The sequence below is a fragment of the Juglans regia genome, chromosome 16 (genome assembly GCF_001411555.2).
Source record: "Juglans regia cultivar Chandler chromosome 16, Walnut 2.0, whole genome shotgun sequence".
NCBI lineage: Eukaryota > Viridiplantae > Streptophyta > Magnoliopsida > Fagales > Juglandaceae > Juglans > Juglans regia.
Genome location: NC_049916.1, coordinates 5,815,261 through 5,886,287, shown reverse-complemented (window position 1 = coordinate 5,886,287; position 71,027 = coordinate 5,815,261). Strand labels below are relative to the sequence as shown.

The following is a 71,027-nucleotide window of genomic DNA, read 5'->3' as shown; positions in this document are numbered from 1 at the left end:
GTCTCCTCAAGCCTTCATAGGCGAAAGAACCACTTCTCAAGTCTGGCATGCTCGTCCTGAGCATCCATCCTCAAAAACTATTTCTCTTACCCTTAGTCAGTTTAATCTTCCTGTCTTGAATAAAAATATGTTGTCTCCATGTCCTGCTTGTGCTCAAGCAAAATCTCATGCATTACCTCATCCACCTTCCCCCTCTCGGTCTATGCAGCCCTTTCAACTTTTGTTTTTAGATGTCTGAGGTCCAGCACCTGTGCTGTTCTTACTAGGATGTCGTTTTTAATTTTCAATTGTTGATGACTTCTCAAAATATGTCTGGATGTTTCCAATTCAAGCAAAAGCAAATATTTCTTCAATTTTTATAATTTTTTTGCGATATGTTAGTAATACATTTTCCATTAATGTCATATCTGCACAATCAAACTGGGTCGGTGAATTTCGCCCCCTTAATTCCATACTCAAAAAATTTGGGATTTCTCATCGAGTAACATGTCCATATTCTCATGCCCAAAACGGTACCATTGAAAGACGTTACCGTCACATCGTTGAGACTGGCTTGTCTCTCTTGGCTCATGCATTTGTTCCCCACAAATACTGGGTTGAAGCATTTCAAACTGTCGTTTACTTAATCAATCACATGCTCACACCATTCCTTCAGAATAAATCTCTTTTTCAAATTTTATTTCAACAAGATCCGGATTAAAAAAAATTTAAAGATTTTTGGCTCCGCTTGTTGGCCCAATTTGAGACCCTTTAACCATCATAAAATTGATTTTAGGTCTCATCTCTGTGTTTTTATGGGCTACAGCCCAGATCACAACAGATATTCATGTTTACATTTACCTACGGGTCGCAACTATATATCCCATGATGTCATATTTTCTGAAACAGAGTTTTATTTTAAGCCCACCTCCCTTCTGTCATCCAACCCATCTTCCACACACCTAATCTCGTCTCCCATGTCTTCTCTGCCTAACTCACCTTATGTTTCCATATTTGGGCCACCATTTCCTAACACATCAAGCCCACACCCTAAAGCCCATCAGCAGGCCCTCATCCCTTAAGCCTTAATCTGCTTAACCCAGGCCCTCATCCCATGTTCCTTATCCCTTCGTCTAATTCTGTTTCCCCACTCAACCAGAACACTTCAATCCCTTCAACAAACGCTAGCTTTCATCTGGTTTCTTCCCCTTTGTCTCAAAAATATTCTACCAAATCACTTCATCTTTCCTCTCCATCGTCTTCATCCCATCCTCCCTCGGCTCCATCTCCTTCTACTCTCCCGAATACTCATCTTCATCTCATGGTTACTCGCTCCAAATCTCACTATCCTCGTCTTCACACAAATGGTTCCTCTCATCCCAGAGGAACCATCTTCCTATGTTGAGGCCTCGAAATGGCCTGAATGACATACGGCCATGGTGGCCGAATTTCAGGCCTTACTCCAGAATCATACTTGGATTCTGGTGCCCCTGCCTCTAGTACCAACGTCATTGGCTCGAAGTGGGTTCTCAAAACAAAGCATAGGGCTGATGGAACCCTTGAACGTCACAAGGCCACGCCTTGTGGCCAAGGGTTTCCATCAGCAACCAGGGCTTGACTACATAGAGACCTTCAGTCCTGTAGTCAAGCCTATCATCACCATTCGACTCATACTGTCTCTTGCAGCTGCTTCCCACTAGTCGTTGAACCAATTGGACATCCAAAATGCGTTTTTACACGGTGACCTCGAAGAGGATGTGTACATGCAGCAGCCACCCGAGTTTGTGAATCCCGACCTTCCTTCTCACATCTGTAAGTTGACTAAATCTATAAACGGGCCCCTAAGGCCTATTTTCTAAGCTTACAGACCAGTTAGTCTTACTTGGTTTTCATTACTCTAAATCTGACTCATAGTTGTTTATTCAAACTATTGGTTATGATTGCATCTATGTTTTAGTATATGTTGATAACATTTTTGTCACCGGTTCAAATAAATTACTTATCATTGATTTTATTGCTACTCTCGGGTCCTATTTCCCTCTGAAGGACCTTGGTCCTTTACACTACTTTCTGGGTATAGAGGTCACTAGAAATGCCACGGGTGCATCTATTTCTCAATCCAAATACATCACATATTTGTTATTGCATACAAATATGCACAAATCCAAACCAATTGCAACTCCTATATCTTCCATGGCTCGGCTCACTGCACTCGAAGGATCCTCCTTTGAGGACCCTCAGCTATATAGCAGTGTAGTGGGCAGCCTTCAATATCTAATCTTTATAAGGCCAGATATCTCCTTCGTTATCAATAAGGTTTGTCAGTTCATGCACTATCCATGACTGCCCCTTTGGCAAACCATTAAAAGAATTCTTCGTTACTTAAACAATACACAACACTTTGGCCTTCATTTTAGTTCATCTTCTTCATTAACACTGTCGGCCTTCTCCGATGCAGACTGGGTGGGTTGCCCTAATGATCGTAACTCCATGGGCGGGTTTTGTATTTATTTTGGTTCTCACCTTCTCTCTTGGGGCTCTAAGAAACAACCTACGGTTGCACGGTCCTCCACTAAGGCCGAATACAAAGCAGTTGCAAATACTGCTTGTGAACTCATTTGGCTGCAACCTCTTTTACAAGAACTTGGACTGTTTCTCAAAGATCCTCCAACCTTATGAAGTGATAACCTGGGTGCCACTTATTTAACTCTTAATCCCATGATGCATGCTCGTACTAAACATGTAGAACTCGATTATCATTTTGTTCGAGAACGTGTGGCATCTAAATCTCTTCAAGTTTCTTTTCTGTCAAGTAAAGATCAACTTGCAGATATTTTACCAAGCCATTATCAGCAATTCGATTTGCACAATTGCGATCCAATCTTACCATTCGTCCTGTTGAGCTTAGATCGCGGGGGACTATTAAGGCAGCTGACTCATCTCCTCAAAAAGAATCTTGCAATGGAATTCTAGAAGCATCCAAATGCCCTCTACATTAACAGAATTGATACTGGTAGTCCCAAGATTAGTTACTAAATTACAATAGAATTTTGTACAAATGAAATGTATCTTCATTTTGAGTAGATTGTATAAATAAGTCCACTGGACTATTGTAAAGGCAGCTTTTTGTATACTTGTAAATTATTTTCAATAGAAATATCAATAGAAATCACTACAAGAAAATGGGTCTATTGCGGCGATTTATGGTCTGCTGCAAATAATATTGCCTCAATAACTAGTTATTAACGGCGATTTCTTGCTCGACGAGGGTTCCAGCCCATGCGATTTTATTTTTACCTTTTACAGTGATTTTTAACACACTTGGGCGCTAAATTGGCGCCGCAAATATTACCTCGACTTTTGCAGCGATTTTAATGATAGTTAAGGCGAATTAAACTGTCGTAAAAGGTTAAAAACTTATGCCGACGCACAATTTCGCTGTAATTGTCATTTTAATGTAGACGGCGCCAAAACTACAATTTCGATACAAGATCATCAGATTTCCCCCCAAATCCCGATTTCACCTTCCTCCCCAACTTCTTCTCCATTCATCTCTAGCTGCACATATAGCAAAACCCACTCAATATTTTCGCTATGTCCCTTCCACCAAATGAAACCACTAACATCGGCGTAGCTCCAGTCATGTGATTCTTGCGTAAGCAAATTACTCTGCTCCACCCCACCGAAAACTCAGTAATCAGCATCTTCACTCGCATTTGCCAAGGCCACACCAGTGAAAAAGGTTCCATTTTTTCGACAACCTAAGGCTTCGTTCTTCATCATCGTCGGCCCGTTTCCTAAGTTAGTGGGTTGAAGTCGATTGTCCATCCTTTCGTCTCTGGCACATCATTAGTTGGAGTCGATTTCCCAAGGTAAATTACTTTGTTTTATATCTTCATGGTTCTTAATGAAACCCTAGCTTAAGGTGAAGTAGAAACAGGGATGTTTTGCTATAATATTTATGCTTTGGTTTCGAGAAGCACACACATTGGACAATCCCATAAACGAGAGTGTGTTTCATCATGTGTTTCTAAAGAATATTAAACCATTCACATGGCTTTTTCAATTGAACCACAAACTCCAGAATGCTTGGATGATCCATTAATGTTCTAAAGAGAAAACTAAATTCCCTTTCTGTAATTATTTTTCCTCTAAAAAGACAGGCTCAAAATCAACCAAATATAACTTGGTATTGAATTACGGCAGGACAAATTATACCCAATGATTTTGCTTTTATACCTAATACAACAGCATTAGTATCTCATTAATTATATGCAATGGTTTAAAATTATCATTTTAAATGGATGCTGGATGAGGAATTGTTGATCAATTTACTTGCTTGTATATAGTCTAATTTTCATAAAAGCCAAAGAGAAAAAATGAGCAACATTAAACTGTTTCTTAAGTCTGATTTTAACAGTTCATGTTATCAAGTTGATGGAATGACTTGCTTGTTGGGTTTGGTTGCTAATATATTGGTTTATGCACTCTACTTGTCTTTTAAGGCATATAGTTTTCTTCATTTTAGATTCATACCATATCGGAGTCGTGCTTTCATTTTAGATGCACAATGATCTTACATACTTGTGCTTTGAAAAAATGCACCTAATATATCAACTAAGCTGAAAATTTTTGTTGTTCATGTATTCTGTTGGCCATATTTCATGTCAATACATCTTCCTTTTTTCCTTCTAACTTGATCACCCTAATTAAACACTCAATTACAACATGAGCGAGCAAACATTACATTAAACGAACATTATATTTTTTGTCGCTCTGCGTCTTTTTAAATTGGAAGCCATTTGTGTAGTTACATTTTTTTTTCTTTTAGCCAAGGTTCTACACAGTGACAAAGTTACGATTTATGTAGAGAAGGGGTGTAGGATATATAAAAAATTTTATATAATAAAAATTAAAAAAACTACTCAATAACGTGCATAAGTATATTATAAGAAGTTTCGAGTTTGAATGTAAAATAAAAATAAAAACATTTTATATGTCAATTGATCTCAATATTTTTTTAACAAATATATATCATTAATTATCACATTCTTTCTCAATATAGACTAGCAAATAATTTATAAGAAAATCACAATTTATTTTTTTTCAAAACATTATCTCAACAATATTAAAAGCTGAAAAGTACTTTCAATTTGTTTTTATTTTGAAATCTAATATTTAACATGTTTATGATTTAAAGTTTTTGGCTTGTCCATATTATTCAGCTTAAGTTTTTAAAATAAAAGGTAACAAAATAATAATTATTGTTTTGGTATGCCAATTATTGGAATTTTTATACAACAGTTTGAGTGGCAACCTTACAAATCAATAATTATTATTTTCGTATTCCAAGTACTGTAGTGTTTTGTATCACAGTTTGAAACTTCAATGACATAATTATAAACATCAACTTTGGTCAAAATGGTTTTTTAGCTTAGATGCTAGCTAGTTATATAAGTTAACTCAATTCTTAAAATGGATTTACAGTTAAAAGATGTTTTTTTTTTTTTTTTTTTACTTAATATATCGATTTTTCCCCATATTTTCTTTACCTCCCGGCTCCCACTTCAAGAAGAAAATTGTTACGAGCACAAACGATAGATCACGTAATTGGTGGTTCAACAGGAAAAGACGCAGAATCAACCCAGTGTGCTTTACCTATTGTGAATAAGTCAAAGGAGAAAGTTATTTGTTGTGGGAGGACCCCACCTAGGCAAAACTTTGCTAGAATAATTCCGATTGCATTCAAATAATTTCTTCCAAACTTATAAGCATTGAACTTACAAGAAAAGGATTTACATTGTCTTATTTGGACTTACGTACGTAAACGACGGACACTAACTTACGTACGTAAACGACGCACGCAATGACGCTAACTTAACAAAATTAACTAATTGATTTCAAAACGAATTAAGGCAAGTCAATGCCTTAGTTTCCTTATTAATAAAAACAGTAAATGGAAAGAAATAACTGTGGCGCTAAACTCCCGTATCATTCCTCCCTTCTTCAAAGCGTTCCTTGTCCTCAAGGAATAACTCCGGAAATTGAGCCTGGATCGACGCCCGATTCTCCCAAGTGGCCTCCGATGGGTTGCTGCCCTTCCAGTAGATCAACACTTCTACTCGTTTCCCATGCAGTCATTGTGATAAACAGGGGTGTAAGTTGAAACCGGGAAAACCGGTCCGGACCGGTTTTCCCGGTTTTGAACCGGTCCGGTTCGGGACCGGTTCTTAGAATGTGAAAACCGGCCGGTTCCGGTCCGGTTTCGGTTTTAGGATTTTTCGGACCGGACTGGATCGGTTGATAAAAAAAAAATTATATTATTGTATATATAAGTTTTATACAAAATATTATATATATATATTAATATATATATAAGTTTTATATATTATGTATAATTATAATTTTTTATGTAAAAGTTTTATATATAATTATATATATTTACATATGAAATAATTTCTTATTATAATTTATAAATTATTACATAAAATGTTAATACTAAATCACTAAAAGTTTATAACTAATACTAATATTAAATATATAGTTTATAACTAATACTAATATATAACTTATAATAAAAGTATAAAACAATATTTTTTAAATTAGTTTTTTTTTTTTTATAAATAAATTTATAATGACAAATTGTGAAACTTAAATTTTAAAAAAATCGAAAAATCGGACCGGACAGGACTGGAAACCGGTAAAACCAGAAGTATCAGTTTAGGAGGGTAACCGGTGCGTAATCAGTTTTGAAAAATACAAAACCGGTACATACCGGTTTGGTCCTAGATTTTGTCTAAAACTTGACCGGACCGGACCGGTTACACCCCTAGTGATAAAATAGCTTCTGGAGTGACTGGTGAAGCATTGAGAGGCATTTCCGGTAGTTCAGTGGTTACTTCCGTGCTTTGCCCAAGTTTCAGCTTCAAGAGGGATACATGAAATACGGGGTGAATTCTTGCGCCCTGAGGTAGTTCCAATCGATATGCAACCTCCCCCACTGGCGCAATAACCTTGAATGGACCATAATTCTTAGCCAATAATTTCATATTAGTTCTCCTTTCCACCGTTTGCTGCCTATACGGCTGTAGGCGCACATAGACATATTCCCCTGGCTGAAAACTTTTTTCTCGGTGTCCCTTAGCGTACTGTACCTTCATCCTGTTCTGAGCTTGATGGAGTTTGAGGCGAACTTCCTTAATAAGCCGGTCTCTTTCTTCAAGTGTTTGTGCTACTGCTTCAACTCTTGTAGTGTCATGCACATACGATAGAAGAGTGGGAGGCTTACGGGCCATAGACAACTTCATACGGGGTTCTACCCGTACTCGAATGGGCACTGGTATTGTAGACGTATTCCACCCATGGCAGCCATTTAACCCAGCCCGTTGGTGCTTCACTAGTGAAACACCTCAAATACATTTCCAATGTGTGGTTAACCTCTTCGGTTTGGCCGTCCTTTTGGGGATGATACGAGGAACTAAAATTAAATTAAATTCCTTGGAACTGGAACAACTCAAGCCTAAACTTACTGGTAAAATTTGGATCGCAATCACAAATGATGGACGTCGTCATTCCATATAATTTAAATATATTCTCAAAAAAAATTTGGGCCACCATTGTTGCTGAAATTGGTTGTTTGAGTGGTATAAAATGGGCGAATTTCGACAAACGATCCACAACCACGAAAATAATATTTTTTCCATGGGAGCTTGGAAGCCCCGTGATGAAATCCATTGATATATCAGACCAGACGGCTGTTGGGATAGGCAGCGGTTGAAGAAGCCCAGCTGGCTTGGTATGCTCGCTCTTGTGTCGTTGGCACACGTCGCATTCCCCAATGAATTTTTTAACTTGTGCTCTTGCCCCAGACCAATAAAATATCGCCTTTAATCGTTGCCACATCTTGTGGAAGCCTTCGTGTGTGCCTGTATGGACTTCATTGAGAATAGTATGAATGAGGGGAGAGTCAAGGAGAAAGTAAATTCGGTCTTTGAAAAAAATCATCCCTACCTTATATCCCCAAGGACCAACGGCCTCCCCAATCTGGATGTTTTCTGCTAGTTTCTTCAATTCGGGCATACTCTCAACTTCATTTCTAATTGTATCCGTCCAACTGGGTAGTGGGCGATTGAGTGCTAATATTCGTGCTTCTTCTTCATCTGCTGGTTCTTGCTCCTTGCACCTCGACAAACTGTCTACTGCTGAATTCTCCCTTCCCTATTTTTACTCAATGACAAAGTCATACCCCATTAATTTCACCAGCCATTTTTCTTGAGCTTCAGTTGCGATAGTTTGCCCCCACAAATGCCTCAAACTCTTGTGATCAGTCCGAATGATAAACTTAGCCCCGAGCAAATACGGTCGCCATTTTTGAATGGCTGCTACCAGTGCCATAATTTCTTTCTCATATGTCGATTTGCTCATATTACGTCCTTGGAGAGACTTGCTAAAATAGGCCACGGGCTTCCCTTCTTGCATGAGCACCGCCCCCAAGCCTACCCCGGACGCGTCACACTCCACAACGAATGGCAAGGAAAAATTTGGAAGTGCCAGTACCGGTCCGGTGGTCATAGCCCGCTTGAGGTTTTGGAATGCCTGTTCAGCTTGTTCATTCCATCTGAAGCTATCCATTTTTAAGAGCTGAGTTAAGGGCCCTGTGATCATTCCATAGTGGTGGATAAATTTCTGGTAGTAACCCGTTAAGCCGAGAAACCCTTGTAACTCCTTGACTGACTGGGGATGGGGCCATCTATTCATTGTAGTCATTTTTTCAGGGTCCATGGAGACCCCTTTGTCAGAAATCAAATGTCCCAAATAGCTTACTTGCCCCTGCCCAAATTGGCACTTTTCCATTCTCACGAAGAGTTGGTTAGCTTGCAACATTTTTAAAACATTCTTGAGATGTGTAAGATGTTCCTCCCAACTTCGACTATATATTAAAATATCATCGAAAAATACCAAGACATACCTTCGCAACATGGGCTTAAAGATTTCGTTCATCAACGACTGAAACGATGCCGGGGCGTTTATGAGTCCGAATGACATCACGAGGAACTCATAATGTCCATGGTGAGTGTGAAACGCTGTTTTTTCAATGTCCGAACCGTGCATCCTTATCTGATGGTAACCCGATCGGAGATCAAGTTTTGAAAATACCTTCGCTCCATTTAATTCATCTAGTAGCTCATCAATGACAGGTATAGGAAATTTGTCTTTTATTGTGATCAAGTTGAGAGCTTTATAATCCACGCATAGATGTCACGATCCATCTTTTTTTTTTTACCATTAAAACAGGCAAAGAATAGGGACTGCTACTTGGTTGCACCACTCCGGATTGCAATAAGCTATTAATGACTTTCTCGATTTCACCCTTGATGTAATGTGGATAGCGATATGGCCTCACGTTGACTGGCCCTGCTCCTTGCTTCAAAGCTATTTTGTGGTTTTGCGTTCGGTCTGGAGGAAGGCCCGTTGGTTCAACAAACAAGTTTTTGAACTCCTGCAAGATGGCTTTCAAGCTGTTCGTAAGTGTTGAAGGACCTACAAAACTAGCACCCAATTTAATGGAAAAGTTTGGCTTCTCTGCATCTCCATTCAGTGGCTCGGATGGAAGTAACTGGCACAACAAAGCAGTTTTTTTCCGCCTCAACTCTCTGGCTGCGACTCCTCCTTCCACCACTTTATGTGTGGGACCCTTGATCCCTTTCAACTCCATTCGTTTACCAGAGTAATCGAAACTCATCACCATTTTGTTAAAATCCAAACATATGGGTCCCAAAGTCCGCATCCATTGAGTGCCGAGAACTGTATCACATCCTTCAATGGTGAACAAATTACCATGGAAAGTTATTTGAACTCCATCACACCTTCCCTTACAATCTAACTTCTCACCGTTGGCTACCATTACCTTCATCCCGTGCATTTGCTATTGTGGTAAGCCCAATGTATCAGCAAATGAGGTGTTCAAGAAATTGTGAAAGCTTCCTGTGTCCAGCAAGACGGTGATACTATGTCCCTTCACTACTCCTCTGATTCTCATGGTCCACGGCGATGTTGATCCTACAATTGCGTGGAGTGATATAACTGGGTCATGCTCACTATCTATCAACCGTTCCCCCTCTCCAACGTCCTCTTCGTCTTCTTCATTTACAATGATTCCTTCAATAAAAAATAATTTTTTACAACGATGGTCTGGTGTAAAGTTCTCATCACAATTAAAGCATAGCCCCCTTCTTCTACGTTCTTGTATTTCGCTTGGGCTTAATCGCTTTGTTGGTGGTGTTTTGTTCTTCACACTTGTCTCCTTGAATTTTTTCATTAAGCATTCCATTAGGCTCCCAAAACTAGCTATTTTTTGTTCCAAACGCTCGACTCGAGAGTCCGCCATGACCTGCTCTGATACCAAAATGTTACGAGCACGAGCGATAGATCGTGTAATTGGTGGTTCAACAAGAAAAGACGCAGGATCAATCTGGCGTGCTTTACCTATTGTGAATAAGTCAAAGGAGAAAGTTGTTTGTTGTGGGAGGACCAAAATGTTACGAGCACGAGTGATAAATCGCGTAATTGGTGGTTTACAGGAAAAAATGCAGGATCAACCCGGCGTGCTTTACCTATTGTGAATAAGTCAAAGGAGAAAGTTGTTTGTTGTGGGAGGACCAAAATGTTACGAGCACGAGCGATAGATGGCGTAATTGGTGGTTTAACAGGAAAAGATGCAGGATCAACCCGGCGTGCTTTACCTATTGTGAATAAGTCAAAAGAGAAAGTTGTTTGTTGTGGGAGGACCCCACCTAGGCAAAACTTTACTAGAATAATTCCGATTGCATTCAAATAATTTCTTCTAAACTTATAAGCATTGAACTTACAAGGAAAGGATTTATATTGTCTTATTTGGACTTACGTACGTAAACGACGGACACTAACTTACGTACGTAAACGATGCACGCAATGACGCTAACTTAACAAAATTAACTAATTGATTTCAAAACGAATTAAGGCAAGTCAATGCCTTAGTTTCCTTATTAATAAAAACAGTAAATGGAAAAAAATAAATGTGGCGCTAAACTCCCGTATAAAAAATGCATGCTTTTATTCTTTGGGTCTCATCCTTAGCTACCTTATTCTCTACATATAAGTGTCATTGCCATCTGGATGCATGACTACGACCTCCATAATTATCACCTGCAAATGCTTCCTACTTCCACCTTCTGATCTCATGTTGATCCCTAAATCATCTTGTTCTTTAATTTATGGGTTTTCTTTGTATCCCATGATATTTCACAAATTCTAAGCCGTGCCTATGTGAAATTATGTCTGTGCACCATATCAGTTCCAATATATATATATTAATAACATGAATTGATCATCAGTTTGTCATATGTGTAACTTCCACTTGATATTAATAAATTTTTGTATTCCTGTGCCCACACCTTATTTTGTCTGTAATGGTATTTTTTTGGAGTGTAAAATCATAAACAACCAAACAAATTAAACAAAATATAAAGATGGGCAGATCAATTTTCCTTGGAATTAGTGGAGAAATGGTGGACAAAGTTAATTAATTTATTGATTTTCATGATCAGTTTGCATGCAGTACCAATATTTTATATATACTAATTATATTTAAACTTCATTTTCTTTCTGCAATTAAATAATTAAATATATATACCTCTATTGTTTATAAATAACAATTAATCGATGATGTCTACAGCTTATACGTACGTAATAAGATTTGAATCTTAGTTGCATCAATCTTATCTACATTGCTTGCCAAAGCATTATGATGGGTCAGTCCCTAGCTTCTTGTACAATAGTATATGATTGTACTGTCTCATGGATTGGTTGCCTGAATTTATATATATATACATATATATATATATATATATATTTATATATAGTTTAATAAGTACCATCTTTGAAGATTTGTTTGCAGAAAACGTCTCTCATTAAACTGCATAAAGTTTGCTATATAGACATTAATCTTCTCAAGCATCAAATGTAACATAAAAGTACATGAAATCTTTCCATTTTAGCTTAAAAAGTAATGGAAGTTTCATTTAAACTATTGGATAGCTAGGGATCGATGATGATGCAGTAGTACTTGAGCAAAACAAATAAGCTAGGCCAAGTACATGATGCAGCAATTGCAAAAAAAAGTACATGCATTATCTGATGCTTGTCGATCCAAGTGTCTGCCACTTGTGCAAATTATATGTGTCATATTACCAAGATAATAGTTGTTAACATGACCAGCTTATCCAATTTCATGCCTCACCAGGTGAATTTTATCCATATATACCCTACTCATTTCCAAAGATGCAGCTTGTCTTTGTTCCCTTCTTTTGTTTCTTCTTTAGTTTTTTTATTCTTCTGTTCCTTGTCTCACTCTACCGATCAGGTGCTCGGAATCAATCAACTTAGCTTTAAGACAAGGTGGAATGTGTAGAGATAATCACTATAATATATATGTAAATTATGGACAAGTATTGGATTAAAGTATTATTTGATAATATTGTAAATGAGTTGGAGCAGGAAATTAGGTACCCTAAAAAAATGATGCATTTTATATAATGGTTTGGTAGCAGGGTCAAAAACTCATTCCCGGTGATTTCCAGTTCGCCGTGAATAAGTTTTCAAAACACCAAATCTTTTTGCGGTGAAGAAATCTAGTCGTGAAAGAGTACAAATGCCGAAAAGGATTTTGGCGGCAAATAATTTTCATTGCAAAAAAGATTTTTGGCTATGAAAACTTGTCGCCGTGAAAAAATATTCGCCCCATTGAACCATTCGCGACAAACTTGGAAACGCTGGTGTGGATCTATTGTGGCGAATTTAATCGCCACTAGTAATAATCACAGCAATTTAATGGGATGCGAAAAATATTTATTGAGGCGATTACTTAACACGCTGCAAATGAGTGAGAATTTTTACGGCGACTTTTAGCGTGTTAGCGACAACGCAAAGCACTGCAATAACTTATTCGCAACAATATTATAATGAGATCTCAATGATATTTGTGGCGTATTTAACAATATCTGCGGTGAATGATTTTGCCGCAAATAAATATTTTTCGCGTTGATATTTTGGTTTTGCTGGGTAATATTTTAAGTGAGTCAACAATTGTGACGAATCTCCGGTGCAGCTTAAATCGCTGCTAAAGGGTATTTGATGTGAGATTTGGGGTTATTTGCGGCAAATGGTGGCGCCGGAAAAAGGCCCAATTTCTTGTAGTGAATATGTCTTTCAGACCTTTCCTCAAACACCTGCTCTGCATATTCATTCTTTTACTCTTTACCTTGCGAGTAGATCAAAGCTGTAAAAGTATGCTTAATTGTGTTTGAGTATCTCCAAGGTCATATTTGAATATGAAAGTCTATACTGAAAGTCAACTTTAATTTCGTGCATGTTGGATACAGCTAATCTCAATATTGTTCTCAGAGGAAAAGAAAAACTGGAACTAGATCAGTTCTACGACACGATTTTGGAAACTAAATCGTGTACAATTTGATCACAGCCAACTCAATGTTCACACAGCTTATTAGCTAGTGGCCGAGAGGATCCTTGTCTGCCATTATACATCTTCGTCTTGACTTTGCTTCTTAAACATTGATGTACTACTTCAGACTTTCTGATCACTTATTTCATGATCCAATTCCCCAGATGGTTCAACTTTTTCTGAGATTTCCCACCCACCAAATATATTGAATGATCGATATTAATGGACATTCTGCCACTGAGCTCTGATCTAGGAAATGACAATTACAAATGGTAATCTGGGTAAGATTTTCAAGTTAATTTATTTAGACTGCAACTGCTAAGAAACTTCGAGGTATTTAGTGCTAGCTTTTGAGTGGCTAGGATACCCTCATGATCATAACCAGGGGCATGAAATTGACTCGGTCAGGAATATGCCAGCATGTATATATATATATATATATATATATATATATTGAGAAATGCAGTTTTTCATCTTAAATTATACTTTCTGATATTTTAAGTGGTTGTTCATATATACAAAGCTACTTGTAATATACCATATTAGCATAATATCTAAAACAGATAAAATCTAGGATGAAGAGTAGCATTCATTTATAATCTTTGCAAAAGAATGCTCCTGCGGGATCAAGTAATATCCATTAGAGTCATGAAGGTACTCATCTTGAAGGAAAAAGGGTATCCCAGCCAGAATGGGGGTTCTTCATTTTTTTTGTCTAACCGAACGTTTCCTTTTTGATGCATCAATCCAACAGGAAGAGGGACAAAAACTGAACACAAAATGAAAGATAGGTACTAAATTAACAAAGCATGCTAAAATCATACGCTTGTTTAAGATCCTAATACAAGCAATAACAACTGGATGTGCAACATCATTCAACTTGAGTTGAATTTGGATTGCTCTTTATTTATTTCCTAGCTATAAACTAGCTATGCTTGCTATGCTATCCTCTCAGCTTGTATACTAAGTTGCTTAGAGATTTCACTACAGACCCCTGCCAGCACGTCAATGACCAATATTGTCAAGTTTATTCCCTAGCTCCCAAGTTCCTCGTCCTTGAGGTGGTCTTTGTCAGAAACAGCTAGAGGCCACCCTAATTCAAAGGTGACATCCAGGAAATAGAACATGAAAACCAGGACAAAGCAGGAAAGCAACATGGGGATGGGACCAAAGATCCACAAAAACAGAGGGAAAGAGAAGTAGAAGGCTCGCAAGCCTAAAGACCAGAAATAGCTGCCCCTATTCACAGTCCTGGCTACATACTCGGCTGTGAGATTCTGATAGTGCTCATCTGATGACATCTTCCTGAAGGGCACGTTGATGAGGATGCTTGCATGGCTGTAGTACCTTATTGACTGCACGTTGAATAGGAAAGCAACCAAGAAGCAGACCAATATGGAGAAGAACTTTATGGAGAAGCCAAGCTCGCTTCTGTCTCCAAACACAAGAAATGTCGATTTGTCCCAGCTACCGCTTGTCATCAAGATGGCAATGAGAGAGCTGAGCATTATTGCAGTAGAAGCCAATAGGGTCGATGCCATTATATTGTTTCTGAATGTCTGCACAGCAAGAACGCCATTCTTGGACACGTCCTGCGCGCATAGCCACGTTTACACACGCTTGCATCATCATCATGCATGAAATTTGCATCACTTTAATATATATATATATATATTGATTTGAAACCGATTAATTGATCCCATTTCGCATGTAAGAAAGAAAGAGAAATCCACGGAAAAAGCTAGGAGAAGATGAATTTTATTATTACCTCCATCATAGCGCGGACCCAGAAACGGCGATTGACGGCATTGATGCCGATGACAGTCTTGTTGGGGTGCTTCATAATACGATGGAGGAGCCAGAAGTGATATGCCATCATTAGAGCAAGGCCTGCAGGAACTAATACGTAATCAAGAACTTTTTCCTCCATCGATATAACTCGAAAACTACGTCTCGAGCGTGTACGTGGGGATCCTTCGCCCTTGTCTCTATGCAGAACCGATTCTTTTGTTTGTTAATCTTGAAGGGCGGAGATGAGAGAGAAAGAAGGGGGGTGGGGAGTCCAAGTTTAATACGGGTGTTATATGTGTGGACTGAGTAAATTCGGAAGATTAGAGCTACAAACAAGAGTAGAGGTGGGTTTTATACACAAAGACGCATGGCTTTGTGGTTTGGTGTACAAGTGTTATTATATAGAGTAATGCTACGTACAGTCGTAAAGTATACAAGCACCGTGCAGTCGTTTTGAAAAAATTAATTTTTTTTTTCATGTGGATCTCATATTTATTTATTTTTTTTAAAATGATTGTGCGGCGCTTGTGCACTCACGACTGCAACTATCATTTCTCTATTATATATGCTATTCGGCCATTGAGTTTATTGTTCAGTTAGATCGCTCGACATGATAGTGTTGTGCCATATTTAAAAAAAAATGGTAAAAATGTAAAAGCCATTTTTTTTAATTAATTTGTTACAAGTATCTGCAAAATGATTTACTGACTATAAACTATTGTCAAATTTCTCAATAAGCTCTCAAAAAATATCATTAAGTTCATTACCAAACAATAATACTGCAAAAAATTTTGATCAATCTCCTTTGTTTCTAAAATCATGATCCCTAAATCTCATTTCTATTATATTGTGTCAAGAAATATCACAACCTACGATTGATGGCCCTTGTTTTATAGCCATTGCTATTAAAAAAAAAAAAATAGCATGAGAAATGGATCTAAACTGAAAATGACCTCACAATTAGGAAAAAAAACGAGTATTACATTTTGTTGTTTTAGAAAAATACATCTATACTTATAATTTTACATACATAATCATACATACTGACATGTCAACTATTAAAATGATAAAAATTTTGAAATCCAAATTCAAAACTTGAATTAAAAAAATAGGATTGTCACTAATCAACACATATAATGTTGTGCATAAAATTATACGTACATATATCACTATTTTTTTTTTAATATGAGCGATAAAGTGAATATTATTTTCCTTATTATTATACATGTGGAGAGAGAGAGAGAGAGAGTCGGGTGTCTGTTGCTTTGAGTCACGCCCAACCCACTATTACCTCACCCTCAACAACCATATGACTCTTTTTCCCCTTCCTTTTTATTAATTAATTGAGGCTGCAGGATCTATGTGAGTATGGTTGAGGGTGCTCTTTTCTTCCTTTTATTTAACAATTAGTGCTTACTGCCTAATAATTATAGTAATGGCTACTGCTTTTGTGGCTTGTGCTCCTTTGAGATAATGGGTCTGCTAAGTACACCAAGTTGCAATGATTTCCATTGTGTAAGTTGATGTTTGGTAGTAGAGTAATATTACATGCAGTCGTGTAATGCGTAAATACCGTGCAATCACTTTAAAAAAGAGTAGGGTTTACTATTAAAAAATTAATTTATTTTTATGTAGATCTCATATTTATTTTTTTTTAAAGCGACTGCAAAGCGTTTGCACACTCACGACTGCAAGTATTATTTTTCTTGATAGTATTATTTATCGTTCGACCCATTACCCTTTTCTCAAAAATTATAATTTGAAAAGTTATCATCTTTTAATCACATATAAGTAAAAGACAATATCATCGCAAAAAAGGAATATGATGAATAACATTTCGCAACTAAAACTATAGGGTGGCTACAATGTTAGTGATTTTATGTCGGTCCCATTTGTTTTTGTAGATGATATGAGTTAAGATTAAAATTAAAAGTTAAATAAAATATTATTAAAATATATTTTTTAATATTATTTTTATTTTGAAATTTAAAAAAATTAAATTATTTATTTTATTTTATATAAAAATTAAAAAAAATTATAATAATTAAATGAGATGAATTGTGAAAACAAAATCGTTTTCTTCTTTTCACACTGTCATGTCATGTGCTGAATAGAACATAGTAAATGACCAGGTGGCATTGTAATGTGAGTTAAGTGGAGAATCCATATATAGCCATAGCCCTCTCATAAAGCTGATGAATGGGACCCTCATTCCCCAAATTAGGTCACCTGCATGCTTTCAATCTTTTAAGCTGTAATTAACTATAAAACAAACGAATCCATTCTCAAGCAAGTCCTCAAAAATACTTTCTTTTGTCGTCAAAGTGATTTAAGGCACGAAGCTAATAGATCATTAAGTGAATAGATTTTTTAGTACCATATTATTTATTATTAGAAGGCATCGTTGAGCATATTCTAGGCAGATCCAATATCCCCAGGATGTTCTTTTTTAGCATTAATGCACAATTCATATTAATGCAGAAAAACATACAAATATCAAGCATTCTTAGAACTCTAACATTCTCGATTTTCTGCCTCTAAATATATTATTCTTCCACTGAAATTTTTTGTTTTTGTATGGAAATTGTGGAATAATGGGGTAGCTTTGGAGTTTATTGTTCAAAAATGTGGTATTAGCTTGGTTTCTAAGTGTAGTTGTGGCTGTGAGGGTGTAGATGTTTTTAATGATTGTATTGTTCTCTTGTTGTATCTATATGGCATGCATGACTTCTCATAGATTTTTGGCATCTTAGATCTTTTGGCTTTAGGGTGGAGAGATAAATTGCTAACTTGATGGTCAGTTTTTATGGCACAAATCATATTCATATAATTGCTCAGCTAGTTCTCTGTTTAATACTTTGGGAGTTGTGGCTAGCAAGAAACTCAACCAAATATGAAGTATAATCAAACCTACTTCTTACATTATTTGGAAAATCGTGGAAGTGGTTGCAAGAATTAAATCTGATGATTAAACCATCAAGGGACATAATAAGGTTGAGTGATGTTTCTATTTTAAATTTCAAGAGAATTCCATTGATGAAAACTAAACTAAAAAAGTTTAGTTTAATTAGCTGACTGAATCCCCCTAGTAATCAATTTCTAGGATACAAAAAGTAATCAATTTTTATAAGAATATAAAGACTCGTTTGGATGCAGAAATCATCTCATCTCATCATTACAAATTTTTTAAATTTTTATACAAAATATAATAAACAATTCAACTTTTTCTAATTTCAAAACAATAATAATATTAAAAATAATATTTTATTTAACTCATCTAAAATCATTTTATCTCATCTCATTTTATTATCCCAACGAGCCAAGAGATAATGGGTGAGGTTCATTAATATGCACATGGCGCATTGGCAAGGCATTAATAATCTAAAATAGTCAGTGGGCATCGAGCGTCCCTGTAATCACACCCACCAGGCACCCACCCAGAAAGACTATTGTGCCCATATTTGACTTTCTGGTTTTCAAATTTATGGGGATCCCAAAGTTTATTCTTTGTTTTATGCCTAATTAAGATTATCTTCTGAGTCCTAACTCAGAAACTTCAAAAATATAATCCCTTAATTAATCCCATTGGGAACTTGTGCTTTCAAACCATGGAAACTCGAGCCATCTTCATCATGTGCTAGTTTGTGGAGATCAAGCATCCACTGTGTTTAATGGAGGAGGATTTCATTAAAGTCGTCCTTTTTGTTCAGTGCTTGATGCATATAGAAGTATTTTAGTACTGACTTATACAGCAATTAATCCACAGATGAACGATGAAATAATAATAAAACATTTCAATTTATCTGATAGTTTCTCCCCCTGAACTCTTCAAGAAAATAGTATTCCTTGTGCACCCCCTAAACTCCCTCCCTACCTCTCTCTTATTATTTCCTTCCCTTCTCTTTTTTCTGCGTCAACCCACCAAGGATTACCTCCAAATGCAGACAGAGTCTCACACATCGTCAACCCAATTCCCTTCATCCATCATTCAAGAAGCAGATCTAATTCCTAATTCTAATGGAAGGGGGGCTTATCTTCTCTTTTTTATGGGAACTGATCAAGCTCCCTTATCCACCATTGTAGTGAAGATCTTTGGGCAACCGTCTCAACGCAATTGAAGCCATGTACATCTTCCTATTTTGGCCAAGAATCGATGGGACTGGACCAACTTGTTAGATTCATTAAGTAAATTGTTTTCTTTTCTAGGCCGTAATGATTTTTTTTTTTTTTTTCTTTTGAAGTGTTAGTTGGAGTCCCTCATCCACTCATTTCTATCTATTTAATTAGTTGATATAACCTGTCTCTCCAGATGAAAATATCAACAAAATTTTAACAACAAAAGTAGGTTTTAAATTTTACTAAAAAAATTGGAAAAAAAAAAGGGACATCTAATAAACTTTCTCTGCATAAGCTCTCAAATCCTTCAAGATGCTTCACAAGATGAAGGGATTCATCAATTGCAAAAAATTTACCAAAAAGAAGACTTGCCAATGACCTGTAGGATCGCTTTGAAAACCAGTCGAGGAAGCCAGCAGCAAGCTATCTGTCAAGGAAGAAGTCAAATTGTCATTCCAAATTGCCATGAAGAGACCATAAAGAAAGGTGCAATATAGAGGGTTTTATTGCCACAAAACAATAATTTGAGACATACAGGTAGGGGTGAAAACCGACTGTATCGGCGCGGTTTTGGGGTAAAACCGACTGTATGATACAGGTATAGGAATAAAGATAACCATCTTAAAATCAAGAGTAAACCTGAAAGAAAGGAAATGAGTTTCAACAAGTAATATTTTAGAAAGAAAGTTGAGGCAAGTAACACACCATTCTAATAAGTTCAAAGTCCTTCGATTTGACTGCATTCTTAAAGGGAAATAAGCAACGCTTTCCATTTGAGAAGAATGATTTATGATAATACAAGGACCAGAGTAGGCAAAGGAGGGAATGTATCTCTAAGGAAAAGAATGTAGTAGAATTCTATTTATTATAAAATCTTCTCCCTTCTCGAAACTCCTCTTTAGAAACCTCACTCCACTAGTTGCAGTGACATCACTAGAAAGAAATAGAAGTTCGGCTTCTCCATTCCTTCCCTCTCCCTCTCCTCTTCTCTCTCTTTTTTCTTCATCTCCTTTTTTTACCTTTGTCACTACAGGACTTTAAGTAAGAGCTCTCTTCCATAAATTATATACTTCCCAATGCCCGTGAGGCATATCATTCGGAAAAATCAGAATGTAGCTAGAAACAATGGAAAAACAGGATAATAAAGCAACTTCTAGGATTGTCTGGAAAATGAAGACCAGATAACTCGAAAGCTCTTGCAGGACAGAGGAATAAAAAGAGAGACTGCAAACATAATCAGAAAGCAAAAGAAATTTTAAATCAAAAGGCACATATTATAAATAATAATACCACCATGACTTTGCTGGAGGTTGGTACAGATACAGTACTTCAGTGCTCCAAAATTTTTATCTTTTCGAGATAGTTTTGCATCTGATTCATAGCATCAGCTGAGAGACGAGCCCCAACGACAAGTTTGTACTGCTCAAATTTTAGTTCATCACACTTCAAGGCTGCACTTCTACAAGCCTTTATACTCCCTAATATAAAAAAAGAAACTGTTGTTAAAGGTTCAGTTCAGATGATATAACAGTTCAGTGTGCCAGAATTATCAAAATTAGGCTTGCATCTTTGTGATGGTAACAGGAAGGATGGTGTAATTTTTTGTTTTCGAAGTAGAAACTTATTAATATCAATAGGCATAGCCAAGTACACATGGCAATGTAAGTTATTGAAACAATGCAATGTATGATGCACAAAACATAGAATAATCCGATCTATTACAAATCTTCTGATGAATATCAAGAAAAGCATTGTGCTCATCATTGAAAATTATGACATCATGAAAATAAAGTATGACACTTGCTTATCAAAACAGTGTGCTGCTTAAATAAATCAAGAGAAATAGCATGCTAAGATGCATAGGATATGAAATATAATGTAATACACTAAACACAAATTGCACTCTCAAACAGCAAAAAAACTTAGGCTGCGTTTGGATGTTGAACTGAGTTGAGCTAAGTTAAGTTCTCTATAAATAGTAGTGAGTTGAGATGGTGGAGTGAGTTATGTGAGGCCCACCTAAGATGAGTTTAGATGTGTTTAGATGTTAAGATGAGTTTAGATGTATTTATGGAAAGTTGAAAAAAGTTGTGGGTCCCACATGTAAAGAGATGTTGAGTTGAAAAATATTGTGAGTCCTACGCGTAAAAAGGTTTTGAGTTGAAATGAGTTTAGTGATTTGAGAGTTGGATGTTTGGATATTAGAAGAGATCTAAATCTGAACCGAGCTCAAATGAGCTGAATGCAATCAAGGAAGCAAACGAGCCCTAAGAGTTCCCAGATTCTTCAAACTTCATGGTTCCACAGACGAATGTGAAACTTTTTTTTTATTCTGGGTGTCTGAGACAAAGTCCAGACAAAGTCCAGACTAATCCCAAGTGTGCAAAGGCCAGCAAAGCATTTCCAGCAAGTGCACCTTGGGCAATTAAAGTGGAAATTTCTCTTGTCCGATAGCCCTAGGAGTGTGAATGCGGTGTTTCAAACTTAGGACGTCCATTTTATATGGCTCGCCCAAGGACAACTACCCCACCCTTTGCGGTTACAAAGGTTAAACTAATATTAAAACAGCAGAAATTGTACACAAGTACTACAGAAAAGTGTGGGAAAACAGTCAAATACAATTGCAAGGATCGAAGATAGCCAATGTCATATATAAGGATATCAGAAGGCCATTAGAGTTGCTATACGATAATCGTTTGACTTACCACTTAGGTCTAATAAATTTAATAGTACCGGACAATTTCCAATGCTCCTAACCATGGTAATTGCAGACCAAACCTTTTGGTACTCCTCCCTCGAGGCCCTAATGATGCATAGCTTTGTGATAGGATTCACATACTTTACTGCACAAAAACCACCAAAAGTTCAAGGATAAATTGAAAGACATTATAGACACTGCATCTATAAAAAGAAAAGCGCTTACCTTGGAAGGATCCAAGCGTTGAAGCAAGACCACACTCTCCAAAATTTACAAGAATGCTGTCTTTGATTGCTTTTGAGACATTGAATTGGGTTATGATAATGGGATCATCCCCAACAAGACCTCTATTAGGATCCAAAAAAAGTTCCATTATCAGGTACCTGTTTTTGAATCCCACCATGATGATCCTTCTTTACCTACCATTCCACACACTCATCTTGTCAGAACAAGCAATTCAAGTTAAATAAGAGCAATTTAACACAACCAGCCCAACACACATCATTCCACACAACTCACAACACGTCCAACACAACCAGCCCAACACACATCATCCCACAAACAGCCATAAAACCAATGGAAAGCTACATATCAACCCACAAATAGCCAATGTCATTCCAAAACAACCAAACAGCCACAACAATCCCAAACAACCCAACATCACCACCATAATTCATATAATTTATCAATTCACTCATGCAAACAGTGGCAGCACAAATCTTCCAACGGACATGGATAAAAGAGTTACCAACATAAACGATGGCTACGAGGCTAACGTTCGTGAGTACCTTTCACAATATCGGAGTGGTGATCGACTGGTTTTGTGAGTAAACAACGCTGCCTAGGACAAGATTACTACCCTGCGATGCGATCGGCATTCAACAACCCAATCAGAAATTAAATTCCAAAATTTGGGGGGAAGTGGCTCACAGGAAGACAGAGAACACAGAGAGCACAAGAGAGAGAGAGAGAGAGTGAGGCCTGGTTTGGTTACCAAGATGAATGTAATGCCCCGATTCCGCACGGGTCGGAGAGTTACTTCCTAACACTTAAACTCACATTTCAACAATATAAAAATAGACTCCAAATTCCTAATATCATATAGAAAATTTGATTCAAGCTACTATACTTAAATCATCTCACCCAAAGCCTCAAAATCTTGATCCTCAGTTGAACCATCAAAATATCTAAAAAATATTATGGAGATAAGGGATGAGTTATCAACAACTCAGTAAGCAGAGAGCATATACTAACATGTAAACATGAGCATTTATAAAGTTCGGTATGCAGAACAAGACATTTACTTTCATAATGCAAAAACAACATATTTTCTTTCGGAATGCATAAACAAAACTTGTTACAAAACATCAGAGCGAAATTTTTAAAAAAACAAACTTGTTCTCAAAAAGAAAGTCCTTTGGCATATCCAAACTGAAACATTATATTCATATCATCCATAGCATCACATCGGGATAAATACCATGTTTAACCCCCGTGGTAGAGTTATAAACCACCATTATACCCGTGGCTGGGCCGTATATCATGTTTCACCCCGTAGTAAGGTTATAAACCACCATTATACCCGTGGCTGGGCCATATACCATGTTTCACCCCCGTGGTAGGGTTATAAACCACCATTATACCCGTGGCTGGGCCGTATTTCATGTTTTACCTCGTGGTAGGGTTATAAACCACCATTATACCCATGGTTGGGCTTTAACAGAAATAGAACGAAACATCATCGGAACCATATCACATTCAAATACAGAATCAAAACTCCATGCCAAGGTTTTCAGATGACACATCATATCAAAACAAAATACTGAAAAGCTTCAGATCATTTCACATGTTCGAAATAAACAGACACCAAAACATCTTCATTTATTCATAAAAAAAACTTTTAGACTTTCATATTCGTTCTTTTTGTATAGTTCAGAAACAGAATGTACAAAATTAGCTCATGTCTACACCAGTCATGACAGAAAATACTTTCTCTTATAGAATTTATGCATATGCAGAACAAACATCTGAGGTCGTTTTTAGATTTCTTTTCAAAAACAAACATGCTTTCTTTTAAAGTCAACCTCATTTCATTTCTTTTATGCAAAACTAGTATATAAACATCATTTACTTGGACAACGTAGTTTTTCAAAACTTTTCTCAAAAAATGCCGAGTCGACTATAAATCGTCACCTATAAAAATAATAACATAATTTCCGTAAGTTTTCAATCAATCATGGATTTCCATATTTAAGCCTAAGTTTCTAAAATAACATATTTTAATTTCTCAAAACTTAAAACCCTCGTAATCCCAAAATATGTTATCACTTCCTAAAAATCACTAATATTCACCATGACTAACGTCAAACTCAAAACATGAATATTTAAATTCGAAACAGCCAACAAATCTCATAGCATAAACCAATCACACCAACAACTTCATCATCTAATCCATCAAACCCCCATACTCATCGGACTTAGTCCGGCAAAACCAATCAATTCACAGTAAAATGAGTTAGTGCAAAAATACATTTAAATCTCAAAAGTTCTTTAGAAAAATATTTACAATGCTATAATATAATTTTTGAAAGATCACGGAGGTGCTAGAAGCGACAACGCAGCAATAAAACAGTGCCAAATGCACTGTGGCCGTGGGTCTTAAAAACCCACTTTTGAACGGTGACAAATTAAGACCCGAAATTGCTAGGGTAGGGCTTAGGGATGTCGGTGAAACTAGTGGTGGTGGTGGTTGGCCGTGGGTGGCGGCGTGGGCGGCGGTTTAAGGCCAAAATGCTCAAATCGGAGATGGAGATAGATGGGCTTCACCGGTGACAGATCGTAGCCAAGGATGGGTGCATTAGGTAGCTGGGAGGTCGATGATTAAGTAGTTAAGAAATGGTGGCTGGAGGTGCAGTGACGGCGGCGCATGAGCGAAGAGAAGGCCGCGGCTTTAAGCTGCTCGTGGAGGAGAACGGCGGCGAGTTAGGGGCTGAGATTGGAGGCTGGTGGTCGCCGGACGATGGGGAAGCAAATGGGCAGGGCGGTGACGGTCACGGCGGCGCACGGCGGTGGTTGGGTGGAGAGAAGAAAAACGCACGGGAAGAGAGAGGGAGGGGGCGTCGCGTGGAAAGCAGCATTTCCGGAAGAGAAAACAAAAAGAAAAAATAAAGAAGAAAAAGAGGAAAGAGAAAAAGAAAAAAAAATAGAGGAAAATGAAAAATAGAGGAAAATGAATTAAGTCTAATTTTCATAACTTGGACATAAAATTTCAACGAAAATTATTTTAAAATAACAGTTTAAATAAAATAAATTTAAACACAGTGACTAAGTAAAATAAAATAATTAAATCCAACAATATAATAATTTTAAAACCCACATACTAATTTAAATTAAGAGAAGCTTAAATACATAACAATTATTAATATTAAAGAAACATGTTAAATTTAATTTTCACAAATTAAAAAAAATCATAAAAATAAATCCATTAAAATCTGAAAATTTAAAACAAGAGAATTAATTTTTAAATTAATAACAAATAATCCTTCAATTAAAAATACATTAAAATACAGATTGTTACAATGAATTTCATCTCATATCATTATAATTTTTTCAAATCTCAGACAGAATTTATGGAATTACAACCCACTGAACCGAGAAACAATAAGAGAGAACGAGAGTACATGAGGCAGGTAATCGTAAGAGAGAGAAGTAGAGGCAGCAAGGGTTTACCTGCGTGGTGAGGGGGTGATCGCCGACGGCTCGACCAGAGGTGATGCACGACGGGGAAGAGGTGGGGATGCTCTGTGAGAGAGAGAATTCGTGAGGGTGGGGAGAACAGAGAGGAAGAGAGCAGAAAGGGAGTGAGAGGGGTGGTGGAAACTCTTACCGGCGTTGAGGTCGGGGATAGGACTCGTCGATGACAGACCCTCGAAGCTGCGACAGTGGTGAGTAACGGCAACCCTAACAGACGCAATATTGAGAAAAATAATGGAGTGAAAAATTGTTGAGAAGGAGAGAGGTATCGGGGAAGGAGGGAAAAACCGAGATGCTCGGTGGGCTGAACGACGGTGGCTAGCAGTAGTCCGGTATCGGCGTGAGAGGGTGGGGTACGGAAATATAGCGAGACACGAGACATAGAGCAGAGAGCAGAGAGAGATCTAACAATTTAGGCAGAGAGAGGGGGGTGAGAGGAACAGCAGAGCCACTTACCGGCGTTGCTCAGGCAGTGGGTGGCGACGAAATCTGGGGACCCACGAAATTGCAGCACCAACGACGAGGAAACTCCTAGAAAAGGGAGAGAGAGAGAGGGTCTATAGAGTATTATAGATTTTAAATTAATACTTTATTTTTACGTTTCATTAATTATATCAATATAGTTTTCTGTAATAATTAAAAATAATATTATTTTATTTTATTTTTAATTATTATTATCATCATCATGTACATGTCTAATTAATTTTATAATGAATAGAAAAATGGATGTACTAATTATGATTTCAATATAATTAGTTAGGAAAATTTTGTCCTATCTAGAATACCCACTAAGAGTAGTTCTCAATTATATTTTTTTTTATTTAATTATTAATGAAGTCTTTTTTAATGACTTTATGAATTTTTTTAAAATGTTCAAAAAATATTTGAAAAAAATGGTAAAAAGAAGAAGAAGAAGAATTTTACACATCTTGTGAGAATTCTCGGTGGACGTAGAAGTCCCCAATTACTTAATTCTAAACGTTTTGATCTGTTATGTGTTCAATAATTTTACATCTTGTTTCATTCATTTTTTTTCAAATATAATTATAATTATTTATAAAATTTATATCATAGGTTTATAATTATTTTTATAAATTTATCAACTTATTATTTAATTGATATACATCTTAAAATTTATATTTATCATTAAACACTTATCTACTGATCTCAAAATATATACATCTAGCAGTATTTGTGAAAAGAAAGAAAAAGAAATTATATATACAAATTTCAAATGTATAAATTTTGCACAAGTCATTTATAAAAAGAAAAAAAAAAGTAGATTCCATCTTAAAAAACATAAAAAAATTAATATTTTCTTGATTGAAACCTAAATTTTTACAAAAAAAAAAAAAATATCAATTTAGAGTTTGTACGTACGTAGCATTATTATAAAAAAAAACCCAAAAAATCTTTTAGTAAGGACTTATTTGGTAAGTGAGATGAGAATATAATTTTATGAATAGTAATAAGATAATTTATAAATAATAGTGAGATAGTTTAAGTTAAGTATTTTTTAAATTTTTTTTTAAAAAAAAAAAGAAAAAATTGAATAAAAAATATTATAAAATTAAATTAATATAATAATATTATTTTTATTTGATAATTTGAAAAAATTAAAATTATTTTTTATTTTTTATTCAAAAGGTTGAAAAAATTATAATGATTAGGTTAAAAAAATTATAATAATTAATTTAAAAATTTTAAATTTAAATTATATTTAAAAAAATAAAAATAAAAAAAGATCAGATTTAAATTGTGTCATCTAAGAGCATCCCCATCCGGATGCCTAAAATACTGTTTTCTCTAAATTATAGGAAAAATTATAGGGAAAAGCTCAAAAACCCCCTCCCATCCCATTCCCTATTTTAGAATTTTGATTTAGGAAATGAACAGTGGTTCCCTATTCATCCCCTAAATTATTTTTTATTAATATTTTATTTAAATAAATAAAATAAATTCTTTTTTCAATCAACTACATTTTCTCTTATACTCATATTTATTATACTTTTAAATAATATTTTTAAAAATAATTTAAATAATTACGAAAATATAAAAATAATAATTTTAAAAATATTATTAAACCCTTAAAAAAATAATTTAAATTTTTATTTAAAATATTCACTATAATAATAGTTCAAAACATAAGAAAAAATATTAAGTAGTGAAGTTTGAAAATGGAAGTGAGAGAAAAAAGTAATAAAGAAATAATATAAGAATATTATTTTAATAGAATAGAGAAAGGATAGGAAATGGGATGTAGAAGGTTTTTTAAAAATGAATAAAATTTAGGATAAAATTATAAAGAGTGTCCTTTTTAACTAAAATTTAAAAAAAAATTTAGGAAATCGGATGGGAATGCTCTAAATTCCCAAACCTGCAGGTGCGAGCCCAAAGATGGCGTAAATTTTAAGCCGAGAGGCGAGAGCCCAAGGCGAAAGCTATGGTATACGTACCGAGGATGACGGTAATGGTAATACACGTGCCAAGTGTTGATAGGCTGGGTTGAAGTCTACGTTGTCCTCGAAGAAATAGCTCGTTTGAAACGTTCAAAAAGTAGCAGACAATAAACATAGACCGACCGAGAGAGAGAGAGAGAGAGTAAAGGGACACGTGTCGAAAGGAGATGCATTATGTTTGAACTCTGAAGTCCGTCACAGTCGTTGGCTCCGCATATCATCTATCCCACCTAAATGAAAATTAAAATTGCGTTCACACGAAATCTCGCATACATTTCATTTGCATTTTCCCTAACTCTTTCTCTCTCATGAACGCGTCCTATCTAACTCTCTGTTGGATGTCAACCCCACCCACTATAGTCTCTCTGATTTCTCTATAAATACCCAATCCACTCTTGCTTTTTTCTCATTGTTTTCTCTCCTATAGCTTCTGAGAGTTAGGTACTGTTCTTAGAGAGTTTCAGCGGAGAGAGAGAGAGAGAGAGAGAGAGAGAGAGAATTGTTAGGGTTAGGTTTTTTTTTGTCTACAGGTTCTGAGGAGGCTTTCCTGCTGCACTGTTTGAACGACAATCAAGTGAGTTTTTTTTTTTTTTTTTCATTTATTTATTATTGTAAAGATAATTTTTTTGCATGTCTTTTAGACGTTATTCTAGTGTCAAAGTTTATATATATCTTTTTTTGTTGTTGGTGCAGTTGCATTTTTTGTTTCATGGTTTTGTGGGAGTTAAAAAATCCTAGTTTTATCCCATTTTCATATAAATGACTACCCATATGTCATTGTCATCGTGTTGGGTCACAATCCATGGGTTTTTTTTTTTCTTTTTAAATTTTTATTATTATTTTTTAAATTTTTTATATTTATCATATTTACGTTTTGGAAAAGTAATTCTTTTTGGTGGTAGTTCAGATCTGTTTTAAAATTATCGTTGCTTGAACATGGTGATTCGTTGGTGAAAGGTTTTAATTATAGGCCATAGTTAGTTATCTTTATGGAATGAGTTAGAGTTTTTGAATGTGGGAGAAAACTAAGAGTTAAAACATGTTTCAGTTCTGCTTTATTATTGGTGCTGAACATGATCGCCCAATCTTTAAGGTGATATTTAGCAAAATTCGAGCAGATTTCGGGTCCTAAAGGAGCAGAAAAATGTAAATGGACAAGTGGATAAATTTTTTAAAGCAGCGTGCTTGTTTTCGAGTGGAGATTAGTCTCTGATACAAGGATATGAAATGGCAGACAATTCGGTTTGCTTAATGTTTTTTATGATTTACGTAAAAGAGAGTCGGGTGACGTGAGATAGTTTCCAGAGCTGGAAGAAATTTATCCGAAATAGTTAGAGAACGTCATCTAGAATGCAGAGAGATGAGTATTATTTTAATGTCATGTCTTTAGATCAACAAACATTTGACGCATTTTCCGTATTGTGTTGGGCTCTGCAGAGTGTTTGGCACAGAGGTGTTGGAGTTTGGAATCTATAAAACTTGAGATTTAGAAGTGAAGTTGATTTGCTGAAGCGATGGAGGTATATGGAAAATCCATGGTAGCAGGACCCACAAATGTTATTTTTCTGTCTGCTATACTAGGCCAAGACGGGCCAATTCCAGTCCACAAATGTGACTGGAAATGTGAAAATGAACGTGTCTGTGGAAATATGTACCGCTGCAAACTAACAGGACTGACTCACATATGTGACAAAAACTGTAACCAGAGAATTCTGTATGATAATCACAGCTCCCTTTGCAGAGCAAGTGGCCAAATTTTTCCCCTAACACTGGCAGAGGAACAGGCAGTGAGAGGTGTCCGAAGGAAGCTTGAGGCAGATAGTTCCCCCACTGCTGATAGCTGTGCTCGTAAGCGCAGACGGGATGCACAGCTCCATCCTTCTCCTTTTGAGAGATCCTTCTCTACTGTCAGTCCAATCTGCAGCCAAGTTGGGGATGGCATGGATGTGAACTAGATTCATGATATAACTGAAAAGACCACTATCATTTTGCTTAATATGTTCCTTTGATATTTTCCTTCTCTTTCATGAGACGGTTATGGATAATTGAACCCAGTATGCGTAGCTTAATGATGGACCTGATGTGTCCTACGGAATTATATACTTCTAATCTGATTTAATACAATTTAGCCCTTCCACTAGTTTCTCTATTTAATGGGGATGCTAAACAGGTTCTGTTTACCTGCTTATGAAACTTGAAAGGAATCCTGTTGATGCCTAGAGGTTTGAGGTCTTTTGTAAGACTTGGATCTTCCATTTGGTTCAAAATTGCAGTTTTTATGTATGGTCTGTACTTAAATTTGATTTTGTTTCCTACCTCGGTGATAATTTATTAGTCTGTATTTTAAGAGACGTGATTTTGTAGTCAATGTATTGTATTCGGCTACAAGGTTACCCCTTGTTTTGACACATGGATTGTAATATTTTTGCTTTTTATAGGTAGTTGATTTATGCAGCAAAAATTTCCCAATTCTCTTTGGGATTGTTGTCTTACAGAAAACCTAACTCTGTTTATTTTGCACTACTTTTCGGAGTTTTGCAGGTTGAAAAGGAGTTAGCTGATTTATAATATTTATTCGATTTTCATTCTTTTCATTAGTTTTGCTTTTTCCTAGCTCTGAGTTTAAATATGGATTCCTGAAGTAAATGTTAATTTTGCAGGTTTCAGTACAGGAGAGTTAAAGAAATGCTTCTTGTTTTAATGAATGGTTCTTCTGTTCTACAAGTTTTGAGTGCCAGTAAAAATCTTTTATATATGACTGTTATTTCTTTGCTATGTAGGTAATCCTGCTTTTTGTCCTTGGTGGAGACAAAGCTGCACCTGCACCAGGATTTGCTGATGACCTGAGGCAAATGGTGTCATGCCTGACAGATTCAAGCACGTGGTTTGCTTGAGGGGGTATAATGTGGAAACATGGTTGGTGTAGTCCACTGAGTGTAAAGCCAGTATGATTTGGTTTGCTGAATTAGCCCCTCTCTACATCCATGTTGGTAAAGGAGAAATCACTGAATGCCATATGCTTCCCAATAGTTCGAGTTTTCTGTTTGTGATGTCACTTGCACCTGGGCTATTGGCAAAAAATTATTTTTTCTTTGCTGGTATCGCAATTTGCTGACTGAGTCGGCTTTTGTGCTTGATGGTGATTCTAAGAAGCCACAGCCTTTTTTTTTTCCTTTATTAGGATCACATGGTGCAAGGATATATTTTACCATTACAGTAATCTATAAGTGGTTATCACCACACTGGCTCCAGAAACTGGGTTTGAGCTAGCTCAAGTATATTCTTTGATAGTCGATGAGGTGCATCCTGTCCCATCCAACCTTCATCCATTTGGTTCGCTACTTCCTCTTCTGTGGTGGAAAATCCTGTGTCCTGGATATATATGGTGTGCTGATAGACAATGCTGGTCATGAAAAATAATCTGAAGTTGGCTTATCTTGAAGGCATTGGGATTTAGCTGGCAAAGGATGCCGTCCTTCAAGCTGATGAGCACGCAAATGTTGTTGGAAGTGTCAGCTCCAACCTTGTGAACTAGCTAAAGAGCATTTTCAACCAACCTTACCACAAAGGTATTGGGTCACATAGCTGTTACTTTTCAAGCCCTAGTAAGTCTAAATGAAGCTAGTTGAAAGCCTAAAATGGGGGAAAGGAGCTTCCCCTTTCGATTGTAAGTTTATTATCAAAATTAGTAGGAAATAGAAAATCCTTGGCCATGATTGGCTTGTATATTTGGGTTTAGGCAGTTTTATTGGCTTTGCTATGCTTGTTGCTAATATCCATGATGCAATGTTCTATCGATCTACATTCTTTCCCCAGCTGTATTTTATTATAATGTTAAAACTGATATTGTTGTGTTACTGTGTGTGTTTATTTTTGTTTCATGGTTTTGTGGAATCAAGAAGGGTTAGTTCTTTGTTTATCCCTTTTTAATATAAATGGCGACCCATATACATGCCACTCTGCGGCAGACACAGTATGCTGTGTTGGTACTTTTCTGTACTTCTTGGCCGTGATTGGCCTTTAAATTGAGTGTGGTCAGTTTCATTGGGCATTGTATGCTGTCTGTTAAAATCCATTGATGCAATGTTTTATTGGCCTACAGTTTTATGTCCCCTGCTTGAAGTTCTATTTCTTTGTTCTAAAATTGATGTTTGCTGTGTTAGCCAGTGTGGGTGTTTTGGCATCACGATTTGGGGTCCCTTGTTCATGTAACCGGCGACCACCCATATAAATACCACTCTGCTTTTTTCATCTCTATGCATTGGTTCTTTTCTATAATACTTATGTTGTTTGCTGCTTGCTTTGAAAGACAATTTCAGTTGGTTTGTAGTTCAGTCTGTTGCTAATACCCAGATTTTGAAAGGCAAGTATTCGGCTCTAGTGTCTAGCCATGCATACTGTGTAAGAAAAAGAAAAACATGTATGTCCTTATGCATGGACTGGACTCTGGAGCCTCTTATGAATGTGACATGATTGGGGAGGCCCACCATTACCAAGGCAATGCCTGATGGGGGGTCTCATTGTCATCTGTCTCTGTGTGGTGACAATAATTGATGCCAAGCTTCCCCCCATGTGCACTTGTAGAGCACTGCACTACCAATCCAGGTGAAATCAGATTTGATACTTTCCTCCATATTTAGGATGATAGAAAGTGATTTACCATCTCTTAAAAGAAAATTCTCCCTTCACGTCCACAACCGAGTATTTTACTTGTTTAAAACCGAAAAAGGGATCAAACTAGTTTGTATTTCTATTTTTTGGAGAGAATCTGGGGTCGCTTTTTTGAGAGCTATCCTGTGGATTATATTAATGAGCTCGAATCTGAACTGCCAAACTGATTCCTTTGAAACGGAACTGCTTAGATTTTGTTGTCAGAGAGACGGCATTTAGCTTTAATCGTGTATGACATGTGTCCCAAGCAATTGCTAAAGAAAGGAATTACTTCTTAAAGAGGCCATCCAAGATAATACTAAACCCAAAAGGGTGATGTTGCGTGTGGGAATTTCATCAAAGCAAGGTCTCCCTTTGGTTCTCTGTGTTGTCATTGCACACAATCACTCCCCTCGCAGAACTTATTTGAGGATCTGGTCCTTCTCTGTAGCTCTCACCCCTTCCTATCTACCTGAAGATAAGACAAACTAGCAGAACCAACAAGAATCATCCTCAACAATGCCAATGCCGACGTCCTGGATGTTTCCTAGTTTGTCTATTGCTGTCATTTCTTTCTTCTCTTGCTCATACGCTTCCACTTTCACCATAACCAACAACTGCCCCTATACTATATGGCCCGGCACGCTTGCAGGATCAGGCACGCCTCAACTTACAATGACCGGATTTCAATTGAATTCTTCCCAAAGTGTTAGTATTCCATCGACACCAGGATGGTCGGGACGGATATGGGCAAGGACAGGATGCAAATTTGATGAGCTGGGAGCTGGCAAATGTCAAACCGGGGACTGTGGGGGAAGGCTGGAATGTGATGGCAGTGGTGCCGCTCCGCCTGCATCCCTCTTTGAGATAACCCTTGGAACAGGCAACGGGAAAGATTTCTACGATGTTAGCATTGTAGATGGCTACAACTTGCCGCTTGTTGCCACACCAAGCGGGGTGTATGGTGCATGTAACGCCACAGGATGCGCTTCAAATATCAACATGGGTAAGAGTTTACTATTACAGTTAGAAATAAGATTACAACTCTAACTGGAGATTAAACAAAAGGAATGATCAATGCAAACATGGAATGAAATAGGTTGCCCAAAGGAGCTTCAGGTAGCAGGAGGAGCCGAGGAAGGAGGAGTGGTTGCATGCAAGAGTGCATGTGAGGCTTTTAGAATGGACCAGTACTGCTGCAGTGGAGAGTTTGCCAACCCAACAACATGCCAGCCCTCCTTTTATTCGGCCATTTTTAAAAGGGCTTGTCCAAGGGCTTATAGCTATGCTTTTGATGATGGCACAAGCACTTTTACATGCAAGGCTGATGAATATGCCATTATTTTTTGCCCTGGTGTTAATGGGTACAATTCCTCACCTCATTCTGACAACTTCAGCTGCTTAAAATTCAACTTATGTAATGTACATGCTGCAACTCCCACCTTGAAACCTGAAATTTGAGAATAATTTGTGATGCAGGGTGAAAAAACCAGATGATCCAATGTTCATCCCTCCAATGCAAAAGCAGAGCAGTAGGGAGGTTGAGGGGATTGTATCTTCGTCAAACATCCTCCTCCCTCTTCCGATTCTGGTTTTTCTGCTCATCCTAAAGCTTATTCTTCTGAACGCTGAATATTAGTTTATAGCCTTGGACAGCCTAAATTGACTCTACAACAGAACCTCAAATGTCCATTTGAAGGGGAATATTTACTGAATCAGAGAGGGACTGCAAAAAGGAAGAAACAAATTGGAAGTAGTACGCTTATTTTGTAGAGGAATTTAAAATGCATAAAGATCTTCATGAGTTCACCAAGGACTTTAATTTGTGGCTGATCCATGAATCCATGCTTTGTTGTCAAAATGTGCTTAACCTTGTATTTCAATCGGTCACAGTACTTGTAATAATCTTAACTCATATCACAAGTTTCCCAAATTGAATCAGTTTAAAATGTACATCCTTGGAAATCAGGTTGGCAAGCTGATGATGAGACCAGTATACTTTCCTTGTAGGTTTGATGATGTAGCTTCCTCAGCTAACTAAATCCAAGCAAACAAAAGCCTAGATTTCCAATGAATATGGTAAGTGTATTTTGAATATGGTAAGTTAGTCTTTAATCACCCCGCAGAAAACTAATCGAGGAAAATAATAACAATCTGTACTTCCTAAAATCCTAAATTCTAAAAATTTAAGCATCAATGATCATTGCTATATTACAATCTATCACTGAAATTAATACAAGATTATCCCACTCTCGTGCCCGTCAACCATCAGAACTAATATCTAGTCACCATTCTTCTATATCTTCTGGCCGGTACGAGAAATTATTAACCTAAAGTTGTCTCCTATTTCTTGGTCTTGCCTCTCTTTGAAACTTGATTTTTCTTTCTTACTTTTTTTGGAGCTTGCATCTTTCCTCCCACAGTTTTACCTCTTTTCCGAGCAATTCCCTGAATCCAAACTTCCATCAAATAAGCATACGTGCAATGTGGTATAAATTTATTGAAACAAACGCTGTGTAATTTGAATTTATTGAAGATGCTTTCCCAGAGAAGGTCTGGAGACGTACCGATGTTTTCTCAGCTTTCCGTTTGGTTTTCCCATTATTTTTACTATTGGTTTGTTCTTCAACATCCTCATTTTGGTTATTTTGATGAGGAACGGCTTTAGGAATCTTGTCAGCCTCATCTTCTGAATCAAATGAGAAACCATCCAGTGTTCCTACTCAAGACAAAATGATGGAGGTGAAGGAAGAGCAATGTCTGGAAGACTGGAACTGGAGTTTTTTATTCAAAAAATTAAACAATTAAACATTAAAACGACAATGGAAAACCTAGGAAAAGTACCAAACCTTCAACCATAGTTTCAGCTTCATAAACGTTAGACTGTGGTTTAAGCTGAATGAAGTCATTCATGATGGCCTCTATCTGATCAAGAAATGTACAATTAGGGAAACGGTGCCAATGAGGAAGGGAAGAGTAGTCAGACATACAAATTGTCTATTGACTACAAAAATACATCCACCTTAAGGAAAGATCTTAAGCAAACAATTAACACACCTTTGCCTCTGACTGACCAAAGCCAACCTGAACAAGAGGAGAAAATCACAAAAATGTCACTGTTCAAGTATAAAATTTGAAAACTTGTTTATTATGTACATCATGATAGAGATTTGTGGTTTACACAGAACATTTATACTAGCAAAGACTTTTGAGACCATGATGTCCACAGAATATTTCAGGTGGAGATTGATGACATACAATGCAAAATGTCCTCGAAGGAACTATTGTTGTTTTGTATATGGTTCCTGAAAAAGTAACCAAAATTAAACCAATCAGAAGAAGGCTGCTACATATAGAATAGGCAAAATATTATCTGGGTTGCTCAGAATAAGGACATAAAACCTGAGACATAGCACATGAAGATGAACAATATAAGCAGTTTAGGACGGGTGGCTTGGGCTATGCCGAGAAAAGTTAGAGATATTCTGGGGTGTTGGACAGGAAGCAGGGGGAATCCACGTATAGCGGGTGTGTGGAGAATGATTCCTCATTGCATTATGTGGTGCTTGTGGCTAGAGAGGAACAAGAGGTGCTTTGAAGACATGGACCGTTCTTTGGAGGAGCTGAAGTGATTCTTCTACAATACTTTATTTTCTTGGGCTTCAGCTATTATTTGTAATACAGACAATTTTCATGACCTGCTTGTATCTCTCACTAGTACCTAGATGTAGTTAGGTTTCATGAGCTATTTGTATACTTCTGGTGTACTTTGTTACTATCGTTATTTCAATAAAATTTACTTTTACCTATAAAAAATATATATATATAAGCAGTTAAGAAATACACTGTAGTTTCTTCTAAACTTAGTGCAAAATGACGTCTTTGAGGTTTTATATTTTAATATGCAATAAATTATTTTAATAGTAAATGAACGGCAGAGAAGCTATATTATTGTTGACTGTAAAAAGCAAGAGATTATTATAAACGCATATAACATAAGAAGAAGCACAACCATGGATCATATTGATCCAAGAGACCTGCACACTTGAACAAAACCCACCTTTTAAATCCAAATACATTTCCTGATTTCCTGGAGTATCTGAAATTATAATTCGCCCTACAGCACCCATATCACCACTCAAATCAATGGAATCCCCTTCACATTCAACAAGTGCCTGCAATAACGACAGAGCTTTGGGTTAATAATTCTGGTTTTTCCTTCTTTTTTTTTTGGGGGGGGGGGGGTTGCCGCGGCAGCACTAGTCAATAGAGAACAAAGAATAAATGCAAAGAGATATTTTACAAGAAAAGCTGTAGTGTAGTGGAGGGATAATAAACCCCACACTCTTCGTCATACTTGCGGATCCACCTAGGCTTTTAGAAAGGCAACCAGCAATGCACCAAGCTACTGCTCAAGAGTATTATTGTCCTCTCACATTGGACAGTCAAACCTCAAGAGTATATTTTCTCCATTATATACAATATTAAGAAAAGTTACCACAGAGCATAATTAGAACAGTGATCGTTATTCATTATGAAACAGCACCTTATTATCTATCCCAGGACAAAACAGCCAAGCAAAGAATCAAGATGAGCACTGTCCTACCTTCGAGCGGTGGACTTTCTCAGAAAGCACCAAAGGCAAACTTGAGGAGGATACCTGGAAATTTTAAATTGCCAAAGCATTTCATTAAGCCAATGACTAAGATAGCCCATGAATTATAGCTACTAATCATATCTCTTACATTCGGTACAATATGCTTGTCAGAAGTTTCTTCACCTGCAACTTCCACATCACCACCATTTCCTATGCCATTGACAATACCACAAGCATCAAAACTTTGAAGAGAGTAGACATGAAGAGAGAGACAGACAGAGAGGCGGGTAGATGCAGAGACAGACATACACAGAGTCTCATCTTTGTGTCCCTAATACAAATTGATGTCTCTCCTCACAAAGTCTGTTAAAAAATGTATTACTTTATACCTATAATCAATCATGCCTGTGTACAAGGCCCCTGCATACCTTTTATTGCCATGTTCTCATTTATTTTTTGCTCTTTGGTTGGTTTGTGACCCTCAACTTTTAGCCGTTTCCTTGGAGATTTTTCTTTTGAAGCCTTCTTAGATGGAAACTCTCCATCACTGCAAACAAGTACGACATCATCACACTTATCTCCTCCTTGGAACTCTGAATTTTTTTTTTCAGAAGATTCTCCATGATTAATATTATCCTCTATTGCAGTGCTATTATCACGACCTGACTCAGAATCTGACGATAATGCCAAAACTGAATGACTTGGTTCCTGTACAATAACATATATTCTTGTCATCAGCAAACAAAATGAATGCAAGCTAGACATACATTTAAAAGAAACTTGTTAAGCTATAACACCATTTCTATTCTGATGCATGCAGAGGTCTACATAGCTTCAAAGTTTGAGTACTTTACTGTGGCCCCCTAAATTCCTAGGAGCTCTACCTATATATCAAAAGCGGAATGCATGGAATTTGCCTTCTGAAGCACTTCCTATTAGTAAAACAAACTGAGCAGTAGTTTAAGTATAGTCTACATAATCATACTTCAACTGCAAGTGGTGGTTTTCAGAAAGTATTATGATGTGATTTGCATGGACAAGAGATGTACTGTAGATTTTTGGAAGAACAACATAATGCGTCAAGATGAGCTGTGGGAGAAAGACTAGTTAATTTATTCTTAATTATGATTCCCATTTCTTGATCGATCAGATTTTGTCCAAATTACGATTATTATTTTCCTACATAGGAAATCAGCACAAGGATCAGTAAATTCTTGGCTGCATTTTAGCCACAACAGGGAAAGAAAATTAGGATGGGATGTAACCAATAGCATACTGTCATATGAAGATCCGACTGGCAATCATCAATAGTTTCTCCCAAGGACATGTAGGCAAAGAAGAAAACAAACTTCTCACGATTGGCAAATAGGAAGAGAGATAAAAAAAATTGGTGGAAATAATTCAATCGGTGACTGGTGGTCCTTGAAATTTTAACATCTCAGATTTAAATGAATAAGATCTCAGATACAAAAACAATTTGCAGCTATGTTAAGGGTGAGGTCCCGCATTCTCTCTTCTGTAGATACATGATCCCTTTCACAATGGTATGGACATGGGAAGTGAGATCTACCATTGACTGGATATTAGATGAGCGGCTGTACTATGATTATTCAGGAGGCATGGCTCCACATGCTACACACAAGAATGAATTGTTATGCAGCCAGTAAACTTTCTGCAGGCAGTATTTTTTAATATGTCAGTCCATCGTATTTGGTCTTAAATTTTGATTTTTTGCACGGGTTCGGACAGAGAATGGCCACGATTCCCCCACTCCCCATTCTACTGCCCAAAATGTGAGAGATGATCCCGAGGCACAATCAAACAATTCGTTAAAGATATTTTTGACCTTTGCCTTCACATCCATGAACTTCAGCACACAAGTAATGTCTTCCATAAACTTAAAGTAAACTTCACCAAGCCTTTCACCTGATCAAATTGAGTTCAGCTCTATGGATCCTCGTCAACTAATTTCTCTCATAATTATAATAATTCAGGTGAGAGTGAACATGTTCTTTCTAGCACATGTCAAAAGGAAAATACTAAAAGATATCTTCTCTAACAAAGAAAAAAATTAACCGAAAGTATGATCAAGTGGAACAACAAATGCCTTGTACATAAATGTACTATTATTGACATCAATATTTCACTTCCTTTTCATCAAATAGCTAAACTTCAGCTATCTCTATTATAAATCATTAAAAATTTGAAAAGGGGATCGAGCTCAGCCAATTTGATGAGTGATGACCTTTGACCACGTAAAGAAAACTTGAGGAAGCTGAAAACCATTAAATATGAAAGGTAATTCGCCAAATCAAAGAAATGAAGCAATTTCAGGATAGTGATTCTTACGCAAGGCTCTATATGCTTCTCAAATGTTACTTCTTTTGCAACAATCCTGTCACTCCTGTCCCCTGCATCATTATCAGAATACATTATGGAACAGGGAATACATTATAGTATAAATGAATCATAAAATACAATGCAAAAAGGCTGTTAACATCACTGACAAAAGCTTAAAGGATAAGCATTATAAGCTGATAATCTTCTTTTGCCAGATTATCAGAGATTGTGAATCATCCCTTTAAAGCTACTAAGTTTTAACCTAACATTCTAGAGGAAGGGAAAATTGTCATCCAAAACACCACCATACCTACTTTCCTCTTTTTGTAGACTTTATTTTTCTTTAGTTTTGGTGATTGATCTTCTACTTTCAGCCTTTTTTTTGGAGACTTTGCTTTTGATGGCTTATTGGATAGAGACCCTGCACCATTTTGACTAATAATTGAAGCTTGATTCTTATGTTCCTCTGCAATTTTAGCTGATTTATTTGGAGATGGCTCTTCAAGATCATCTCTGTCCTCCCTTGAAGGGCTACCTTTCAGCGAAGACTCAGAATCTGATGATAACGTCAGTGTTGAATGAGTTGGTGCCTGGTCAGCAAAGTATGATTCTTTCAGTTAGCACTGACATGTGGAAAAAACAGTGACAACCTGGTTTAACTGGTCTAATCATTATCAAGGGTTGCCTATGAAGTGGAACAAAACCAAACAATTTGATGATTACAACCTAAAGATTTAGCAAGCTCTTTTGTGGGGTGGCATGGGGGAAGAGAATAAGGCCTCGTTTGTTTTCAGAAAACATCTCATCTCATCTCATCTTATCTAATCATTACAACTTTCTCAACTTCCAATACAAAATAAAATAAACAATTCAACTTTTTCAAATCTCAAAACAAAAATAATATTAAAAAATATATTCTAACAATACTTTATTCAACTTTTTTACTTTAATCTCAACTCATCTCATCTCATCTCATCTGCAAAAACAAACGAGCCCTAAATTTCATCTTGTGAGTTAGCAAAGGGTGAGCAGTCCGATTGTGTTGGGAAGCTTGGGGGTGTGAAATTTGAACATTTTTAGTAAAGCTCTATTAGAAAAGTGGTTGTGGAGAGAGGTTGTTGATCGGAAGTATGGAAGTGATTGGGGGGGTTGGCATTCCAAGGAGGGTAGGGGGACTTATGGTGTGAACCTTTGGAAATTTATTAGAAAGGGGTGGAAAATTTTTTAAAAACATTTCAAGTTCGAGGTTGGAGAGGGCACAAGAATGCGTTTCTGGTTTGATGAATGATGTGGTGAGAGCTCTTCATACTGTTTTTCCGGATGTCTTCAACTTGGATGGAAATCGGCAGGCTGCTATCTCAGAGGTGTTGTGTCGTGCTAATGGGACTGTGCATTGGAATGTGATTTTTACTAGAAATGCACAGGATTGGGAAATTGATGAGATAGTAGGTTTTTTCAGCTTTTTGTATTCCCGGAAAATAGGAGGAAATGGGAGAGATCGAACGCAGTGGAAACATATGGGGAGCAAATAGTTCTCTGTTAAATCATTTTATAAGGTGTTGATAGATCAACAACATATCTCGTTTCTGTGGAAGAGTATTTGGAGGGTTTCTATGCCGTCTATAGTTGCTTTTTTTACTTGGACAGCAGCTCTAAGGAAGATTTTGACGGTTGATAATTTAAGGAAACGTAGGATGATTGTAATAGAGTAATGTTTCATGTGTAAGAAAAATGGAGAATCGATTGATCATCTACTTTTGCATTATGAAGTGGCTAGGGAGTTATGGGTTGGCATTTTTCAGTAGAGTGTTGGGTTATGCCAAAGAGTGTGGTGGAGCTTCTAGCATATTGGAATAGGCATCACAATAGTTCTCAACTGGTAGCAGCGTGGAGGATGATTGCTTTGTGCTTAATGTGGTGTTTATGGATGGAAATGAATGAGAGGTGCTTCAACAACAAGGAGTGAGCTGTGGAGGAAATATGGGATTTTTTTGTGTCTTCTTTGGTTCAGTGGTTTTCTGCTATTGTACTAAAGGGAGGGAATGTTCATGAGTTTTTGTTTTCTTTTCAGCTTTCTAGAATGTAATTAGGTGTCTCTTTTGTATATTGTCTGTGTACCTGGGCTTTGTCTAGTTTCATTTTATCAATAAAGTTTCTTATTTATAAAAAATAAAAATAAAAAGTTTTAGCAAGCCTAAGAGCAACTGTGAATACACTTGGATTTCATGCAAATAATTGGGGATAAAAATGAGGTACAATATAATTACAGAAAGATCTTGGCATATCAGATCTGAAGCCGAAAATTTGTTCAAGAGCTACCCATCAAAACAGGTACTACCCGACAAGTACATTTACAAAAATACCTTGCACCAATAAGTTTTTAAAGGTGGCTCTTACATATATTTCTTGTATCATCATATGTAACAAGGCAAAGAAAGAAAAGAAAACAAAAGAGAAGAGAAAAAATTCACGCCAATGATGTGCAGAGAATACTCTGTGAAAAGTTGTACTATTGAATCATCAAGAAGAGCTCATATATACAGCATGTCGTGCATAGCCTAGCTGACACTTACTAAAAACTAACCAACTATACAGCTCACTAATAAAACAAAATAGCAAAACAGAATGCTAAGAAGATTCTAGTATCAACGACTTGTAGCTACATCAGCTTGAGAGCAACTTGTAGCTGACTCTTTAGAGACCATACGACCTGCAGCTTTAGTAGGCTGCAATATCATATCATGGCCAATGAACTTACGAGTTTGGCGTCAAGCATGACACTTTCAAACAGAAAAACATTTTGATCATGATACTTGCCTCTTCATTGGCACTTTCAATGCATCAGTAGACATGATTTGTTCCAAAGAAAAAAGGTTTCCATGTTTCTGAACTGCATAGTATATATATACAAATTGATTGAAGCTCAATGCTCAACATCCACAGCTACAACTTTAGAATGTTTTTGTTTTTGTGAATTAATTGTTCGAATTTACCATTGACAAGTTCCTAAATGGCAATGAATCCAGGACAAACGGTGACATTCACTAAAAATATATTTTTCCAATACCTGGAACGAACGCAACCAATCCGGAGATGCCTCCCTCGAACTGCTCATCTTTCAGCCCTTTATGTCAAACCACCACCAATTACTCCGGCCTGATCTCCGTGCCTGCTTCAAAATAATGCAATTGGACCAAAACAAAATCAAATAAAGCAAAAAAAATCATAAACACAAAAATTGAAACTACTTGTTAATATATCACACCAATACTTTGTAAGTTCGATTCCAGGTTATTGATTTGACAAACACACACAATAAGGAAGCAGCAGTCACCGGCCAAACATTTTGAGAATGCAACTAATTTCGATGCGAAACCTAATAAATCCCTAATCTTCCTGGAGACGAGAAATTTTTTGCGTTCGATCGAAATAAGGAGAGTAATGATAAACAACAAATGGAGTAATTTCGAAGTGAGGAAAAGAAGGGTACCGAAAACGCAGGAGATAGTTGTGCTGCGCGCAACCGTTAAGAGAGTGAGAGAGAGATCTTTGCCTTACTGTCTGTGGGCTGCAGGCTGCAGCAGAGTTGCTGCTACTCAGCTTGTTAGGCTGGAAGAAATGGAAGTGGAGACTGGGGAGGGAAGGAAATTAGTACAGCAAAATCATAATTTTATAGCACTCGCACTTTAAAAAATAAAATAAAGTTCCTTTTATAATTATAACTACCATTCATAATTTTTTATACCATGAATTAAAAAGTTACAATATATCTTAGTAAGTTTATTAAATATCTTATTAAAATTTTAAAAAATTAAATAATTTTCATTTAGATTTTTATAAAGAAGATATCATTATAATTGTTTGATCATGGTGATTGCAAAAGTAGTAAATTTATTAAATATCTTATTAGATTTTTTTGAACAAATCATTTAAATTTTTATAAAGAAGATATATTATAATTGTTTGATCATCTTTGAAGGTGATTGCTAGAGCTGTAAAAATAAATTGGAGAATCAAAAAATCGGACCAGTTGGTTTGATTTGGGTTCGGTTTTTCCATTTTAAAAATTGATCATAATCGGTCCAGTCTTGATTTTATACTTTCTAGGATCGGACCGATTAGCATATTTATATATTTTTAATTAATTTTTATAATATATATAATATTTTTTATATTATATATATTTTTTATAAATTATAATTATATATGAAATAATGTTATATTATAATTTATAACATAAAATTATCTTAAACATGAACATTTATTTGATCATATATTTAAAATATAAAATATATATTAATTACATTTTATGGATTAATAAATTCTCAATATATTCATTTTGATAAATATATTAGTAATAATAATATACATTAATATATTAATTATTATATTATCACTAACATATAGTAATAGTACTATACCAATAGTATTGCTATATACTAATAGTATTAGTGTATTACTAATATTTATATATATTAATAAATATATAAGTATAAGAGATTAGAGATTTAATATATATTAAAAATTAGAAAACCGGACTTAATCGATAAAATTAGAAATACCGGTTTAAGAGAGTAACTGGTGCAGTATCGGTTCTTGAAAATGTAAAAGCAGTATATACTGATTTAGTGTCTAAAATTTGTCTAAAACCGGATCAAATCGGATCGATTATACCCTTAGTGATTGCAATCTCAACTACCATTCATTATTCAATTCATAATTTCTTTTTTTTATATTATCAATTATTAATTTTGAAAATTACCTCAAATTATTAAAAAGTTACACTATATCTTATTAAATTTATTAAAATATATTATTGAAATTTTTAAAAAATAAATGATAATCATTAAGTTTTTATAAAGAAGATATAATATTTTTCTTATGGAGGTGAAATTTTTATGAGAAAACGTGAATTTTTCATATATATGGACGAAGCCCTACCGTTATGGTTTATGCTTTATCCACAACAGAAAGAGTCTGCAGACAGCAGCGGCACCAAAAGCAGCTGAACCAAATTATATATACGATAATACGAGGAAGAAAGAAAGAAAAATCACCCTACAATGGAGCAAGGAAAGCAGGGTGTGATGGCGGTGAAGCTGATTCCCCAGCAGAACCCAATAGAGCAGATACAGGCGCGCTTCAAGGAGTTGGAGACTGGCTTCAAGGCTTGGTTGTCGAAGCAGTCTCTGCCGGTGGAGGTGGCTATGGTCACCCTCACCAGCTCCGCTCAGGGCGCTGCCATAGGTGCTCTCATGGGCACTCTCACCAACGACAAGTCTTCCCCTCTCCCAACTCCTCCTCCCCAGGCCAATCCCCAAGCCATGGCCTCTTTCCAACAAGCCCAGGTTCGCTTTGCTCTTCTTCCATTTCCTCTGTTACCCTTATCATTATTTCGCTTTCTCATATAAATTTTGTTTTTTTGAGACGTGTAAAAAATTGCTATTGACCTGGTAGATTAGGGTAAAATTAAAGGACACCGAACGATTATAGTTTAAATAGTTGGTGTGTGTTGAAAATCTTGGATTTCTTTTTTGTCGTTGGGGTTAGATGGTTTTGGCCATGATATGAACTGTGGTTTTTGTTATGATCTGAGGGTTAAAAACTTAACTAAATTAGCATCTAACAGTTTTAGGGCTTTTGGATCAATGGTTAAGTCTTTAACAATTGGTATCAGAGTCATGTTATCACGTCACGAGTTCAAGTCATAGAGGAGGCGACCTATAGGCTAGATTAAAATGCCTTGGTATTATGTATAAGCATGGTGTTAAGTCATTGAATACTGATAGACGAGTGAAGCCATCAAAAGGGAAATGGCTACCACTGGCTCAGTGTCGATAGAGTGGGCCGTCATGGATGTCGGATTTGGAAGCATAGTGGAATGTTATTATCCTGAGGGTTAAAAACTTAACTAAATTAGTATCCAATAGTTCTAGTGCTTTTGGATCAATGGTTGGGTCTTTAACAGTTTTATACACGAATAACGAGTTTCTAGTTACTTGTAAGACATAAAATTTAATTATTCATTGGCATTGATATGGGTTCCTCTATTATATTGGAAACCGTTTACTTTGATTAAAGGCTCTAGCTGGGGGTCCGTTGGCACAAGCTCGCAACTTTGCTGTGATAACAGGTGTCAATGCCGGCATATCCTGTCTCATGAAGCGACTGCGAGGAAAGGAGGATGTCCAGTCTAGGTGAGCTTTAGTTACTGCTTCCTTCTTCTCCTGTTTCTTTCTGCTGTATTTTCGGGAGATGCTAATTGCAATTGCGTGGGATTTGGGCTTTTGTGGACATGTTAACATGCTCAATCTGGAATGCTGCATTGAAGTAATTAAGGATTCCTTAAGCAGCCAATGTGGAATAGTTCATTGTATTTTCCTGGGAAAATTTATAATTGTTGGTATCCTTTTGCTGCAGAAATGTCCTGATCTCATTATGCTTTGCAGATCTAAATATCCAATATTTTGGCCATCGGGACGTGAGGGAAAGATGTTACATTTGAGCTTTGTGGGGGAATGAAGGGGAAGAGCCCCCCATTGTCCCCCAGTTATTTAGTGTAGATCCCTATGTCCTACAAAAATTTGCTTTAAAAACTCCAAAGAAAATTCTGTACATCCATCCTTGGTTCTGATGATTGAATTGCTTATTTTATTCATTTAAAATATTTATAAAATGAGTTCTTGTATCAGATAAATCAATAAATATATTAGAATATCTCAACAAATAGAAGTACAATGAAACTTATTAATAGGAAAAAAGAATAGAAGTACAATGAAGAAAATAACGACCTTCAGGTCAGAAGCTGTTCAAAGGGGCTAATATGAGGCATACCCAGGGGCGGAACTAGGATTTGGTGCCGGGGGGGGGGGGATTGGTAAAGTGTGTCGTATGTAGGTGAACAGTAACCGATAGTTAAGGTAGCAAAGTGTGCCATCGACATTTAACATTAACCATATAAGATTGTTATCTAGGGACAAACTAAATTATTAAAGCCACCCATCTAAGCCTCTCACTTAAGCTCCATCGGACTCAAGTGAAAGATAAAAATTAAGATAGAAATAGGTATGTAAGATTTTTTTAAGCAAATGATAAAAATTAAGTAAACAAAGATAAATTTTTTTGTTGAATCTAAGATAGAATATTGTAAAGTCTCTATAATATAGATAGAAATAGCTATGCAAGATTTGTTGCATTCACTCCTAATTGTTAACTTGATGGTAGTATATATGTACTTACTAACAAAACTAATCCAAACAAGCTAGCTAGTGGAAGATATAAAAGGAAAAGTGTAAATAAATAGGAAAAATGAGGTTGTAAATTTACCAAATAGCTTGTAAATAAAGACCAAGATATTTTATTGCCTCTTATGAGATGTAAAAAAAAAAAATGAGAATGTGAGATTTTATTAATGATAAAAAGTATGTATAATTATGAAAAAATTATTAAAAAGCTAAAAGAAACCTAGACAACTAAGTACTAAATGAGATTTTTGAAAATATTTTGGGGGGGGAAAATTATCTTTATATTAGGATATCTTTGAAAAAACCATATACTAAAGCATATTTTTGAAAAATTTTGGGGGGGCTATCATACCTATCCTCCTTTAATATTACTTGTCTGTGGATATCTTTTTTCTGATGATTTTAGGGGTCTTGTTAATGGCAGCAGCTACGTGTTTTTTTTTCTTCAAAAAATTGTTATATTGAAAAGAAAATTGAGCCTTTGCACTATTTGATATTACCTGTTACCAGAATTCATTATTCTAGACAGGAGTAGATTGCTTAAGGAGATTTTGGAAATGGCAACGACCTTCAAACTCTCTCTCTCTCTCTCTCTCTCTCTCTCTCTCAAAACTGTTGGCTATCATACACCATCCTAGTTTGTAATATAGTGTTGGCAAGCCCTTCATTTAGCATGCAATTCCATGTAGCATGCATTTTTCAAATATAATTTTCTCTCTCCTTTTAATTTTGATGAGGATGCAATCATGGAAACTGATATTTTTAAAAACTACGTTCCAATATATTTTAGAATTAATGCAATGGGATACTCTCACTAGTTTTAATGTATATCTGGCAGCAAATCTGAATGTGGGTCTCTATTAATAACTTTTAGGGACATCAATACGCATGTACTATAACGTTATATTTTTATTTTGAAAAAATCAAGATGTGGTCATCTTGTTTTATGAGTTCTGAGGGAGATTGAGGAGTCTGCTTATTTGAAATTGTTATGAGAATATCTTAAATGTATACTGGAAGGCAAGCTGGGATAGTGATTAGGATCATTCTTGCTATTAAACTGTGGTGTGTATCAGAAAGAGGAAGTAGGAATGGCTCTTTTTTTCATGGAGATTGCTTTGGGGCCATAGACTTGACCTGGATTTTATTTCTTGTTAATTTGGGGGTCATCTGTCAACATAGTATTTTAGTTATGTGCTATCCTCCTTTTTGCTTCATGTACTTCCTTACAAATAGAGTTTTTTCTTTGCAGCATGGTAGCAGCATTTGGTTCTGGAACCATGTTTTCATTAGTGAGTGGTATGGGTGCCCCAAATCAGCCAGCAAATGCAATTACTTCTGGCCTCTTTTTTGCTCTTGTTCAAGGAGGGCTTTTCAAGGTGCTCATTAAGGATTGAATTTATCATTTCAAAAGACGCCCAAGCTCCACAGGATGCTTATATTCTGGTCCTTAACTCTCAATAACTGCTATGAAAGTTATAAATACACGGGATTCGCCTATTTCATTCGTATCAATAGAATTTACATCTTATCTATTAAAAAAAATGGAAGTTATAAATATTGTGCACTCTACATACACAACACAGCAACAAGTTTTACATGTCATTCACCGATTAAAACAAAACAAGTTCTACATGCCATTCATCAATGAATATCCTCAGGCTCCCTGATTTCAATCTATTTTGTTGACATGACAATGATTTGCAAAACTTAAGAATATTTAATTCTCAATATGGATGGATGTGAATGGTTTGAATCAAAACATGGTCTCACGAGTTGATGTATAGAATATTGGTTGACAATGGGGCAACACCACAGCTTTGATTTTCCATCTGTATATATGTAAAATCCTAATATGTTACTGTTTTCTATTGGTGCTTACTTATATATGCTGAGCACTTACTTTTCGGTTATGCAGTTAGGGGAAAAGTTCTCTAAACCACCAGCTGAAGATGTTTTCTATGATAAAACAAGATCCATGTTGTATAAGCTTGGCCTCCAGGATTACGAGAAGAATTTCAGAAAAGGCTTGTTGACAGACAGCACATTGCCTCTGCTCACTGACAGGCAAGTAGCTTCATATATCCTAACACACTTTGTACGCTTCTTCTGGATGATGATATCTTAGCCTTGTATTTAAGTTGTAATCACCCTCACTTGCCATGACATGTTTCAGTGCGCTCAGAGACGTGCGAATCCCTCCTGGACCAAGGCTTCTTATTCTCGATCATGTTCAGAGGTCTGGCTCAGGATATATGTATCTTAATAGTTCCCCTTGAATTTATGAATTCATCTCACCTTTAATTATATATTCAACTTCAGGGACCCGGAGATCAAAGCTAGGCAAGGAAATGTTCATTGATGTCTGTTGTCAATCTAGTTTGCTGCCAACTATTGTTTAACATTTATAACATTTATACATTGCAAAAGGTAGGAAGGAGTATTATCCTTCTGTGAGAGAAGATGATAATTTTTGTGGTCTAACGTATTAAATTTGCTTTGAGTAGTTTTTGTGCTTTGAATTGGATAAAAAAAAAAATACTGTTTATTAGCTTGAATGTGGTATTCTGGGTAATATATACTGATTAGTATTTTTTATAACTAAGCATGATTACCATCTAAGCCAGATTGCTTTAGGTGATGTTTGGATGTAAGAAGTTTTCATGAATAGTGTAAAAGTGCTTGTGAATAGTTGTAAAATCTTTTTTAGAGGATGTTTTGATAGAGGCTTTAAAAAATGGAAGACCCATTAAAAGTATGTTTAGATGTGGCCAAAGACTCTGGCCACCACCACGGGGGGCCCAGGTCAGGCAGCCTGTGGTGATCTGAAAACTCTAGCCCTGGCACAATCTGAGCCACTTGTGGTGGGAGTGGCCTGATCTGGTTTTTTTGAGTAATATTTAAGCTTTTTTTTTATATTATTTGCTTTTGAAAATTTTCAGGGGTTTTAGATTGTAGATGTCTGTATGGGAATAAAAATATCTGAAGTCGAAAACCATCTCTGAATTTAGAGACATGGCCTTAATGTAGTTGTCAGACATGCCAATATTTGAGTCTTCTAAGAGTATTAACAGGAAAATGGGGAAGAGAGTTGAATGGAAAAATGATAATGATATGGAATTGGTTTAGACTGCCTTGTTCAGATTAAGTCTGTATCAAGTGGATGTAGTTTGTACCAATATTGGTGGGGTTTCGAAGGGCTTAAGGCGAGGGAGCAGATTGGTGGTTTGAAGTGCAAATTGGGAACTAGAAGTGAGTTGAGGTGGAAGATAAACATTCTGGATTATGAGTTGGTGCCTACATCACCTGAGAACCAAGTATGCTTCTTCTGAGGCTGGCTTTCTAATGTCCTTGAATAGTAGCTATAAAATCCATTTAGGTCAGATGGTCTCTGTTGAACATTGTGCAGAATGATTTAGGTAGTTTTTTTTTTTTTTTTTTTTGGTTCTTTTATAAAGTTCAGCTTTCATTAATAAAGATCCAAGTATAAGATCAAGTGGCATAAACAGGGATACAAATTTAAAAACTGATTTAGGTAGTTTTTGTTGAACATTCTTCTGTATACAAAAGTTATCTGTTGAACTGATTGAATCTGTTGTCTGTGAGAATACTTTTTATAACCAAAGCAGTGAAGTAATTCAATGCTATAGGCTAGGGTAAGAACCCACAAGAGTTAGACAAGAAAAATGATAATATTAAAACTATTTTACGATTATATTTCACATAAATGGTAGTTTTGAAATTTTGAAATTATTTTTAATAAATTTACACACTTAGATTAGTTCTTGGCATTTTCATTTGGACCGCTTTTTCAGTCCGATTCAGAATTTAGAAAATTGAGTTCATCCAGGCAGGTATCTAGATTTCGTACCTATCCTTATCCAAATGCGGATACGATGGCTTCTATCATGGAGCCATCAATTGCACCAATACATCGCTGCATACGAATAATCAAAGTGTTTGTATAATGAAAATATTTTCAAAATTATAAAATAAATAATTTTCAAGAAATGGTATAATTGAACTGCCTACGCGAAGGGTTAGGTTAGGTAGTTACAGCAAACCATGGATAATTTTGAGGATATGTAAGGATGCACCTCATCAGTGTGTGTTGGTGCAATAATGTGTGTCCCAAGCGCACATAGGGCCCGTGTCACCTTCCTTGCATGTCGGTTAATGGTTTCTAACAAATGTTGAAAGTGTTGGCTGACAATGCGTTGTGGTTCTCCTTGCGCCACTAAATAACAGAACATGCCAACTTGTTCCTCGACAATCACTCTTCGTCTAGAATCCCTAAGAAAACCATTGTTCCGTTATATTCAGCAAAATGCGCGGAATTCATTAACCTCCATTTGGAATACTTCCTTACAGTTTCAAGAATGTCCATGCAAAAGTGTCCGAATATATTCATGTCCACACAAGCCAATATTATGTTACAGCATCCTAAGATTCTATCCCCGTTGATGATGTGCATTAAGTTAATAGTCTCCTCCTTCTCACTAGAACTCAAACCCTCATATGTCGAAAGTAGCTGCGTTCGTGCCCATCGATCGAGTCCCTGCTAACGAATGCTCATCATCCATACTCTACCTCGTTCTACTAGACTGTTGTCGAAAAAACGTTACTAAGTATAAAACTGTTTAATTCATCAATTAAATATGCCAACTAAATACATAACTAAATTGGTCAAAATGTTATCATCAACCATTAATCATATACCATTGATTGAAAAAATTCTAATAATATTTAGTCTCATTAATTAGAAACGCATATCATGGAAAAAGTTTAACACAACTCAAGCTGCATAACATAAACTCATAAATAAGTCATAGATATTCGTTAGGCTTAACATAGAAAGTAGCAATGTCAAATAACATATCGCAATGACTCAACAGATCGTAACCCCCATCGCTGCCATCAGTAGTTGCTGATCCTTTGCTGCGCTGCGCTGACCCCACACATTCTTGTAACTCGTACCGCTTGCGTGGAGCGATTGTAGTTTTTTTCACCTCGACGCACGTAGAGATGTCTAGATCGACCTGGCTCACTTTTTCTTATTTACCTGTACGTGATGAATGTGGAAATACTCCACGTGAAACTGACTCCATCCCCATCAACACATCCAGGTCATAGTTCATATCAAGGCGATCAATCTCGATTGCCCAATGCGGGGCCCCGGCTACGCATCTCCTGGTCAAGTCATCGCTTCTCGTCACTATTTGGGGGTAGTTGTGTTGACGCATGTTGCATTGTACCATATGCATCAGAGGAGTTGAATATGGTACATAACATCTTGTAGTTCCGGCAACCCGCAGTACGAAACTTTGCCCATTTGTTTTTTACCTAACATTTTCATAATAAACACGTCAATAAGAATTTATTGTAATTGTAAAGAGTACTTTGATAATGTACTAGGGAAAATAGGATTGTACATTTCATTATAAATCATAGTTCCACTTACCCTGATAGCATTTTCCTAGCTCTCGTCGTTTGCAACTACCGTCTTCATGTTGGGGTTCCAACCCATACCGGTTTGGTTGATTAGATTAGTGAACAGGCACTGGCTTTGATTCAACCTTTGCAGTTTGCCCCAAATCAGGTTCGTATCAAACACCTTTACACCAAGTGCAGTGAGCCGCTCAGCATACATTGTATGGTCTCTATTCGTGATCTTTTCACCGTTTAATCTACCATGGAGGGCGTCCTGGTACAACATGTCAACGAAGACATCCTCCAATCGTTCGCCCCAATGTTCATGATCATGCATCGTGTTTTCCAGATCATCCATGTTGAATAATTAATAAATTGATAATATGGCAGAATATGTATTTGTTAGTAACATACGCAAACAAAACAGTCACATTCATGTAAATAATAACAGTTCATACATGAAAAACAAAAATACAAGACTAGCAAAGCAAAAACTGTTTATTATTGCACATCATAATTGGGTACTAAGGAAAATTTAATTTCAAACAAGTAACAAATGTAATGGGTGTGGAGGCCAATAGTTCATACATGTTGCGATGGACGATGTGTACGTTTATAGCGTAAGTAGTACTGCCATCAAAACAGAAAAGACAAAGTGTATTAAGCTTAATATATTAAAACAATAAAGAATGAAAAACAAAGGACTGGAAGACTGTTTGGCTGCGAAGAACTGAAAAGTTCAAAGAAATGACTTGGCAGTGCCTGACTTGGTATTAGATTTGTCATCTGGTATGCTGGATTATGTTCATGGTTTTCTCTATGGAGGTTTTCAAGGTATTCACGGTCCCCTAATGTTCTATTTGATGGAAATTCCTGTCCCTGTATGCTATTTGGCAGCACCCATCATTTATCTAATGATCCTATTTACTGATTTTTTTTTTTGGGTTAGCATGTGGGATTGTTATCATATTGAAGTTAGTTGCCCTAAAACCTTCTAAGAAGAGAAATATATCCAAGGCAATCATTCCAAAAAAGCCACTTCAAAATGAAACGAATGATAATATATTGTGGGAATTTGTGTACTGATTTGCATGATAGCAGTGGATTTGTGTGCTGCTTTGCATGACAGCACAAATTATGAATGACATGATATGTATGCTAATAATATTCAGGGTGGAACCAATATTATGTTTTGTGTTTGGGATGGGGATGGGGGACACCTACCTAAATACACAGTACCTAAATACACAGTACATTAGGGGTGCATAACATTCGGAAAACTCTGAAAGACAAGAATTATCTAGGGGTGCACAACAGCTATAAAACTTTGAAAGGCAGAATTTATATTTCCATTTTATGCGGATAAATCTTTAGAGAAATGATAGTTACAATCATGAGTGCGTAAGCGTTGTGCAATCACTTTAAAAAAAATAAATAAATACGGGACTCACATAAAAAAAAAAAAAAAATTTTAATAGTAGACCACTATTTTTCAAAGAGACTGCATGCACGACGCTTGCGCACTCCACGATTGCATGTAGCATTACTCAAATATTTAAGTCAATATTAAATAGTATAAGATAAAATATTTTACACATATTTATGCCATAGAAACCAATGGTACCAGAATAATGTAGAAATGATTCAGGAAGCGTGAGGGGTAGAGGGGTAGATTTTACATTATTTATCAAGTTTCGATTTCTTTTTAATATTAAATTGCACTTCTGATGATATTTGTTGATATGGTTTTTTACGGAAGTTTGTTATCTCTAGTTTGTGATGAATGAGAAGGCATAAAGTGTCAGAGCTACTTGAGGTTGAAATTCCCTATCCCTTTACTGAACACTTTTAACTGCTTGAGCGAAAGCAAATGGTCTTTGGTGAAAACCATGTGTACTTGAAGGAACTTCGATAAAGTGCTTATGCTTTGAACAAAGATGATGGGGAGATACTTGATGTAGTTTTGAAGATAGTGAGGTTTAGTTTTTCGTTGACTACTGATTAGTTGCATAGTAGCAATAAGGACAAACATGTATATGTGTTAAATTCATCTCAATTAAGTAGCATTCCTAGGTAGAGAATAAGAGAGAGATCAGAAGGGTTAGAAAAAGCTGGGTTGAAAACAAAAGGATCTTTCAAGATGCGTGGAAAAGGTAATAAATGAAAGCTAAGGCCATCGAAAGCAGAGGCCACTAACAATCTGTTTGACAATGTGCCTGGATGGAGTATCTTCTTTGTTTATAAACCTCACTTTAGCTGCAGATTATAACAACCTGTGCAACAGAAAAGTAGACCCACGTAGCTAGCAAGCTGACCAACATGATCCCTCATTTCTCAGTTCCTACAGGACATTTTCCTTTTCCATGGTAATTAAATGGAAAATCATAAGCTCTGATCATCCTTTAGGAAGAGAACATATTTTACAACTACCACTGCTATTATATTATAATAATGATTGAAACTGTCATCGTTCTCTATGTTTATCTCTTTTCAAATTCTCTTCAGAGGTGCTTGAGGGAAACAACGTACAGGCACCTCAATATTCCGCCCATGGTTTTGGTATATGATCTATAAAGAGTACAAGAAAAGTGTCCTACATTTCCAATAATAGTAATTTAATCCGTAAACAAAACTTTTGGGAACATATGTAGATTGCTTTCTTGCAGATCACACGTTTAGTTAATACCTGTGAAGAGTACAATATAGTGACCTTAAAGAGAACGAATCCAAGTGCTAAAACTGAGAAAATCTCCAATTTGCTTAATGGTAATACCAGCACCCATCATTTATCAATTGCCAATCTCATCCATGATAAAATAACTTTAACAAAAACCTGAAAAACAGATTCTACAAAACCACTTTCATAAATTCTATTTGAAGATACATTTTACAAACTTTGTAAATTCAAAATACTATCCATAGGGACCTATCTGTCTACAATACACAAGAGTTGTGGCTCATATCAAACTATATCAAGATCAAAGCATATCCAACATCAAAGCAGCACGAACTGATGGACCATAATAGCGCTGTCCTACAAGTTAGGATTGGATTTCAACGAAAGTCCACTCTTACTACATCTCTTTACCAAATTCCGAGCCTCTTCAAAGTGGCCTAGCTGAACTAGAGTTTCCAAAATTAATTTACATGTATAAGAATCGGGAATACAACCATTTACATCCATCGAGTGAAATATCTCCATAGCTTCAATTAGTCTCCCACATTGGCAGAGTGCCTTGATCAAAGCACTGTATGTATAATTGTCAGGATGCAAACCTAGTTTTAACATGGTAATGAAAAGGTTCTCCGCTTTCTCAACCTTATTCAGCCTGCAAAAACTTTGAATAAGAGCATTGAATGAGAAAGTATCGGGGCTTATTCCGTTGGCTTGCATCTTTTTCAAAAGACTCATTGATCTACCAACATCCCCAATGACACATAAAGAGTGGATCAATATATTATATGTGACAGCATTTGGGGTGACACCCCACTCAACCATTTCAATGAAACACTCAAAAGCATCACCAATCTGGTGTACTCGACAAAGGCCATCTATTATTGAACTAAATGTGAAGATATCAGGCTTAAATCCATGTTCTAAAAGCATCACCAGCAGTTCCCGCACCTTATCTAGCTCTCCATCCTTGCAATGTCCGCTAATAAGGGTATTGTAAGTGACAAGGTTAGGAGCACTTCCCATATGCTGCATGTCTCTGAAAGTCTCAGATGCCCTGTCCATCTTATTGGCTTTACACAAGCAATCAATCACCATATTATAGCAAAAAACATCAGATACAAGTCCATCCTTGAACATTTGATCCAAAAAAATATTCCCTTCCTTGCTTCTTCCTGTCCTGTATGTAGCTTCAATTAGTGCAAGATACGTACTAAACCCCGGCTTCATGCCTCGCCCTATGAAATTACTAAATAGCTCACATGTCTCATTCAAATCTAATCCTTTTATCAGACAAGTCATTACAATATTAAAGATTGAACTGTCAGGAAAATAACCTTTTGCCCCACAATTTCTTAAAAAAATAGCAGCCTCTCTCGCCATAGATTTATTTGAGAGGCAATGCAGTATAGTATTATAAGCTGATTTAGACAAGACAGGCTCCCTCTCCACAAATCTTGATAGCAACTCAAAAGCCTTACTAGGAGCTACACAACGAAAAACCCCATGAACGAGTGACCTAATAGTAGCCACACTTGGATACACATTCCTCCCTATCATCATCTCTAAAAGTCTAAAGGCTCCATCAACTCTATTTGCATTACAAAACCCGTCAATCAATATTGTATACGTGAACACATTCGGTGAATATCCCAAGGCCTCCATCTGCTTGACCAAACGAAGCGCCTCATCCAACACTCCAATCTTGCAAACTCCATGAATTAGGATATTATAAGTGAACCTATCAGGATTGCAATTATCAGCAGTCATTTGTTGGAATTTCAGATATGCTAAGTCAAGCGAATTGGCTTTCACCAATGCATCTATAACCGCATTATACAACCTCGTGGTTGGACTAAGACCCAAAAATGATATTTGGGCAAAAACTTCCGCACAATATTTTGCCAACCCCAATCTCCCCCAACTGCCGATCAGTACACAAAGCAGGTCTTCTGTAACCCGGCAACCAGAATTCCTAATGTCCTGAAGCAACTCAACAGACAAAACAACTGGACCTTTCCGAGAAAGGGTGTTAGATAAGACACCTCGAATGGATTGATTCTTCGCAAATAATGGGTCGATATTCGAAACCCAGATATAAAATTTCAAAGGGTGTAATGGGTTTTCTTGATTTTGCAAGACACTCGCTACAAACTGAGCAGTCAAAATGATTCTCCTCGCCTTGACCTCGTGGTTTAGCAATACAAACCAGTCCTTCCGCGACAGAATTTGAGAGATGTACTGGTGGTCAATTTTTCTAACAGTATCTTGGCGTTTCTTAGCTGGAATGGGGTTCTTTGAGATGGAAACTGAGTTGGGATTTCTGAACTGAGAGTTTAGAGGAGAAGGGTTACCTGTTGAAAGAGCTTCAAAGTTGTTCGAGCGTCCTTGATCAGTAAATTCCTTGGATTCGGCCTTTGATGGGGCATCCCTCGGAAGCTTCTTCTTATTGCAAGCTTCTTCAGGTAGGTTTCTGAGTGCAGGTGAAGCCCTGGAAGCTAAGGAAGACGACCCTCTCAGTCTCATGTCACTCGCCTGATAAGCCGCCAAATGCAGGCTAGTTTGCTTATAAATTAGAGAAGTGCTACGGAGAAGCCCACTTAAGTGCCTCACACCGCACTCCGACTGACGTGAATTAAAAAGAGAATTGCTGGGAATAGCCGGAAGCCGCAGCGTACTGTAAAGAGATTTTTTCAATTAAAAAACCAAAATACAAAAAATAGAGGAGTTTTGTTACACAATCTCCATTATATTTTATATTTTATAATTTTTTAAATTTTTTAAATCTTTTAAATTTTTAATATTTGTTTTAAAAAAAAATTGAGTTTATTCTTTTTAAATTATTTTAAATTTTCTATTTATTATTTATATAATAAATATTTGATAAAAGAAAATAATAATAAAAATTAAAAATAATATGAAGTGTTACGAGATTTTGAAGATTTTTTTGAAAATAGAGAGTTCTCTTGGGGTCATCAGTTTTCCTCCCTCAATAGCACACTTTGCATTTTGCCTACAAACCCAACACTGAACTTTGTGGAAGGTAATCACCTAATCATCTCTCTCTCTCTCTATTAGACAATGCACGTAAAGCTCAAAATCCATCTACACAAGCCCAACCTCAAGATAGTAAAGCCCATGATCAAATTGCCACTTCAGCTTCTGCAAGTCGCCCAGATGCCTTAGTCCATTTAGATAAAATGATAAATCATTTGTATTTGTTTATTGTTTATTTTACTTGTATGTGTTCATTTTACTGTTATTATTTTATTCTTTGTAATTCCTTCTAGATAAGTTGTATTAGTCCATAAGGGAGAATATTATTCTGTTAGAAAACCCGTGAATAAAGTTGTAGTATTGTACACCATCCAATACACAAAAAAATGACAGAGCACGATTTGCTTCATTCAGGAACTTCCATACGCAATCCTCTCTGCATATCATTCCCCTTCATTCTCCTTCTTTGATCCTTACATGATATCAGTAGCCTGAGAGAATATTTACATGGAAGACCTAACTGAAGACTCCTCTAATTCTACCTCCCACCACTCAAACCCTTTCAAAATCCACACAAACCTAAATACAAACACCTTCTATGCCACACTCATGGTTCGTTTCTTGAACTTGGGTGACCTCGTCAATTCCTTCCGCCTAGACAATGGCGATAACCCAGCCGTGCTTCTCGTCACTGACCCACTCACCGCCGATAACTACCCCACCTGGTCGCGCGCCATGCGTCGAGCTCTACGGGCCAAAAACAAAGTGGGATTTGTCACGAGTGATATCCCACGCCCATCCGACCCAGATGACCCCTTGCTTGAACCTTGGGAGCGCTGCAACGACATGGTGGCTTCCTGGCTTCAAAACTCCATCAGTGCCTCTATCAAATCCAGCGTGGTCTTCATTGATGATGCACGGGACATATGGATCGACGTCCAGGACCCATAGTTTTAAATTTCGTACCGTACCGGCTGGTATGGTCAAAAATTTTCGTACCGGCCGTCAGGCCGGTACAGGTACTATATCTATTTCGTACCGGCTGGTACCGAACATACAGGCCTCAATTTCGGCCAGTGTTTTTTTTTTTTTTTTTTCATTTTTTCAAACTACAAGCTTATTTTTTAATCCACAATTCAGACTAGACTATTTATAATTTATATATATATTTATTTATATATCGAGTATTCCGAAATGTTATCCCGAAACGCTATCCCGAAAAGGTATCGGTACCGAAATATTTTGTTACAGTACCTTGACCAGTACAGCACCCGGTACGGTATTCAAAACATTGCCAGGACCGCTTCTCCCACCATAATGGACCACGTATCTTTCAACTCAAGCACAACCTTGCCAATCTTCTCCAAGAACACGACTCTGTAAGTGCTTATTATGGTAAGCTCAAAACCTTATGGGATGAACTCTCAATTTATGACCCCATTCTCATGTGCAACTGTGGTACCATGTCTACTCTCTTGGATCGTTATCAACGTGACTGTGTTTTTCAGTTTTGGATGGGTTTGAATGATATTTACTCTAATGTACGAGACCAAATAATGTTGTTAGATCCCATACCTCCTGTCACTAGGGTTTTTTCACTAATCCAACAACAAAAGCGCCAACATCAGCTTACCCATCACGCCCCATCCCCTGACTCAATGGCTCTTGCCATCAAGAAACCCTTTTCCCCTCATAAATTTTCACCACAAACATGCCATCATCAAAAGAGAGACAAACCATTTTGCACTCACTGCAAAATTACTGGTCATACATTTGATACATGTTTTAAGGCTGGTAATGCCGGGAGCCCTCTCTGTACTCATTGCCATTTATCTGGACATGTAATAGATAAATGCTACAAATTGCACTGTTATCCCCCGGGTCACAAATTTTTTAACAAAGCTTCTAACCCCACGGTTTTAGCTACCCAATCCTCCATTTCTTATCCATCACAACTTGAGGAGACCAGTGATGACAAAGTAGGTTTAACTAAGGCACAATTTCAGCAACTAATGGCTTTGCTTCAATCAAGGGAGTTATCCATTGCTTCTCAGCACTCCGCTAATCAGATTCAGTCTAAGTTGCCTTCACCACATTCCAACCTTGCTGGTATATATCTTTCATTATCCACACACACACATCATGCATTACAATCTAGCACATTTCCTTGGATCATAAACACGGGTGCAACAGACCATATGGTCTGTTGCCCCTCCTTGTTCACTTATACCACCTCATTTATCTCTCACACTGTAAAACTATCAAATGGAACTGAAGTACCTGTCTCACACATTAGTACTGTTCAGCTCACAGCTTCCATTTGCCTCACCGATGTTTTATGTGTTCCATCATTCACCTTTAATCTCATTTCAGCTAAGAAACTTGCTACTTCACTCACTTGCTGTCTCACTTTCTTTTCTGATTTGTGCTTTATTCAGGACCTTCTCTCTTGGACAACAATTGGGAAGGGTGAAGTGAGGGATGACCTTTACCACTTGCTAAAAACTGAAATTTCTCTTTCAAGTCTAACTACAACACTTTCACAATTTTCAACACTTCCTCTCACTGTTTCAGCTTTTGTTTTGAACAGTGTTGGTGTTACCGACCTTTGACATTGTCGTCTAAGTCATCTATATTTTCCTTGTCTTAGTTTGATCAATGATCCTATTGTAAAGAATCATATATCTTCCATTAATACTAAGCCTTGTTACATTTGTCCAATGGTTAAGTTACATCGACTACCATTTCCTACTAGTCAACATGTGACATCTTCTCCTTTTGAAATAATACATTGCGATTTATGGGGCCCTTGCTCAACAACTGCATATGATGGGTTCAAATATTTATTGACAATAGTGGATGACTTTACTAGAAGTACATGGGTATACCTTCTTCATAGTAAATCTAAAACTAGAAAGTGTATAGAATCTTTCTACAATCTTATTAAGACTCAATTCAATCTTAAAATCAAAATTTTAAGAAGTGACAATGGGGGATAATTCCAAATAACTAAAGTTTTCAACAACAAGAGCATCATTCATCAGAAAAATTGTGTTGCCACCCCCCAACAAAATGAGATTGTAGAAAGAAAACATCAACACTTGTTAAATGTGGCTCGAGCTTTAAAATTTCAAGTTGGTCTTCCAATTGAATATTGGAATGACTGTGTTTTAATAGCTACCTATTTAATAAATAGGACCCTGACCCCACTCCTTCAAAATAAAACACTATATGAGTTTTTATTTAATTTTAAACCAACTTATGCTCATCTGAAAATTTTTGGCTCACTATGCTTTGCTTCTACCCTCTCTCAAGGTAGGAAAAAGTTTGATCATCGCGGTCGCATACGTGTTTTTCTTGGGTATCCCTTTGGTATTAAGGGATACAAACTCCTTGATCTTGAAACAAGAACTACTTTCATTTCTAGAGACGTTGTGTTTCATGAATCAATCTTTCCCTTCCATTCAATTTCCTCACTTACTTCTTCCTTCACTAATCCTCCAAATCTGGTATTTACTAAATCTTTACCAGACTCTCTAGATTTTCCAGCTTCCACTCTCTTTCTTGACCATTTCTTACATACACATTCAGATGCCCCCCTCGCCCACTTCCTAATTTGATTTACCCTCCAAACCAGAACCCCCCTCTCATATTTTTCCAATTTTTGGTTCTCCTCCTACCCTACCACCTCGCCAATCCACAAGACTCAGGAGAGCACCTCAATATTTGCAAGAATTTCACTGCAAGCAGGCCTCCCTTCACGAACTAGCTCAATCTTTGTCTAAATCTTGCACAGAACTCACGAGTATCTCTCATCCTCTTGCTCACTATCTATCATATAAGAAATTTACTCCATCTTTTAGTGCTTTTTCAGCATCTATTTCCACTACATCTGAACTAACCACCTATAAGCAAGCCATAAAACATTCTGGTTGGTGCCAAGCTATGGAAACTGAATTAAATGCCTTAGAACAAAACCACACTTGGTTCCTCACTGATTTACCTCCTAGAAAACAAGCCATTGATTGCAAATATGTCTACAAAATTAAATTCAACTCCGATGGGTCCATTGAGAGGCTAAAAGCCAGACTTGTTGCTAAAGGGTTTACGAACAAGAAGGCATAAACTACATAGAAACCTTCTCTCCGGTTGCTAAATTAGTAACTGTTTGGGTCCTCTTATCTGTGGCAGCAATACAAGGCTGGTCCTTACATCAATTTGATGTACATAACGCATTTCTACATGGTGATTTAGACGAGAAAATTTACATGAGAAAACTCTCGGGTTACACTAAAGGAGAACCTCACCAAGTGTACAAATTAGTTAAGAGCCTCTATGCCTTAAACAAGCTTCAAGACAATGGCACTCCAAGTTTTCTTATTCTCTCATTGCTTTTGGGTTCAAGCAATCTTGAGCTGACTATAGTCTCTTCACTAAAGCATATGGCACTTCTTTCACTGCTTTATTAGTGTATGTTGACGACATTATTGTGGCTAGTAACTGTTCATAGTCGATTTCTTCTTTCAAAAATTTTCTGCACACTCATTTCAAGATAAAAGACCTTGGTTGTTTGCGTTATTTTCTTGGTTTAGAGGTTACAAGATCCTATAAAGGAATACATTTATGTCAAAGAAAGTATGTATTAGACATACTTTCAGATTTCGGTTCCCTTGGATGCAAACCTCTTAAGCTGCCCCTTGAACAAAATTTCAAGTTGAGTAAGGCTATGCGGCAGTCCCTTTTAGATCCCAGCCCTTATAGAAGACTAGTTGGACAGTTATTGTATCTCACAATCACAAGACTCGATATCAGCTACACTGTCCAACTTTTAAGCACTTTCATGGACCACCCACATCTTCACATCTGGCCACAGCTCACAAGCTTCTTAGATATCTCAAGACAGCACCTGGTCAGGGCATTTTACTGCCCTCCACATCTCAGTTACAGCTAAGTGCCTATTGTGATTCAAATTGGGCATCATGCCCTGACACACGTCGCTTCGTCACAGGTTATTGCATTTTTCTTGGAAGTCTTTCTTGGAAGTCCAAGAAACAAACAGTGGTCTCTCGCTCCTCCGCTACAGCTAAGCATCGTTCAATGGCATCCACATGCTCTGAACTCACTTGGATCAGATTCTTACTTACTGACTTGCTAGTTCCACATCCACAAGGTGCCATGCTCTATTGTGACAATCAAGCGGCCTTACACATTGCCGCCAATCCAGTGTTTCATGAAAGAACCAAGCACATCGAGTTGGATTGCCACCTCGTCCAAGATAAAATTCAAGAAGGTAGTATCATCACCTCTCATGTTTCCTCACAAGCTCAATTGGTAGACATCTTCACCAAAGCATTGCCTGCCCATCTACTACAGCTGCACCTCTCCAAGATGGGAGTAGTAAATATCTACTCTCCATCTTGCGGGGGGCTATTAGACAATGAACGTGAAGCCCAAAATTCATCTACACAAGCCCAGCCTCAAGATAGCAAAGCCCATGGTCAAGCTGCTACTCCAGCTTCTGCAAGTCGCCAAGATGCCTTAGTCCATTTAGAAAAAGAATAAATCATTTGTATTTGTTTATTATTTATTTCACTTATATTTATTCATTTTACTGTTATTATTTTATTATTTGTAATTCCTTCTAGATGAGTCCATTAGGGAGAATATTATTCTGTTAGGAAACCCGTGTATAAAGCTGCAGTTCTGTTCATCATCCAATACATAAAAAAATGACAGAGCACGATTTACTTCATTCAGGAACTTCCATGCATAATCCTCTCTACATATCAATCCCCTTCATTCTCCTTCTTTGTTCCTTACACTCTCTCTCTCCCAACCTGCGCAACACCAAATCACAGACAAAAAAAAATCGACATCACAGACAAAAAATTTCATGATCTCATCACTGTTTCAAAGCTACAAACGATCTCAATAATATTCTCATTTCACTATTCTTCATCGCGATCTCATCACAGTTATCAAAGACCAAAAATCGAAGCAACAAAAAATCACAAATACGATTTCATCAATGGGCAAAAAAATCGCAGACCCATTATCATCCTAACTGTCCACAAATGTTGAAGCGGAAAAGGGGAGGGCAAAAAGCATAACCTCTTGCCAAGGAAAAAATGAAGGAAAAAAGTATAACCTGCGACTCCTGCACTGAACGACTGCTGGAGATGGGAGAAAGGATCTGAAACCGTCGTGGGCACTTCTACTGGAAAAAGAAGATGGGAGAAAGGGGAATGTAATCGTCGTGGGTGAGCAGCAAAGGAGAGGAAGGCTATGATTTAAATGGGGGTAAAATAGATGGAAAATGATTCTTTCAGGCAAACTTGCGCACCGAAGTGCACCGACCGAAGCTGACATGGAATGATTTAATGATACGAATCGTTTTGGTTTTATTTGATGTGAATGAGTTATGGGCGGGATCTAAACATAAATGAAAATTTCAAAACGCACAGTTTTGCATTCTCTCTTCTCTGCGCCTCTTCCCAGCTTGCCTTCTCTCTTCTCTGGCCATCTTCTCTGTGTGCCTTCTCTCTTCTCTGCTTCTCTTCTCCGCGTGCCTTCTCTTTAGGCCGTCGATTCTCGTTCTCACTTCTAGCTAAAAGCTCCCATTTTTCGTATAACCCCCATTTTTTGGTCCGAGTTCTAATCCTAAGCCGTTGTTCTTTTCTCCATGATTGTCGTCGAGGCGAACACAGTTGTTGCCACCGGTATCTGCCAGTCTGCGATTGTGCTTCTATTTTCATTTGTGCTCTTCTACTACTGCCCAGATTATAGGATGGCATGCAAACCCACAAATGAGCCCCAATCGATCTACGAATTCTCTATCAAGGTCGTCTTTTGCATCAAAGCGTTGGCCTTTTATGATAAGTTGACTTATAAAAATTTTGCTTTTATAATTTTACCTGGGTTTCTTTCGAATAAAAGTGCACTCTTTACATGGGTATTCTTTTTTCCGGACTTGGGACTTCATAGGGATCATACAGTTTATAAGAGACGACCAACGCTCTGCTCTCCCACCTTCTCGCTATGTTGGTGCTCAATTTAGGCAGGCTTAACACTAGTAATTCGGTAGTTGCATTTCTATTGGTTACGAACTAGGTTGTACTAAGGATTGGTTGGATTGGTTTATTCACAAGTTTGATTGCTTTATTTTTGTTGGTAGTAGGCAGTAGCATTGCTGTTGTTATATTGTGAGAAGAAGTTTTCAGGAGCAGCATATTGGTTCGTTTATCTTTATATAAAGAGGAAGATTTGAAGTTTACTTTATATTTGGTATGAGCGGGTCCCATTTTGTGTGCTTTTTTATTCTTATTATGAGCCAAAATATATTTGTATTATTCTCAGGGGCTTTATTACCAACCCAATGATGGATTTCGGATCTCTAGATGATTTTTAATGTTATAAAAATCCATCAAATATTCTCTAGATGGAAAAAGGGAAGGAGTACTACTTAATTTGATCATCTAGCTTTCAATCACTTTTTTGCTAGTGGTATGAAAATTGGATTTGCTTGTAGTGGTTTGCAATTGAGAATGTATGTTGATTACTTGGGATGATTGGAGAACAGGTTATTAAGTCCAGGTTATATAGTTTCCACTTGAAGACCATGATTCCTTGTTCCAAGGCATATTTGTTTTTATAAGATGCAAGTTATTAAGTCCAAGTTATATTTTTTCCACTTGTGGTTTGTAAGATGCAGTTCTAAGACTTTTACCATTGAGAGACTATAGCTTCTCTTGTATAGCTAGCTTCTCTTATATTATATATGCATAGTGCATGGCTGATCTACGTTGGAATGGACATGAGACTGTCTATTTTGCTTAACATTCAGACATTGTTGATGTGAAAATTGTAAATTTGTCATATAGTTAATTATCAGTTGTAACATGAATTTGTATCCACTTCGCAGGTTTCTTACTTGGGTGAAGGTTGCACATGATGCATATTGAAGGTTTTATTTCTGAGCAAGTTCAACCTCGTCAACTGTCACCCAAATCCACAATCTTGGGGTTAGAAGGAAGGAAGCTGTTTTTTTGTTAGAGAAAAAGTCATACTAGGCTTTTTGAGACCTGTAATATTTGCTGTAATATTTGTTTACTTTGTATTTCATTTACTGTAATATTTGTCAGTTATGAACTCAATTCAAAAACTATTGTTTCTCATTTCAATGGAATCTCTCCAAAACCATGTACACAAGCTGTTTTCATTACACAAATTTTCATTACAAATGTTAATTTAATGAACCTTCAGATACCCCTTTACATCATAACCAAAACACTTGAGAAGTACCATTACAGTTGAAACATTAAAAAATGATCTAGTCCATACACTTGAGATAGACAATATTGTCGACTATGATCGGAGGTGGATGAACATTTGCTTTCTCAGAATATTCCTGTGTAACTGAATCCATCACAAACTACACCAAGTGAAGATCATCTTCACGGCAACGCAGCAAAATAGCAGGCTCTTTCAGCCTGAGCAAACTTTGACCAAATGGAGGAACAACCAAAACTCCTTTAACAATCTAAACTAACCAAAACTCTGTAAACCAATAGCTTATTTGTTTCACTTTAACAAAATATAACTTCATTCAAGTACCTCATTCCATTGCATATACATGTACTCCCTACTTCACCATATGAACATTAACATGTACAACTCAAAATCCCAACCATAGAATGAAATACACCAACAAAATTAGAAACCATCAAATGAAAGTATTTCAAGAAATCTTCAGTCTTGCAAATGAACACAATGTTGTCCAATCCCACCCTCGGTTCAACATCTTTATTTCTGCCAAAAAAAACATAGAAATTTATGAGAAACTAAAATAATTTTCCATTGAAGTTCCACTAAAAAAAATAGCATCCCCAACTTTGTTATATTACAGTAACAAAATAACACCCCCAACCTATTATATTCTATTACAGTAATTTGACAAGTAATCAAATCCACATAACAAGATGCACCTCGGGAATTAGATTAAAAAATGCCAACCAACAGTTGAAATGCATTGCAAAACAAGAGGTTGGGGTTGGTTCAGAATGCAGCAAATAAACATCAACAAAATGCAGACCCACAGAACCAAACATGTGATTAGGAAAGAACACATCAAATCTTATATAACAAATTTCATTTTCGTAATGCTTACCATTTGTTCTCTTTGAATTAAATACCAGTCCCAAGGATCTAAAAGCCATACCTACATGAATTTAACTCAAGCATGTTTATGCATGGTGATAAATTTAGCTACATTTAATTTTTTTCATTTATTCCCCACCCTTCGAAAAGTAAATTGAATGTGTAATGCCTTTTTAATCATAAAATTCTTAGTATGCAGGGGAAATAACTAGTACTTGGATATAAACATGGAGACATCAATAATAACAGTTACCAAGCCATCCATTAACCTAAACACATAAACAACCAATAATGAAACGATATTTCATATAGCATGAAGGGTTGCTGTTACCGTAGAGTTACGGTTGCTTTCCAAATTTATGTATAAATCACAATTAATAATTGTTTGGTTGGGTAGATTTCTTCTTCGCTTGTTACGGTTATTTTGGACAACCCTAGTCCTTTCATCTGCAATGGCCACAGGTGAATAAAGGGGGAGAGGAAAGAAAGTGATGTGAGCAAAGCTTGAATGCTCTTCTGCATGAGCACAGAGATGAAATCATAATATTCACATACATTTTTCTTTTTTTTTTTTTACAGGGGATGGAGTACCTAAAATTCAAAAAAGTACATCGTCGTCGCGCATAGAGGAGACCGTCGTCGTCGCACGCAAAGGAGACAGTCGCCGTCACATCGTCGTCACGCACAGAGGAGAGATTTTCGTTGATGAAGAGATTTGAGGGATATGCCTGCGTTGAAGAAGAAATTTGGGGGAAATTTATGGCGTTGAGTAAGAGCTTTGGGAGAGATGAATATGTTGAGGAAGAGATGCCCGGGAGATGAATACGTTGAGGATAAAGAGATTTGGGGGAGATGGGCTGCGATGTTTTCCTTTCTGAAGAAAGATGTTCTTTTTTTTTTTTTAATATATTTGACTTTCCACGTAGGCAATCGGTACACTATCGGTACGCAACGTTGCTTGCACCCAGAAGAACTGAAAATAGATATTTCACAATGCTGATTTGGAGGGTGATCTGATTTTTTTGAGTAATATTTTCACAATTTACAATTTTTTTAGATTGTAGATATCTGTCTGTATGGGAATAAAAATATCTTTGAGTCGAAAACCATCTCTGAATTAAGGATTTCCTTAAGCAGCCAATGTGGAATAATAGTTCATTGTATTTTTCTGAGAAAATTTATAATTGTTGGTATTCCTTTTGCTGCAGAAATGTCGTGATCTGATCATTATGCTTTGTAGATCTAAATATCCCATATTTTGGCCATCGGGGTGTGAGGGAATGAAGGGGAAGAGCCCCCCATGCATTGTCCCCCATATTTGTTTTATGAGTTCCGAGGGAGATTGAGGAGTCTGCTTATTTGAAATTGACGTGAGAATATCTTAAATGTATATTGGCAGAAGGCAAGCTGGGATAGTGATAAGGATCATTCTTGCTATTAAACTGTGGTGTGTATCAGAAAGAGGAAGTAGGAATGGCTCTTTTTTTCATGGAGATTGCTTTGGGGTCATAGACTTGACCTAGTTTTTTTATTTATAGTTTTTTTCTTTGCAGCATGGTGGCAGCGTTTGGTTCTGGAGCCATGTTTTCACTAGTGAGTGGTATGGGTGCCCCAAATCAGCCAGCAAATGCAATTATTTCTGGCCTCTTTTTTGCTCTTGTACAAGGAGGGCTTTTCAAGGTGCGCATTAAGGATTGAATTTATCATTTCAAAAGACGTCCAAGCTCCACAGGATGCTTATATTCTGGTCCTTAATACTCAATAACTGCATGAAAGTTATAAGTATACGGGCTTTGCCTATTTCATTCGTATCAATAAAATTTACATCTTATCTATAAAAAAAAAAAAAAAAAAAAATGAAAGTTATAAATATTGTGCACTCTACATACACAACACAGCAACGAGTTTTACATGTCATTCACCGATTAAGTTCTACATGTCCATTCATCAATGAATTTCCTCAGGCTCCATGATTTCAATCTATTTTGTTGAAATGACAATGATTTGCAAAACTTTGATAATTAAAGGTGAGAGAAGATTTCCTTGTCAAATCTAGTTTGCTGCCAGCTATTGTTTAACATTTATAACATTTATACATTGCAAAAGGTAGGAAGGAGTCTTATCCTTATGTGAGAGAAGATGACAATTTTTGTGGTCTAACATATTAAATTTGCTTTTGAGTAGTTTTTGGTGCTTTGAATTGGATGATAAAAAAAAAAAAAAAAAACTGTTTATTATCTTGAATGTGGTATTCTGGGTAATATATACTGATTAGTATTTTTTATAACTAAGCATGATTACCATCTAAGCCAGATTGCTTTATGTTTAGATCCTAAACTCATCTCAACTTATCTCAACTCATCATTACAACTTTTTCAAATTTCAATAAAAAATATAATAAACAATTCAACTTTTTTAAATCTCAAAATAATAATAATATTGAAAAATAATATTATAATAATATTTTATCATCTCAACCCAATTCACTTCAATATCCACACATAACTTTAGGTGATGTTTGGATGTAAGAAGTTTTCATGAATAGTGTAAAATTGCTTGTGAATATTTGTAAGATCTTTTTTAGTGGATGTTTTGATAGAGGCTTCAAAAAAAAATGGGAGACCCATTAAAAGTATGTTTAGATGTGGCCGAAGACTCTGGCCACCACCACGGGGGGCCCAGATCAGGCAGCCTGTGGTGATCTGAAAACTCTAGCCCTGGCACAATCTGAGCCACTTGTGGTGGGAGTGGCCTGATCTGGTTTTTTTGAGTAATATTTAAGTTTTTTTTTATATTATTGCTAGCACTACTCTTTATCAAATAGCTACAAGTTAACTACTTAACAAGCATTCCAAGGTTTCTTTTTCTTTTTTTTTTTTAAAAAAAAGACAGCATTCCAAGGATAATAATTAATATAATTCATGAGATTTTCCATAAAAAAGGGTCAACCTGCTAATAATTCTCATTATATTTTTAGGAAAATTTTAGGTTAAGTTTAGATAGTGAGTTAAAAATTAAATAAAATATTATTTTTTAATATTATTATTATTTTAAATTTTATAAAATTAAATTATTTATTATATTTTATATAAAAATTATAATAATGAGATGAGATTAATTAAAATTAATTCAAAGCGATCTTATTGAAAATAATAAAAAATAATAATCAAGCTTGGTCGTATTCTACTTTTGGTGTGAAAGTGATTTGTCGATTGACACGATATGTCGATAGTTTCGGCCCAGAGGATTTTTTTTTTTTAATTTTTTTGACTTATAACGATTTTATAATACGACTCTCAAAATATTAAATATGATAAGTTTACTATTGTTTACTACTTATTTATTATTTTATTATTTTTTATTTTATAATTAAAGAAATGATTATTAATAAAACTGTATATTTTTTTAATTTTTTTTTAATAATTAAAAATGTTAAAAAATATTTTATAATAAAGAAAACAAAATTATACATACTACAAAATAGTTAAAGGATGATAAGATAACAGTAAGCCTATTATTATTGGTTTGGAAACCAACTTTTAAGTATCACTCAAATTGACACGAACCAAACCATCTTCTTTTAGGATGTGACAGATTACACTCTATTGACAGCTCATTTTTTTTAATATATTTTTTTAATCATCA

General features: G+C 36.4%; 7 protein-coding genes across 18 annotated transcripts; 3 read left to right on the top strand and 4 right to left on the bottom strand.

Moving 5' to 3' along the window:
* Positions 1–14,078: 14,078 nt before the first annotated feature.
* LOC109007512 lies at positions 14,079–15,616 on the bottom strand. The gene is made up of 2 exons (XM_018987198.2): positions 15,246–15,616; positions 14,079–15,069 (listed from the first exon to the last, which is right to left on the bottom strand). Exons 1-2 carry the CDS (start codon positions 15,405–15,407, stop codon positions 14,512–14,514), a joined length of 720 nt encoding a protein of 239 aa, XP_018842743.1. The 5' UTR covers positions 15,408–15,616; the 3' UTR covers positions 14,079–14,511.
* Positions 15,617–19,071: 3,455 nt separating this feature from the next.
* Positions 19,072–26,418, bottom strand: LOC109007510 (probable ribonuclease P/MRP protein subunit POP5). 10 transcript variants are annotated; one of them, XR_004798630.1, is made up of 9 exons: positions 26,292–26,405; positions 25,969–26,042; positions 25,812–25,883; positions 22,871–22,942; positions 22,308–22,501; positions 22,090–22,227; positions 20,678–20,862; positions 19,920–20,023; positions 19,072–19,811 (listed from the first exon to the last, which is right to left on the bottom strand). XR_004798630.1 is itself a non-coding variant. In XM_018987192.2 (7 exons), exons 4-6 carry the CDS (start codon positions 22,483–22,485, stop codon positions 20,714–20,716), a joined length of 465 nt encoding a protein of 154 aa, XP_018842737.1. In that variant the 5' UTR covers positions 22,486–22,501; positions 25,812–25,883; positions 25,969–26,042; positions 26,292–26,405; the 3' UTR covers positions 19,073–19,811; positions 20,675–20,713. The 10 variants fall into 10 exon arrangements, 4 of the variants coding, with proteins under 4 accessions (XP_018842737.1, XP_018842741.1, XP_018842740.1 ...); XR_004798628.1 differs by having other exon boundaries at positions 19,073–19,811; positions 20,675–20,862; XR_001998793.2 differs by lacking the exon at positions 22,871–22,942 and having other exon boundaries at positions 19,073–19,811; positions 20,675–20,862.
* Positions 26,419–28,707: 2,289 nt separating this feature from the next.
* On the top strand, positions 28,708–32,151 carry LOC109007509. The gene is made up of 2 exons (XM_018987191.2): positions 28,708–28,868; positions 29,732–32,151. Exon 2 carries the CDS (start codon positions 29,809–29,811, stop codon positions 30,247–30,249), a length of 441 nt encoding a protein of 146 aa, XP_018842736.1. The 5' UTR covers positions 28,708–28,868; positions 29,732–29,808; the 3' UTR covers positions 30,250–32,151.
* Positions 32,152–32,271: 120 nt separating this feature from the next.
* On the top strand, positions 32,272–53,528 carry LOC109007508 (thaumatin-like protein 1b). 2 transcript variants are annotated; one of them, XM_035686494.1, is made up of 4 exons: positions 32,272–33,950; positions 34,044–34,308; positions 34,424–34,535; positions 53,137–53,528. In XM_035686494.1, exons 1-4 carry the CDS (start codon positions 33,464–33,466, stop codon positions 53,239–53,241), a joined length of 969 nt encoding a protein of 322 aa, XP_035542387.1. In that variant the 5' UTR covers positions 32,272–33,463; the 3' UTR covers positions 53,242–53,528. The 2 variants fall into 2 exon arrangements, with proteins under 2 accessions (XP_035542387.1, XP_018842734.1); XM_018987189.2 differs by lacking the exon at positions 53,137–53,528 and having other exon boundaries at positions 34,424–34,859.
* On the bottom strand, positions 35,020–43,542 carry LOC109007507 (DNA-binding protein BIN4). Of its 2 annotated transcripts, none has more exons than XM_018987187.2 (13): positions 43,372–43,542; positions 42,949–43,053; positions 40,192–40,471; positions 39,891–39,952; positions 37,970–38,249; positions 37,690–37,751; positions 37,551–37,604; positions 37,005–37,119; positions 36,203–36,249; positions 36,002–36,028; positions 35,794–35,869; positions 35,512–35,663; positions 35,020–35,392 (listed from the first exon to the last, which is right to left on the bottom strand). In XM_018987187.2, exons 2-13 carry the CDS (start codon positions 42,994–42,996, stop codon positions 35,288–35,290), a joined length of 1,308 nt encoding a protein of 435 aa, XP_018842732.1. In that variant the 5' UTR covers positions 42,997–43,053; positions 43,372–43,542; the 3' UTR covers positions 35,020–35,287. The 2 variants fall into 2 exon arrangements, with proteins under 2 accessions (XP_018842732.1, XP_018842731.1); XM_018987186.2 differs by having other exon boundaries at positions 42,949–43,050.
* LOC109007505 (chloroplastic import inner membrane translocase subunit HP30-2-like) lies at positions 44,796–49,683 on the top strand. Its single transcript, XM_018987185.2, has 6 exons — positions 44,796–45,229; positions 45,963–46,078; positions 48,378–48,504; positions 49,044–49,192; positions 49,302–49,364; positions 49,448–49,683. The coding sequence occupies exons 1-6, from the start codon at positions 44,945–44,947 to the stop codon at positions 49,485–49,487; spliced, it is 780 nt and encodes a 259-aa protein (XP_018842730.1). The 5' UTR covers positions 44,796–44,944; the 3' UTR covers positions 49,488–49,683.
* Positions 53,529–55,400: 1,872 nt separating the features above from the next.
* LOC109007503 (putative pentatricopeptide repeat-containing protein At3g16890, mitochondrial) lies at positions 55,401–57,815 on the bottom strand. The gene has a single exon (XM_018987184.2). It carries the CDS (start codon positions 57,753–57,755, stop codon positions 55,590–55,592), a length of 2,166 nt encoding a protein of 721 aa, XP_018842729.1. The 5' UTR covers positions 57,756–57,815; the 3' UTR covers positions 55,401–55,589.
* Positions 57,816–71,027: the final 13,212 nt, after the last annotated feature.

Coding starts and splice junctions, on each gene's coding strand:
- LOC109007512 (XM_018987198.2), bottom strand. CDS start 15,407: ATGGAGGAAAAAGTTCTTGATTACGTATTAGTTCCTGCAGGCCTTGCT. Junction 15,070..15,245: donor GGGTCCGCGCTATGATGGAG/GTAATAATAAAA, acceptor CTATGCGCGCAG/GACGTGTCCAAGAATGGCGT.
- LOC109007510 (XM_018987197.2), bottom strand. CDS start 22,485: ATGGTGGGATTCAAAAACAGGTACCTGATAATGGAACTTTTTTTGGAT. Junction 22,228..22,307: donor AACGCTTGGATCCTTCCAAG/GTAAGCGCTTTT, acceptor GTTTTTGTGCAG/TAAAGTATGTGAATCCTATC. Junction 20,863..22,089: donor AAATTTATTAGACCTAAGTG/GTAAGTCAAACG, acceptor TTTTTATATTAG/GGAGTATAAAGGCTTGTAGA.
- LOC109007509 (XM_018987191.2), top strand. CDS start 29,809: ATGGAGGTATATGGAAAATCCATGGTAGCAGGACCCACAAATGTTATT.
- LOC109007508 (XM_035686494.1), top strand. CDS start 33,464: ATGCCAATGCCGACGTCCTGGATGTTTCCTAGTTTGTCTATTGCTGTC. Junction 33,951..34,043: donor CGCTTCAAATATCAACATGG/GTAAGAGTTTAC, acceptor GGAATGAAATAG/GTTGCCCAAAGGAGCTTCAG. Junction 34,309..34,423: donor TTTTGCCCTGGTGTTAATGG/GTACAATTCCTC, acceptor TTTGTGATGCAG/GGTGAAAAAACCAGATGATC.
- LOC109007507 (XM_018987187.2), bottom strand. CDS start 42,996: ATGAGCAGTTCGAGGGAGGCATCTCCGGATTGGTTGCGTTCGTTCCAG. Junction 37,605..37,689: donor ACAAGCATATTGTACCGAAT/GTAAGAGATATG, acceptor TAAAATTTCCAG/GTATCCTCCTCAAGTTTGCC. Junction 36,029..36,202: donor CTTCGAGGACATTTTGCATT/GTATGTCATCAA, acceptor CCTCTTGTTCAG/GTTGGCTTTGGTCAGTCAGA.
- LOC109007505 (XM_018987185.2), top strand. CDS start 44,945: ATGGAGCAAGGAAAGCAGGGTGTGATGGCGGTGAAGCTGATTCCCCAG. Junction 49,193..49,301: donor TTGCCTCTGCTCACTGACAG/GCAAGTAGCTTC, acceptor GACATGTTTCAG/TGCGCTCAGAGACGTGCGAA. Junction 49,365..49,447: donor ATTCTCGATCATGTTCAGAG/GTCTGGCTCAGG, acceptor ATTCAACTTCAG/GGACCCGGAGATCAAAGCTA.
- LOC109007503 (XM_018987184.2), bottom strand. CDS start 57,755: ATGAGACTGAGAGGGTCGTCTTCCTTAGCTTCCAGGGCTTCACCTGCA.